Raw genomic sequence first — 72,089 nt, 5'->3', positions numbered from 1 at the left:
TATAGCAATCAGAGGCTGTTACAAAGCAGCAAAAAATATCACTAACTAACTAACTAATCAGCACATTAAACGAGGTAACAAACTATAAAGTGAAATTACAATAATGGGCCTAACTAACTACTAACAAACTTTAACTGCTAACTAACTTTTGAATAGTTAGTTATGTAACCAACTAACTAATGGACAACTACTTTTAACAATTTTGTATTGAGATTCAATCAAATCTATTTTTAATTGTAAATTTTAAAATATATTTTGAATTTTTAATTTTGTAACTTATATTAACTTTTATATAATTTACAAATATATAATTATAAAAGAAATTAAAAAATTTGTAGCAAATTTCAGATCAAACTTAAACTGCTTGACTTTCGAAGAAATAATAATAATAATAATAATAATGATGATGATGATGATGATAATAATAATAATAAATGGTATTGAAATCGATGCACATAAATTAATTACTCCATTATTCTCCTTATAATATAGATTGTTCATTTTTTTCACGTCATTTAGAAATCATGGATAATTGTTTGTAGTATTAATTTGTTCTTTATTTATTTATTATTTCATTTTTGAAACCTTACAACTTATTTACACTTTTTTTTAAAAAAAAAATAATTAGTTTTGTTTTGATTTTGTACCTTAACAAGTACTCTGTCTATTTCATATTATTTTGTCTGTGCTGACCTGATAGCTCCTTGAGAAAATTTTAACTAGAGTGTAAATAATTGAACTAACATTATTAATAATGCTTCAAAATTATAAATTTGCCTGCAATTAGTTTATGTAAATATTTAATATTATTCTTCAGAATAATATAGAAAAGTTATAATACGTATTTTCTCATTTGCTAAAATTGGTTTGAACAAAGAAAATAAAAAGTCTACTGTTCTATCGAATCTCAAATAAAATAAAATAGATAAAATAATTTAAAACTAACTATTTTAAATAGCATGAACAATTAATATAAACAAGGATATCTTGATGCTATCAAATTTAATGAAGTGATGTATCATCATTATTCCCTCAAGATACACATTTCCATCGATAAAAAAATTATCCAAAGTCAAAAATAGCTATAAATCAAAAATGAAATTCACATGACATAACAAGGGGCTGTTTTATAAAACTACGATAAAAATTTATAATTTTTTTTATAATTATTTTTTTAAGTGTAAATATATTTGTAAATTTATTTCCAATCACCTCAATCTCTACTAAAACATTGTGTCCACTCATTTCTTTTTCTATATCGAATCTTATTCTTTTCACGATATATATTTTTGCTATTCATCTAAGTTTACCTTTCATTCTAATGGCTCAAACCTTTCACTCGTTGTATTCATTTTTTTTCTCTAATAATCATTTATCGCAATCGCATAAAAAAACAATAATCTTTTGTTAAATTTTATTCTTTTACCGACATTAATAATACACTATTGTTATTCATCTAAGTTTATCTTTCAATTACTTTTCATTCTAATAACATTAAACCTTTCACTTGTTGTATTCATCATCTTTTCTCTAATAATTATTTATGACAATTACATGGAAAGAAATAACGAACTTTTGTCAAAAAAGAAATAGTCAATAACTTTGTTGGAATATTATTTTCATCCGAAATAATGGAGGAAAAAAATATTATTTCTTATTGTTCTACTCACTTAAGGAGGGTGATATACACGTTTTTTGTCATATCAGATTTTTATGTCTAACTAAAATTATTTTTGAATATATATAAGTGTTTAATAGGATAAGACCAAATTAAGATATTTAAATAAAAATTTTGAAACTTGTTTGAACCAAATAAAAAATATGATTAGATTTTTGGGACTTATCGTCCTCGATCATGTGCATGCGGCTCAAGACATGGCTTGCTGTCTTAAAACTAATCACATGCATGATTAATTAAAGAAAATAAGGGTGGGGGGCTGGGGTGGGGGGCTTATTAGGGTTTTATTTGATTCTCATAGTATTATCTATTATTAGTTACGTAGAATAATAAGTGTTTATTTATTTTTAATTATATGTATTGAATTTGAATTTGATACTCCATAGGTTAAAAGTATTTTATAAAAATAAAATACCCTCAACTAAAATATGAAATAATTCTTTTAAGAAATTTTGTGATTTTTCAGATTTTTATAAAGTTCAAAATAGTGAATAATTTATGGCGTTTAAATTTTTGCTAAAATTTTAAAATTAAGATGTGATTTATTGGGTTAATTCAAAATTTTATAAATACAAAATCAGGGAATAATAATTCAGGACATTTAAGCTTTACGAATTCATACATTTAAATTTAAATAGAGCTATTATTTTATTTGAATTTTTTGTTTGCACCAAAGTATAACTAATTTATTAGAGTTTCTTTTCTAAATTTTTACATTATTTAAACGGAGGGAATTCTATCATAATTCCATTTTACATCACTTTTTTTTTTGAGTAAAAGACTATGATAATAGGATCCTAGTTAGGTCTATATGTGTTTTTGAAAATTTAGTTATAGACTAAGAAGATACTTATGTCTTATTCCAAAATAATATATATAAAAAATTAAGTTATAAAAAAATATACCTCAAATTTAAGATTTAAAATTTATATTTATTAAGATATTATATAAAAATGATTAGGTGTGTCAGAGACTTAATTAAAAACTTATAATTTATATATGTTCAATTAAAAGTTTTTTTATATATAATATAAATAATTAAGCACTACTAAGAAAGTGACTTGATATTGATGAATAGGATATGACACACACTAAAATAATGTAAAAGTTTTAGACTTAAAAATTGTTATTGAGTTGGAGATGGTCTAAAGCTTATCATCCCTTTTTTAATAATTGTTTAGTGTAAGACACCAAAAAATTGTATATATAGTATGTATATTAATTTTGTTTGTATTGTGCATTTGCTACAAAATTCAAAATGTAATGATCTGATAAAATATTAAATTAGTGGAATAAAAATAAACTAGGACATTTAGTAGTTTTTTAAAACACAAGTAGTGCATCGTAAATACAATTTTGACATTTATCAAGTTGAGTAACCATTCCTACTTATTACTATAATTAAACAGACAAAAATAATATTATATTCTATCAATATTAAATTTAAGTTAAACTAATCAATAGTCACTCACAATTTTTTCTTTATATATACTTTTACCTCTACCTATCTCTTTATCTCTTTTCTTTCTTCATTCTTCATCCTTCTTAGCATTTTTCTCCAAAATTTGGCTTATTATACTTAATTTTCAAAATTTTTTGAAGTAATGGGAGAGGTTAATGGGTAAAGTACATCATTCATTCTAATATGAGGAAAATAAATAGTTTTCTAATTTATTATGATAACAATTTGTAATATTATCGTCATACTGGATAAAGTTCAATTATTTTTTAGTACGAAAAGTTGTTATGACAAAGTAATGAAAATATGTTCACATTTAATTTGCAGATTTATGGGACATAATATGTTGGCACCCTTTACTGCGGGATGGCAAATTGATATGGGACCTTTAGTCATAGAAAAGGCAGAGGTTCGAGATTTAAGTTATATACGTTGTTAGTATAATATTTTTATAAAAGTTATATTTGTAATTTTTTTTAAAAAAAATTGTGTACATTGTGTTAGATTTTGCTTTGATTTTCTAATTGTTCCAGAAAAATACAAGTGTTATCGTAATTATTTTTAATTTTTTGAAAGAAAAAAAATGAAACTCATTCATATTTGGTTGTTTATTTTCGGGAAAAAAGGTTGGAATTTTATAAATTGAAGATGTTTTCTCACACAAAAATACAGTAATATTTATTATGTAGTCATACATTGATTTTCTTGATATATAGGTCACTTTGACCAAATAATATATCTTTTAGTATAATTATTTTTTATCATCTGATTTATTTCTTTGCTTATTTAAATCCCAACATATTATTAGTTATTTGTGATTTTGAAAATAAAATAAATTATATATCATAACATATAAGATTTTTTTTTTAATACGTAATGATGATATATACAATTTATTTACTTGTGAATTCTTTTATGTGTTTTAACATTTGTGTAATTTTTGTTATAGGGTTCTTATGTCTATGACATAAATGGGAAGAAGTATCTTGATTCTTTATCTGGTTTATGGTGCACATCATTAGGTACTTAATTATTGCATTATTTATAATACATATTTATTCATAATACATAGATGATAGATGCCATTCTTATGATTTTTTTTTCCTATTGACTAATTATTCATTTGATTATGTTTTCTCTTTTGATTTATGCTATTACAAAAGTAATTTTTAACTCTAATAAATAGACATATTAATAAAGAGTATTAAAGTCTTTATTAAAATTATTTGAGTGTCATTAAATCTAATATCGCTAAAGTCTTTAGACACATATACAAAAAATTTGAATTGCCGTTAAAAATATATATTTAGAAATTGCTAATTAATTGCCACAAAAATTCATTTTTTACATAGTGTTATGGGGCTTTTCTTTAAGTTGTGGAAGCAAATATATTTCCTTTGTCTATTTTTAGTTATTATATTTTCGAAAGTTAATTTGACTAATTTTTAAAGTTAAATTAGATTATATTAAATTGATATTTAAAAAAATAAATATTAAAAAATTATACAAAAAGTACTATAAATTGCAAATTTTTGTATCAATTAGATTAAAAGTGCATCGTAAAATGTTAGTTAAAATTTTTATTGTTAGACTTTTAAAAAGGAAACTATGACAATTAAAAATGAACGGAGATAAAAAAAATTTAACTAAGATTTTATGATGTACTTTTTCATTATTGATATGTTAAAATTGTAATTCACAATATTTTTTTATATAATTATTGTATATATATATTTTTTTAAAAATATTAAATTAATATAATTTAATTATATCTTACAATTTAATTGAATTAACATTTTAAAAAATATAATATGACAATTGAAAGCAGAACTAGAGATGATAGTAATTACGGCTTGAAATTTCATATTGGTCGTCACAATCTAAATATTCCCAAAAGATAGTGACCATATTTTTATTTATCTCGAAATGCTAACCCTAATCGTCGTATTAATATAAAATATTTCTACTTTTTACAATAGCCATAATGATGAATTTTTCTATATTATAAGTGCGAATAATGAGGAGCTCCGGTCAGCCGATTAATTGATAGATTTGTCTTCTTCTTTAATTTTTTTATTTATATTTTGTATTTTATCTATTAATTTATTTTTTATTTTAATACTTTTTATACGTTATGTATTTATAAAAATAAATGTAAAATATTATAAATTTAATTAACACTCAAAGTTTTACGGTATTATAGAATTGAGATGGAGGAGTAACATATATTATTTAAAAATTACATTAAGAGTATAATAAATTATAATAATTAACAATTTAAAATTTTTAAAAATATATTAAAATGTAATGGGATAAGGCAAAAGTACCTTCTTAGACGATGAACGAAATCTCAGAGACATACCTTAACTAAACTACGGTCCTATTTGCTCACCTAAACTTAATTTTTTTTTTGTAATTTTGTAAACCTTTCATCTTACGTGGTGCAATAAGTCAAAAGAATACACAAAATTACCAAAAAAAGTGTGTGTGAGTGGAAGGGGTGTAATAGAACCTTAGTTTAGTTAAAATATATCGCTGAGATTTTAGTTATAGTCTAGGGAATACTTATATATTTTTTCAAATGTAATTAAAAATTTAATCAACTCTCAAAAATAAACATGTGTCACATAATTTGAGACAAGAGAAATAACATATATTATTTAATAATTATGTACTTGTAATATTTTTAATATATATATTAGCACCTCATTCTCGATGGGTGGATCAACCTAATAAATCTTTTCATTTTTCGAACATTACATTTATGATGTGTTTGACTGACAAAAACTTTACCTCAATATCCAACATTTTATAAAATTTAAAAAAATTATTTAAATTAGAGTTGAGAAAAATATGAACAAATAAAATATTTTTCTCTTTAATTAATCTTTAATTCGATTGCTAGAAAATGACTTCTTTTTTTTTCAAATAACTTCTCTTTCATGCTCACTTTGAATATTCCCACATGTTGAAAGCTATCTTTTGATGATCCATAAAGCTTGTGAAATTCTTGATTGGATTAAGTTATAAATTAATTAACAATGTAAATATTATTTATACATTACACTTAGAAGATGACTTTTACTATAGATAAACATCCTTTATTTTATTTAGATATTTCTAAGTTTTAAATATATAATAATAATTTTTTTTTATAAAAAATGCATTATATATTTTAATGAATCTTATGCGATACGAATCTAAATTATTGCAGGAGGGAGTGAGGCTCGTCTCATTGAAGCTGCAAATAAACAACTCAACACATTGCCATTTTACCATTCATTTTGGAATCGTACCACAAAACCTTCTTTGGTATATACATGAGCAAATTCTTAGTTCAATAATTTGGTTATTAATTTTTTATTATTATTATTATTATTACTCCTTCCATCGCAAGAATATTTATTTTGCTTCTCGAGAATAAAATTGTATCAATTTCTACGAACATTTTATGTTTAAAATATTGAATATAATTAAATTATAAAAAATTAATCGATTTGATTTTTGAGAAGCAATGTGATAATTATTTCGGGACAGAAGGAAAAGTTTACTGATTGATTAATTAATTTTATTTTTTGAAATATATACAGGATCTTGCAAAGGAGCTCCTAGATATGTTTACTGCAAGAAAAATGGCAAAAGTTTTTTTCACAAATAGTGGATCAGAAGCTAATGACACTCAGGTTTGTCGATCATTCAAAATTTTTAGAAATCACAAAGATAATATATATAATAAGGCTTTAAAGTCATGTCTCGATAATTGTGTTTTATAGTTATATTTCTGTTGCTATGGAGGTTCTTGGTTGTATATTTCGTTTATTCATTTGTATATTTCACTTGTTTATTTGTATATTTCACTTGTGAATATATACAAATAGGGTAAGTATATACAAATGAAAGTTGTGGTTTGTAAATTTCGCATGTCCGTTGAATAAGTATATATAAATCTGCATTTATATATATATTTAGGAATTTTTAAGAACTCCATTTATATATTTCGTTTGTTAATATACAAACAAGATAATTCATAAATAGTATACAAATATCTAGGGCAAACATATACAAACTCTAATTTTATTTTTTACAATAAAAAACTAAATTATACAAATTATGAATTTATCCAACTGTGAATCGAATTATACGAATTTTGATTTATATCATTAGAAAATCAAATAGAAATTTTTTATGAAACTATAGCTACGGATTAAAAATAACGACACTATAATTATGTTGCATAATATACTTTAGATTTTTGTTATTTTGGATAATTTTCCCAAGTGGAATATTATGTAATTTGATTTGTTATAACATGATATTTATTTAAATAATTAACCTTTGATTTAACATGTTTAATTATATATCTGTAGGTGAAGTTGGTGTGGTATTACAACAATGCCCTTGGAAGGCCAAACAAAAAGAAAATTATTGCTCAAGGAAACTCGTAATCATTTTTCTTCTTATTTAATTTTCTAAATTATTTTTTTATAATATTTTTTTTATTTTTTAATTCAATTTTGCTGACACAATATTCTTCAAACAGATACCATGGTTCCACTTACTTGACTGCTGGTCTCTCTGGGTAATATACTGTTAGATTTTTATTTTTCACCGCGATATTTGATTAAATATGAATATAAATTAAAAAAATAATAATTTTGTGTGTATTTAATTATTTTAAAATAATAGTTTTTAATAAGTCGTGATCATTTAAATACTTTTTATAAATATATTAAAAATTAAAAAGTTTTCAAATATATAAGTTTATCAATTTTTTAAAGTAGATTGAAAAAGAAAACATCGTTAAAATATATTGATATTTGTTTTTAATAGGAGTGATGATATTATTATACGAAAATATAATTTATTTTATCCATTTAAATCTAGATAGATTATTTAGTACATTTTAACCCAATCTATTTTGATTACAGAGTATTTAGAAAGTTCAAAAAGGTATTTATCTGAATTTTTTCGATATAAAATAAGGTTATATATAAGATATACTTTTTTTTATATTTATGTTTTCATATAAATTTTAAATATCTTAAATAATAGGTAAAAAGTTAACTCACTAGTCTAGGACATTGAAATGCACCCCAACATTCAATATTTAATTTTCAACAATAGTAATATTTCGAATTTGTTGAGTGAAAATTTTTCACAATTAATCTCAATTAAATATTTTTCATAATTAACCCAATCTTATTAATTTTTTTTATAGGCTTCCTATACTACATCAAAAATTTGATTTGCCACCTCCACGTATTTTGCACACTCAGTGCCCTCATTATTGGAGCAATCACTTGCCTGGTATATTTTTATTTATTTTCTCTTCTTATATTGTATAAAATATAAATATAATATATTATATTATATTATATTATATTATATTATATGATCTAAAATAAAAATATGTATGTCAGGTGAGACAGAAGAGGAGTTCTCAACTAGGTTGGCAAATAATTTGGAAAATCTTATACTCAAAGAAGGGCCTGAAACAGTAATTTCCATCTACTTTTATTAACTTATTATAATGTTTTTTTTTCTTCATAGCAAATTTAGTAACAATATTAACATATTCAATTTATAGTCTCGTAAATGAGAATAATGAAAGGCGAGACATATACAAATTTTTTCGATCTTTATTTTGTGAGGCCAAGAAACTATAAATCCTCAATTAAACAAAATCATTTTTTTAGAAAATAATTTGAAAAGGAAACGGAAGAATAAAAATATTGAAGAAGAAGAATGTCGACAGTTTAAATATTAAAGATAATTAAAGTAGGAGAAATACTATAGCAATAAAATCGAAAAATATGAAAATGCCAACGTAATAGTAATAATATTGATAAGATTAACAGATAGATGCTCCAAACTAGAAATTAATGTTTTACTATCTATTAATCGTTCTACCTAGCTCTATCTCTCCTTAAATATACCAATGTCGATCTCTTGAACCTCTTCATTATTGACATATATGCTCATCCTTGTTTCTTATTTTTAAATTATCTTAATTTTGCTTCCCGTATTTTATTTGTTTGTAACACCTACACCTTACCCTACATATTTTTGTTTCTGATTTCTACCTCTTTTAATATGTCCTTATATCCAACTAAGCATTTAAAATTAGTAATCTCTTTAGTATATATAAAATGTATGTAAAAATTTATTGAATTTACATGAATTCATACCCAAATCTCTAAAGTCGCTCGTAAATATTTTGATTTATTACTTTATTACTTATTGATCAGGTAGCTGCTTTCATTGCGGAACCAGTCATGGGAGGAGCAGGTGTCATAGTTCCTCCGGCTACCTATTTTGATAAGGTCTGACTCGTTACCGTCTCTATCTCAATTTATGTAATGATATTTAATCGAATATGAAGTTTAAGTCAGAAAGATTTTTTAAAAAGTATATTTGTGGTACATTTATTTATTTCATTAAAGATAAAATAGATATTTTGAAGTTAAAGTATTACTTTCTCCGTTTAAAAAAGGATGACCTAATTTGACTTGGAACGGAATTTAAGAAAAGAAAGAAGATTCTTTAATCTTATGGATCTAAATTAAAATTATGTTAAATATATCAAAATGTTCTTTAATTTTGTGGTCTTAAAATGTCACGTGGAAAATTAAAGTTAAAGTGTTGCAAAAAAAAAGAAATTATTCTTTTTGAAAAAAACTAAAAAAATAAAAACATTCTTTTTAAAACGGAGGAAATACTAAATATATAAAATATTATTTTTTTGGGATATGATACTTCTTTCTATTTCCATGCCTAAATTAAAATTCTAACTCTCTCTTCGTCTAGGTAATCTTTTTTCTTTTTGTAAAATACTTCCTACCTTATATCTTCGTAATAATTACACGAAAATTTTAATTATTTAATATTAATTTTAGCTTAAAAATATTGATTAGAAATGAAATAAATTCCTTTCTACTTATTTTTAGATTCAAGTTGTTCTAAAGAAATATGACATTCTCCTTATCGCGGATGAGGTGATATGTGGATTTGGAAGACTTGGGACAATGTTTGGTTGTGATAAGTACAACATTAAACCTGATCTTGTCTCTGTGGCAAAGGTACGTCAAACAATTATAACTTTGAATTTAATTTATACGCATTGATAATATTAATTATTTTTTAACATTGTTATTATATATTTTGAACATGTTATAACGAAATACATAACTTTTAAGTTATCATATTAAATAAGGATATAATTGAATATCCTAATAGTGAAAAATACTTTTGTGATAACGGATTCATTATAACAAAAATAATTTTTAGCAACAATAAATATTGACATTAATAAAAAATGTTAAAGTCTTTACAGACATTTAGTAACCAATGTCGCTAAACGCTTTAGAGACATATGTAAAGAGTGCTAATTGCCGCTAAAAATACATATTTAATGACAGTTAAAAATTTACTATCACTAATAATCACTTATAATGTAGAGAGATGAGTATGTAGTTGTTTAATAAGCGACTTAAGTATGATTATATAACATTTGTTTATATTGTTTGTGCATAAACTTAAACTCGAGTTTAAAATGTGCACCAATGACATCGATAATATTTATATAACCAGATCACTTGAAATTTTGAATATTTTTTCATTTGTCTGTTTAAACAATGTTTCTAGGCTCTTTCTGGTGGATATATGCCAATTGGTGCTGTGCTTGTAAGCCCTGAAATTTCCAATGTGATACATTCTGAAAGCAATAAAGTTGGTGAGTATATTATTAGTGTGATTGGATAATTTGTTAACCTAATTTTTCAGAAGTTTTTTAATTTTATTATATTTAGTTGTGTTCATCTATTAATATAATCTTTTTTTTGCAACTAGGTGCTTTTTGCCATGGATTTACGTATTCTGGACATCCTGTTGCGTGTGCGGTTGCGTTGGAAGCCCTAAAAATCTACAAGTATGTAACTTTTTTTTTTTGATTTCTTTGTATAAGAAATATGTTATATTAAAACTATTTTTCGAAAACAAATTTCCATTGAATTATAGTAAACCTTTTTACTATTCTTCACTACAAAAAAAACTGTGAATTATATGAAAATTTTCCTGAGGATTAATATGAAAATTTACAGGAATTGTTTTGTACGAATTTTGATACTAATCTTTAGAAATATCCGCATGCCATTCACAATTTTTTTTAGTGCATATAATAAGGACACTACACACCATATACATTATCAATGTTTTATTTAACTTACTATTTGATTGTTTTGAATTTTTTTATATGATCAAAATATTTAAATTATTTTTTCAGAGAAAGAAATATTCTTGAGGTAGTGAACAAACTATCAACAAAGTTCCAAGAAGGCTTGAAAGCATTTGCCGATAGTCCCATTATTGGGGAGGTAAAATACTATTATAAATTTTGCTTATTATTATTGATATTTTATTTTTCTATAACATATTATTTACTATTTATTTTGTGTTTGGCCTTATCATCAACGCTATCAAATAGTATTACCTGCAATTAGCTTTTAACTTTTATGTTATGTTGGATTCAAATTTTTTATTAGAAAAATTTAAACTATAAAAAAGCAAATATTCAATATGGAGTATGTATACATAAAAATATATTTACCAAAAAAGAGTGTCACAAGTTGACTACCCTCATATAAATATAAATATTTTTTATACTATCATATCAATTAATGCATAAAATTTAAACTCATATTGTTACACTTTTTTTAATTTATTTTTTATTTTTTACAGATAAGGGGAACTGGTTTGGTACTTTCTACGGACTTTGTGAATAACAAATCTCCAAATGATCCATTTCCATATGATTGGGGTAAGTTTTTTTTTCCGGAAACTTACTTAAATATACTATAATAAAAAAATATTTATCATTTATAGTAGTAATATTTTTTTTTCACATGATCACTTTTAATTCATTTATAATACAAGTTTAATACATATTACAAAGAACAATTTATTATTCACATATAATACAAGTTTTAATGATGGATAGTACATTTATCACACACTTTAATACACTTATAATACAATGTGACTATTTTTTTACCAAACAAACATAATATATTTCAAAAACAATTATAATTCAAATATATTGTATACATAATTCATTTTTAATACATATTACAGATGTATCACAAATTGCTATAAATGATAATAAACAAAAAGTATCGCTAAAATCAGTAATTATTTTTTAAATATGTATTAATTTATGTAAATTTTTTTTCTTGTTGATCTTTTTGAATTAAGTTAAATTCAAAGTTCAATTATGTTTTACAAATTATTTAATTATTCATTGTTTGGTTAATTAAGCTGTTGGTACATATTTTGGAGCACAATGTCAAAAGTACGGAATGTTGGTAAGTTTTTCTGGTGATCACGTAAATATGGCTCCTCCATTCAGCTTGACTCTTGAAGAACTTGATGAGGTAATTAATAAAACATCACTTTTTATTTATTAAAAATATTTTTAGACATTTTTCGAGTATGTAATATGCCTTGATGAGTCGAGGGTCTTGTCAGAAAATAACTTTTCTTTATTTGTATAACGTTCAGTGATATGATTTTCGCATATTCTGAAAATTACAAAAGATATGCTTGATTAGTGAATAGACATTCATTTCATATAAATTGAAATGCAATTAAAAATTACACTAGATTTGCTTGATTAGTGAATAGACATTCATTTTATATAAATTGATATGCAATTAAACTCATTATAATTTTTTAATTTTTTTTTCTTTTTGCAGATGATAAGCATATATAAGAAAGCATTGGAGGACACTGAGAAGAGAGTAGAAGAACTTAAGGCTATGAAGAAGTAAAAAGTCATGATGGCAAAAGCTTGATGATCCTAAGAAAGAAAAGAGAGAAAAAAAAAGAACATTTTTAGTTTCAATAAAACTCTTGTCTTTTTGTAGTTTGTTTGGATGGTTGTCACTAGTAATAAATCGAATAAATATCATATCGTTTTTCATAAACAAAAATAATCTTAAAATACTTATTTTTCTATTATGTCACATTGAAATGTGCACTAATAAATAATGAACATATGAGTTCCACAATTGCGTTCACAAACCTAATTTGAAGACGATTGGTGCGCTAATGGTTAATGCACGTTAGTTAAAGGATATATCTAATATTAATTTGTATGATAATTTTACTAAACATAAAAAATAAAATTATTATATTAACGTATAAATATAAATTAAAAATGATTTTTTTTGAATAAAATTTATTTTGTGGAGTGATGTTTTTAAATTTCACTTTGCACCATAAAGTCGCAAGTGCGAAACTAATCATACGGAAAAATAATAATAAGAAAAATAGCAAATGAGATTCAAATTTAGTCCCTCATGTAAAGGAATTCAACGTCTAAACTAACAAGCCTAATAAAATATATGTGAAGGTGTTTATGCATTTTAATATTTAAAATTAAAATATCAAGTGCATATGCTAGTGGTATAAGTTGACAAGAATGTGGTCATTATTGTGGTGTACCTCTTGGGTTCATTGTATAATGTGTGAATAGATATGGTACATAGAATAAAGATGGGGAAAAGACGTAAATTCTCTCTTAAACTTGTCACGAAAAGTTAGTTACATGTTTATACTATTGTGACGATCTATTACATAATTGAATTAAATTAAAAGTGAATCTATTTCTACTTTGCCACACGTACGGTCAGTCACATGATGAGAAAGTGTTTCACACTCGCACCACATTATCACCACGTCACTGTCACATCAATAATTACTCATATTTTTTTAAAAAAAAAATCATTGTCACACAATTTCTTCTTCTTCCCTATATATACACCATCAAACCCACCATTAAATCATTACCATTGTTGCTATTATCATCAAATTCACTTCTCCATCACCATAGGTTTTACCACCCTAATCAAATCACCACCAGAATCTTCCCACAACCATTTCCAGCATAAAAAATCGGTAACAAATATCATAAATTTAACTAAATTCACCGTCGGAACCATATCACTTTCATTGAAATTCATCACAATCATAACTATAATTCACCATCCACATTAATATCACTAGTTTCATTGTCATTATCGAAATTAAAAGTCATACCACCACTAATTTTTACCTATCACCAAGCCCACCACAAAAATATTACAATATAAAATTTCAATTCAAGCTCAAAGAGGAGAATTGTGAAAACTTACAATATTTATTTGCAATGATTTTAGTTAGACAATTGAAAAACTAGAGCTCAATTTACTAGTACTGATTTTGAAAAAAACAGTGAGAGGATTTTTCTGAGAGAATAGAAAAATCTATAAACATACATCAAAAAATTAAAATTTGTGCAAAAACCCAAAAACTTTTTACCCAAAAAAGCAAGATCTGAATTTTTTTTAATTCCAAATGTTCAAAATCAATAAAAAACACAAAGATAAATTGAATAAATTCGTTCTTGACTTGACGAATTTGATGCGGAAATAGTAAGAATTGACCAATTTTAGATGTTTCTTTGAAATTATTTTTGAACATTGAACCTAATTAATTGAACAACTTCGCGATCTTTGCGATGAATTTCTATTCCGTTATGTTGTTTTCTTTTTTTCTCTTGAAAATTTAATGAAAAAAAATTATTTTTCACATTAGTTATAGCAAAAAGAGTGTTTTTGATTAAAAAAATAGAGAAAGAAGAAAGATAGGGTAACGTGACGGAGAAGGGTGGGGGTGAGAAAAAAATTGCCTTCTTTTTTTACTCAAACACACCTTTTTTATGAATTACTTAATCTTATTTAATTTCCATGTCAACTTTGAGGGTGGTATTAAATTCACTTTTGAGTAGTATAAGTGTTAACAGGTCGCCTCAATAGTTTAAGTGTGTAGCTAACTTTTCGATAACAACTTCAGCGTGAATTTATGTCTTTTCTCTAAGGATTGGTGAATAAAAAATGTGAAAGTGCTGCAAGTATGAATGAAGTTATTCCATGCATGAATACTCATGATAGATGAATGCGACCTTTCATATTTCTAGGCTACCTTTTCATATATTATTCATGAATCATTGTGCTCACTATAGGCTATAAAAAGCTGATTCTTTCTCAGATATTTACATAAGTTTTGAAATAAGTTCATAAAAACACACACTATATAGTAAGGAAAAAAATTCTGCTTTTCCAAAAACTTCAAATGTGATTACAAGTCACTGTGTGATTTATTGGACAATAAATTTGAGGTACCACTATTGTTTTTCGTGATTCATTTTATCTTGAGAGGATATATTCTATATCCTTGAGTACTTGAGGGGAATAATTTCCTTAAGAAAACTATGTGAATTCAAAGGACTTGAAGTTTCTTCATTTCATCTTGTTATTATAAGATTTTTGTTTCTAATTTTTTTTTAACTTCATATTGTATATTTCATATTTTTATGAAATTAGTTCGAATTTATTTTGTTGAAAAAAACAGATTTTGCACTACGAAAAATTTAACAATCTTAATATAATCTTATTGTGCAATTGTTTACCGGAACTTTAATGTTTTAAATATGAAGAAATATATGAAAATACTTTATTTATAATTTGTTTCTAGAGATTAACATCTTTGTGATTTTATACTCTGTTTGAACTTGATACTGACTTGGAAGTTATAAACTTCATCGTTAAACTAGAAACAAACTGGGAATAAAGATCAATCTTTATTTGAAGACATTAAGTGTGCTTGTTTTTTCTGAAAGCAAGAAGACTAATGAAATTGAAGTCATGGCTGATACAACATTAAAAATTGGTACAATAAATATGAGTCCGAAACTCAAAGGGTAAAAAATATTAACAAAAATTCCAAAACGGTATATAAAATTTTATATAAACCAAAACGGTAAAATCGCTGCCGACGCAGCGATTTACTTCAACTGAAAAAGTAAAATCGCTGCTGAGGCAGCGATTTTACCAAAAAAATTTTTTTTTAATAAAAAAATGAAATCGCTGCTTCAGCAGCGATTTCAAAATGTTTCTTCTTACAAATCGCTGCCAGGGCAGCGATTTAACATTATTTTTTAATTTTCTTTTTTTTTAAAAAAATAAGGTATATCGCTGCTCTGGCAGCGATTTACGAAGAAATTTTTTTTTTTTTTAAAATCGCTGCCAGTGCAGCGATTTATAAAAAAAAATAAAAATATTTTCCAATATAAATCGCTGCCTTGGCAGCGATTTACAAAAAAAATAAATTTTTTTTTTATGTAAATCGCTGCTCTAGCAGCGATTTATATTAATTTTTTTTTATAAATCGCTGCTTAGGCAGCGATTTATTTAAAAAAAAAATTTGTTATTAAATCGCTGAGCAATTTTTTAAATAAAAAAAAATTTAAAAATGTTAACTTATGTATATAATTTATAAGAAAATATACATTATTTTTAAAAAATTAAAAATAAGTAAATATATTTTCTTTCTAAGAAAAAAGATATTATATTGAATTTAAATTTAAATAATATTTGAATTCAAATAATTAATTTTTTTAAATAAAAAATTAAATGAGAAAAATTATTTAATTTTTTTTAAAACAAAATTATATACTTTTATATATATATATATATATATATATATATATATATATATATATATATATATATATATATATATATATATAAAGTGAAAAGGATCACATGACAATAGTAAAATTTTTTGTTTTTATTGTATAATTTGAAGAAAATTTTCACAAGTTAAAGTGGATGACATCACAATAGTAAACCTTTGTTTTTATTGTAAGTTTTGAAAAAAATATTCACATGTAAATAGTACATCATACTTTGAATTCTATAAATTGGTACTTCAATTTTTCATACTTTGAATTCTATAAATTGGTAGTTCAATCTTTCAATCTTCCAATCCAATCTACTTTCAATCTTCCACAATCTTAAAATTCTTGTTATTCTTCAAATTTTCTAAAGTTTTTAAAAGCATTTTCTTTATAAGGTGAGTTTAAATTTATTTTATTTTTAATTTATTTTAATTAATTTTATACTTTTATATGATATTGTTGATATATTCAATCGTTTGATACTTGTATTAATGTTAATTTTTATTTTTATTTTTTGTGTATAGATATGGATCCATCAAATTTATACGTACATCCTGGTCCAGTAGAGCATGATGTATTAAAAATTCAAGTTCATCATCGTTCCGAAGGAATTTGGAATGGTAGCATAAAAGAAGAGAGATGTTGCTTATATACGCGTCGTGGTGATATTGAATTTTGGCAACATTTAAAATATCATCCATTACATTCTCGCATCCTTCAATATTTTGAAAATTGTAGATTTAAAGGAATTCTTGATGTTGGATGTGTGCCGTATGACTCCGGATTAATTTCTGCTTTAATTGAAAGGTGGCGTCCGGAAACTCATACTTTTCACATGCGAACTGGCGAGGCTACCATAACTTTACAAGATATTGAAATTTTATTCGGAATGGTAGTAGATGGTAGTCCTATAATTTTAAATGGAGCTGATTCTTTAGGGATTATAGGTAGACAAGAAATGATTTTTCAATTAATAGGATGGTTACCCGATACTAGTTGTTTTTCTGGTGTTAGTAGATTGTCAACATATAAATTGATTGAGTATATCGAAGGTTTGGAAGTTATTAACGATAACTCAACTGAGCATGAAGTTCAACAAAGATTTAGATTATATTTATTATGGTTATGTGGTGGATCAATATTTCCGGATAAATCTAATAATAAGATTAATTTGGACATTTTGATTGACATGAGAAATTTAGATTTAATGTCAACTCAAGCATGGGGATCGGCCGCATTATCATATTTGTATAATTGTTTATGCCATGTGTCAATGAAAAAATCAAATGAAGTTTGTGGATTTCTCTCTTTAGTGCAGGTATACATATTTTTTTGATTAAATATTTTTTATATACTAGTAATATGCACTTTTAAATTTAACTGCATTATAAGTAATGGTGAATTTATTTATTGTAGATTTGGGCATGTGAAAGAATTATTCCCCTGCAACCATTGCCAAAGCCTCTAAGAACCAATCAATTTGAGGCTTTAACTGCACTTGCACGTAAATGGATGCGACGTAGAAATCATCAAAATGAGGCACGAACTGTAATCGGTGTGATTAGGGATGTACTTGATAATCTAACTGATGAACAGGTATTTAATATTATTAGTATCTTATACTTTTCATATTTTATTTTATTTTAAATAAGAATATATTTTTTTCTGCCAATGTTGTTTTTATAATTATCTTACTTAATTATTTTTTTATAGTTTATTTGGCAGCCTTATTCGGAAGATGTTATTAATGGATTGCCTGAGTGGTGTCGGTCAGGACAACGTGTCTGGATGGCACAGGTGCCACTGATTTATGGAATTTATCGTGAGTGGCACATGGTTGATCGTGTTGTGAGACAGTTCAGTTATTTATAACATATTCCTGGACCGTGTACCCAATTTTCCGAATATCATTTTAAGCGTGATAAACTATCAAAAATAAAACAAGAAGATATAGATGCATTTAACTATACACAATATTTATGGGAACAACGTCAAAATCGTATATTTCGACCTCCATTTGTAAGTGATCAAACAGATTACTTCCGTTGGTACATGAGGCATACCCGCATGGTCATTGGAAATCCACAACATGTTGTACAAAAAGGGTATCAACACATGGCAGGAAGACATGAGGCATTAGTATGTATATTACATAAATTTCAAATTATTATGTCAATCTTTAATAATTTTTTTTATTAATATTTGTTTATTCATTATAGGCTAGAGGTCATGAAATGCAGTATCGTCGAGCTCGGATGATTGAAAATGATGAAAATCAATCTAATGAAATGAGACAATATGCAGCGGAAGTCGCTCGTATTTCAATGGAGTCAATGAATGCGGCCTTTCAGGGAACGCGATTGAGCTTTGATCATGATTACAATCCTCCCACTCAATACGATGAACCACCACCAGTACAAGTATCTCGCCGATCACGACAAACAACACCGAGAGAGGGTGCTCGTCGAGGTAGAAGGACCACTAGTGAAACAGCTGATTTTTCTGCAGGGCCCTCTAACACTAATGTGGCGACTCCCGAGCCTTATTATCCCACATTTGATTTTTCTGTAGGGCCCTCTAACACTAATCCGAATTTTTCTAGTCAGCAAACAGTTGGTTTTGTAACTCCGCAGGTTCCAATATCTGGGTTTGCACAATTTAGTGGTTCTCAATATGGTTTTCAACATGGTATGCGTGAATTTCCGATACATAATTCTCCATTTGGTGGAAGATTGAATTTTTCGAATGTAAGTATAATTATTTTCATACAATTTTTTTAACTTTTTATAATTTTTTTTATTTTTATTGCATGTTTATTTGATTATATTATGTTATATTGTATTATAGGTAACTGCGTTTGATGATTCAAGATTTAATGCTGGGGCTTCACAAAATTTAGTTCTTAATAGACAAAATCCACCTCGGAGAACATCTAGGCTACACAAATCAACTAGATGTGGAACAGGCAGTCACTATCAAAATGAGGAAGATTTTGAAAATGAAGATGAGAATGAAGATGTAGAAGATTCGGATTCAGAAGAATAATTTTTTTTATGCACCTTTATTCTAAAAGGCTGAAGATTCGAATTTTGAAATATGTAAATTTTGTTGTTTCGTGCAAGTTTGAACAAAGTAATGAGATTATGTTTGAACAAGTTTGCAGGATTTACTTTTCTTTTTGTAATAGGTCAAATCAATACTTTTTATGTTATGTCAAATCAATACTTTTTATATTAGGTCAAATCATTATTTTTTAATAGAGTTCAAATCAGTAATATAATAATAATGTAAAGATATTATACGTACAATATTTAAAATGCACAAGACAAATTAAATTCATGTTAACAAATAAATATAAAAGATATATCATATGTCAAATCAATACTTTTTGTCAACATTTTTGTATGTTTGAACAAGTTTGCAGGATTTACTTTTTTTTTATCTCAAATCAATACTTTTTGTCAACATTTTTGTATGTTTGAACAAGTTTGCAGGATTCACTTTTTTTTTTATCATAAGTCAAATCAATACTTTTTATGTTAGGTCAAATCAATACTTTTTATATTAGGTAAAATCATTATTTTTTACGTACAATATTTAAAATGCGGAAGACAAATTAAATTGCCAACAAATAAATATAAAAGATATATCATAATATTAATAACAAGATAATAAAAACACATTAACCTTAAAAACATATACAAAATATTTAAAATCGAGTAGGACATCGTGCCTTTGTGTGACCTGTCTCCTTACAAACACTACATTTTCTAGTCATGCGAGCCGGAGCTATATCCATATCATTCTTAAGTCGGCTTCTTCCTTGCGTACCACTTGTCCGCAAATATTCAGTATTTGCAATTAAATTAAAAGGAGCTGGTGGCCAATACATTTCATCACCCACTGGATTAAATGTCTCACTGTATGTTCGTTTGTAATATTTTGCACTGTAGAATTTACTTACATAAGATTTTGGCTCGATTCCGCGAAGTCCACAAAATTTGATGGCATGTGAACAAGGCATATGATAGTTTCTCCATTTTCCACAAGAACATTTCTTACCTTTTGCAGTAACCTTGTGGACATTTCCACCTTTACCATCATGAGCAAAAGTAAGAATTTCAAAAACTCCATCACCTGTGTTGTAAGTCATTATATCTGTGTGCCCTTGAGCTCTTTGATAATAATCATTAAATTTTTTATCTATCGCAAGTGGCCATGGCATATTACTTTGAAGTAATGCAATTGCAAGATTGTTTCTTTCGACAAAACGATCAACGAGAGCTTTGAACGTCATTCGAACCATGGCAGTCACAGGAAGCCCCCGAGCTTTTTTCAATAAACCATTATATGACTCAGACACATTTGTCGTCATGGCACCCCATCTACGACCACCATCCTTATACATCGTCCATTTTTCCAAAGGAAATTCATTTAACCATTCATATGCTGCAGGAGACAATGTTTTGATTTGTTGCATCCGTTGCATAAACTTTTTCTCCTGATGCTCAGTAGCAGCCAACCACATTAGATTTTCGAGTTCACTATTTACAAATTTTTTATTAAAATTTGCTTTTAAGTGTCGAACACAAAATCTATGATATGTGTTGGGTGGACTCAACCAATCATAAGATTGAACGCACTGCAAGATTCCTGGATGACGATCAGAAATAAGACCAATTTCTTGTCGTTCACAAACTACATGTGCCCATAATAACTTGAGAAACCATGACCAAGACTCAAAACTCTCACGTGCAACTAAAGCATATGCAAGTGGAAAAATATTTCCATTTGCATCAATTCCAACCGCAATTAACAATTTAATATCATACAAACCATAAAGATGTGTGCCGTCGATAGAAATGACCGGCCTACAACTTTTGAAACCATCAATGCTCTGTTTAAAAGCCCAAAAAAGAAATTTAAAAATTTGCTCACCTTGCATTGTTGTAGAATGATGCTCCCACTCAATAATAGTGCCTGGATTGAATAATTGTAGTGCAGCCATGTATCGAGGTAATGCCTTAAATGAACTTTCAAAATCACCATAAACCATTCGAAATGCTTTTCTTCGACCTTTTTGTGCTTTTCTGTAACTAGGAGTATAGTGATGTTTTCCTTTGATAATTTCACGGATCATCTTAATATTTATGTCCGGATTTTGCATAACATATGGTATTAATAAAGTGGCAATCATGTTATCATTCAAATTGAAATGATCCTCCTTATAGTTATCTGTAAGACAAGTATGCGGTTCAATCATTTTTTCTGTCTTCCACATACCGCTTGAAATCTCCCTAAACCGAATCATCCAATCACACCCTAACTCATGACGCTTGGAAATAACTTTCCAACTTTTACTTTTGGATTGATCACAAAGAAATTCTTTTTTAATAGCAAGACTATATGCTCTTACTGCAGATTTCATTTGCATCTTATTCATAAATAACATACCTAGTTGCATATACAAATTAAATTAATCAACATGCAATAAATAAATAAATAAACAACTATAAAATATTTAGTTTTCAACAATCGAACCTGACTGGATATGTTTAGGATTGTTTGAATTCCAAAGTGCCGTTCGAATGGAACCGTCATCTCTCGTGTACATAAAATCTTCTGCATTTTCGTCAGTGTGATCTAAGTATGGAATCGCTGTAGAATGATAATTAATACTTTGATCTTCAATGGATGCATTAGGTGCATTATCCACATTATCATCATCGCCGTCATACATATCATCACTGTCTGTTAATTCATGCTCGGAAGGTTTATCATTGTGCAACTCACCAACTCGTTCATCACCCATAACATTGTTATTTACAATTTGTGTACAATAACTCACTGCATTTTGAATTTGATCATACCTATAAAAATAATAATATAAATATATTACATATAAGAAAAATAATTTTTAAGAAATAAGAAAACATTACTTTATTTACCTATTAGTTGAATCCGATGAGAAACAGTTCAAATGACTAAAATTTTGGCTAGACTCTCCCATAATATTCAAATGTTTTTACCTAAAATTGTTGGTAGATTGGAAGATTGAAAGTAATATGAATATGAAAGATAAGTTCCAATTTATAGAATTGAAAGTCTCATGTACTATTTACATGTGAACTTCTTCAACTATTTACGATAAAAAAACAAATTTTACTATTGTCATGTGATCCTTTTCACTTTATATATATATATATATATATATATATATATATATATATATATATATATATATATATATATATATATATATATATATATATATATATATATATATATATATATATATATATATATATATATATATATATATATATATATATATATATATATATATATATATATATATATATATAAAAGTATATAATTTTGTTTTAAAAAAAATTAAATAATTTTTCTCATTTAATTTTAAATTAATTATTTGAATTCAAATATTATTGAAATTTAAATTCAATATAATATCTTTTTTTTAGAAAGAAAATATATTTACTTATTTTTAATTTTTTAAAAATAATGTATATTTTCTTATAAATTATATACATAAGTTAACATTTTTAAAAAAAATTTTTATTTAAAAAATTGCTCTGCGATTTAATAACAAAATTTTTTTTTTTAAATAAATCGCTGCCTAAGCAGCGATTTATATAAAAAAAAAATTTTCTTCGTAAATCGCTGTCAGAGCAGCGATATACCTTATTTTTTTTAAAAAAAAGAAAATTAAAAAATAATGTTAAATCGCTGCCCAGGCAGCGATTTGTAAGAAAAAACATTTCATTTTTTTATTAAAAAATTTTTTTTTGGGCAAAATCGCTGCCTCAGCAACGATTTTACTTTTTCAGTTGAAGTAAATCGCTGCGTCGGCAGCGATTTTACCGTTTTGGTTTATATAAAATTTTATATACCGTTTTGAAATTTTTGTTAATATTTTTTACCCTTTGAGTTTCGGACTCCAATAAATATTGCTTCGTCGAGTTGTACCAGCGTTGCACCCACTATAGCATCAACTGAAAAACGTGAAAGTTTAACATTGATTTCAACAAGTGGCAACAAAAAATGTTATTTTATTTAACTACTTTGAGTCTACAAAGTTTCATCAAAGAAAGTGTTTCCGAGTTAGCGGATTCAACTCTGAAAGGACGCATTATGGTTATTGAAGCTTGGAAGCATTCTAATTTCTTATGCAAGAACTATATTTTGAATGAGCTTCATGATGACTTGTACAATATGTACATTAATATGAAAACTTCAAAGATCTCTAGAATTCTTTAAAAAAGAAGTATAAGACGGAGGATGTCGGATTGAAGAAATTCATCGTGGTAAAGTTTCTGGAATTTAAGATGGTAGACACCAAATTTGTTGTTATACAAGTTTAGAAATTTCAAGTGATTATCAATGATCTCCTTTTGAAAGATCTAGTGATCAATGAAGCCTTTCAAGTAGTTGCTATGATTAAGAAGTTACCTCATTTGTGGAAGGACTTCAAAAATTACTTAAAACATAAGAGAAATGAGATGTCTCTTGAAGATATCCTTATAAGATGGAGAATTGAAAAGGACAATAAGGCTGCAAAGAAAAGATCTCGTGAAAATTCAACAATTTAGGAGCCAATATAGTTGAAGATGAAAGGTATAAGAAGAGAAAGACAAACTTTGTACAACAAAGTAGTCGACCTAAAAGAAATTCAAAGGTAAGCGAAAATGTTCATATCGTTGCAGATTGTAAGGCTCCCAATGAAGAAAAATAGAAAAATCAATCAAATGTTGCTGAGTTTGAAAATGATGATCTATGTGCTATGCTTTTTGAATGCAATCTTGTTAGCAATTCAAGAGAGTGGTGGATAGATTCTGGTTCCACCGGCCATGTATGCACCAACAAAGAAATTTTTGCATCACATGAGACTACTCAAGGTGATGACATGAGGAAAACTTGTCAACTGCAAAGGTTGAAGGAATGTGCAAAGTTCTCTTGAAAATGACATCTTAGAAGGTGTGACTCTTGAGAATGTGCTATATGTTCCACAATTAAAAAAGAACTTGATTATTACTATACTTCTTACTAAAAATGAATTTAAATGTGTGTTTGTTTCTAACAAAGTTGTAATTAATAAAAATAAAATATATGTTTAAAAGGGCTACCTTTTTGAGGGTTTGTTTTAAGCTCAATATAATGACTATTGCTAATAATAGTTTTTGTACTAGTTACTTGCTTAAGTCGAGCAGTATATGATATGAACGTTTAGGACATGTCAATTATAAGACCTTGCAAAAATTGATTTGAAAATGCCTAATTTTGAGTGTAATAAAATACAATGTCAAATATGTATGGAAGCTAAGTTTGCTAAGCATTTTTATAAATCTGTTCAAAGAAATTTCAATCCTTTAGATTTTTATTCACAAGACATCTGTTATATGAAATTAACAACAACGCGTGATTGGAAAAAATATTTCATAATTTTTATTGATGATTGTACTAGATATATTGTGTTTGTTTGATATCATGTGAGCATGAAGAAATTGAATCATTTAGGCAATACAAAATTGAAGTTGAAAATTAGTTGGATAAAAAGAAAAAAATGATAACAAGTGATATGTGTGGAGAATATGTGTTTCATTGAGTTTAACTGTTCATTGACAATGTCATAAATAAAAGGGTCCACTTTACAATACGATACAAATATAAGGGTCCATCACACTATTCTGCAAAAAAACACACACAAGAAAAATAGCAAATGAAATTCAAACCTAGTCCCTCACGTAACGGAATTCAACGTCTAAACCAGCAAGCCTAATAATATAAATATACACACACATACACACACACACACATCTCCATCTAGTTACTATCATAATTGTCATATAGGCTGAAAATGAAAGATATTGCTCTTGATGAGTAAAATTTAAAACTCTACCTCAAAAATTTATAGGAGGTAGAGTAGGATCAATGGCGTAAAAGTAAGTTCTAATTCTACAATAGTACGGTAAACTCGTTAGCCAATTTTGTTGGACATGTTCCTTTGACATGTTCCAATCATCAACTTTCTTTCTTCATCAGCATTTGTTGGAGACACGTCAGTCATCTTCTAGGATATGTTTCTTTGACATGTTTTAATTGTTAGCTTCCTTCTTGTTCAACACTTCCCCTCAAGCTAATTAATAGAGGAACTGTTACTACTAACTTACTTCGAATACTAAGCAAAAGTTTTTTTGAATACCAAGTAAAAATTAGTTTTGTTACTGCTTCGGTATAAATATGATGTCCACTCGTTGTTTGTGATAGTTCATCTGCAGATTGATACGAGTATTTCCACCAATAAAACACTTAAGAGCAGTATGATTATTCCTACCACATACTTGACATTACTCATTTTTTTTCCTTTTCTTATTTTCACTTTGTGAACTTTTATTGTTCAAGGAACCTGATTCATATTGACTGTTCTGAGAACTTGTTCCCTGTCCAGCTGGCTTGAAACCTTAGTAACACATTTTTCTCTTTCCAATCATCAATGGTGTCACTATCTTTTGAATTCTTCTCTACCTCTACAACTTTTCCAGCAGTCTGTCCAGTGGAGCAACTGTTTTTACTTGGCTCATTCTCTGAGATGAGATATGTTTGTTTCATCATATGAATTAATTAGAATATTTGTGTGTATTTTGTTGGCTTAGATTTAATGGAGCAAGAGACAATGATTTGGTGAAGTGAGGAGGTCGACATAATTTTGGTAAAAGTAATCATTGCAATTTAACATGTATTTTTTTTTCTGATCAATAATCAGAGAGCGAAAGAGATTTTATGCTCTGATACCATAATAAAATCTCACGTAAATATGGAGAAATCAAAGAATATATTGATAAAAATGTTAAATTACAACCTCCTTATATAGGAGAGAAATGTAGAGTCCTAATTTAACCATACTTAGAGTCCTACTACAATATTTATTACTACTATAATAATAAAACAAATATACATAATCTAATATTTGTTGGACTACTATCCTAATCATAATCTAATCCTAGTCGTAATATAATCTTGATTAATATAAGTATTCTAACCCTAGTCCTAATATAATGCTAATTAATAATAGTTGTCTATTTCTAGTGCGACTCTAATTCTACAATAGTGCTGTAAACTCGTGAGTCAGCTTCGTTGAACCTGTTCCAATCGTTAACTTCCTTTCTTCTTCAACACTTGCTGCAGACACATCAGTTAACTTTGTTGGACATATCCTTTGACATGTTCCAATCGTCAGCTTCTTTCTTCTTTAACACTTTGCACTTCTCAAAACATTCTTGGTTGATTATGGACGGTTTTGGGTTGTATGGACTTTTATCGACCAATGACACTGTAGTAGTAGCATTATAGTGGGGTCTTTTGATATAGAGGAAATTAATTTGGGTCACCGTAGCGGCACGTCCCCCCTATTGTAGCAGCTTGCACGAGGCAAAGCCTTAAAAATTCTTCAAAAATAGCTCATTTTTTCACACACCTTCTAACCTTAACGTTCTAAAGTAACCAATTCATGTCAAGTTCTATATCGAGAGTTCTAATTATCCAAATTCACTTCTGACAAGTCTCACAAACTCCTTAATGTCTTAGTAACAACGAAAATAGACTTTACTTAGATGTTTTCCCAATTCTTTCCACAAATCTTTCAGATCTTCTCACTCGGATTTCGTTCAAGCCCAATCTAGCTTGAAATTTATAACTCTTCAAATCAACACTTTTCTCCCTTGTTTTCTAATCACTAATAAATCACCCATAACGATTGGGAGGATCGTTACAATACAAATGTCTTTTAAATGATTGTAATACAATTTGAATTCAATATTATACATTGTTTTGAATTCGATACTTATTATAGAACAAGTATAATACATTTTTGTAACAATGTAAACTGATTTAAATACTACTTGAATGTTTGAAATTCAATAACACTAATTGTGTATATTCACCCCGTATGTTGAAACATATATACCTATAATATGTAATTGTGTATAATATATTAGATTCAAAATGTACGATAATTATTTTTATTTTTTCTTCTTGATAACGATAATAAAAATGAAATTATATCCAAATTTCAAATATTCAAATATTATCTAAATTAGTTGATGTGTTATTACATTAAGATCGTAATATGTTATATATGGATATTGTTATTTCAAATAATAAAAATGAGGCTAATATATGTAAGACTAAAATATGTACTAAAACTCGTGCGTAAGTCTATATAATATAGAACAAATTTCACACATAGTAAACACAAAATTCATATTTGTATGCTATAGCAAAATTTACATAAGTGCACTCCATTACAAACATAAATATGTATAATTCGCTATACATATACAAAGAAACCAATCGTATAATCCGCTATACATATACAAAAGAAAGCAGTTGTATACAAATCAATTGTATAATTTGTGTATGTATAAAACGAGAAAGAGAGAAAGACAAAAGAAAATTGGGCAGGTGAATATTTGTATTGTATAATATATAAGTGTATAGGACGAAAATATATATATTTGCAAGTGTATATACAAATTTCTCTTACCTTATACAAACAGAAATACAATTTATACATTTTGTTTCCATTTGTATGAGCGATAGAAGCGAGGGTGGCAAGCGAGATCTGGGAGAGTGGCGAGCGAGATTTGAGAGACGGGAACGAAAATATATGTATATTCACAATTTTTTCTCGCTTATACAAACAAAAACACATTTTAAACACGTGTGTTTGTATAAAAGTGGGAGGGGACGAGCGAGAGATGGAGCGAGAGAGGGAGAGTGACGAGCGAGAGTTTGAGGGAGAAAGGTGACTAACAAACAATTTGCTACAGGGTACAATTAAAATAGTTTGTCATTATATACAATTTTCCTTATAATATATGCTCCAAATTATAGGTACTGATAAAATTTCTCCAAAAATTAAAGAATAATACATTTAAAGAACAATACATGCAATTTTAGGTCTAAAAGATTCTTAATTTCAAACTTAGTTCGAATGATCAATCCGAATCAACCCGTATAAGAATTGCCATAGTTGACACACATAGACGACAGGGGAGTTCGTAGTTTGGTTTGAATCAATTATTGGTTGAAATCAAAATCAAACCAATCTCGTTGATTTCATAATTTCTAAAGCCAAGTCAAACTAAACAAAAGAATAACCATCAGTTTGGTACAAGTTTTTAGATTTTTTTGGTTTGAAAGTAATATTCTTTTAGGTCTTGCGTTCTCAATAGACACAAACATCTAGTATCTGAACAAATTCATATGAAAAACTACAAGTCTGCTCAATCAAGCAATACTAGAGTAATTATTACACGAACAAAGTTATTCAATTAAGAGAGTGTGACTATTTATGTGAGGTAGAGTGGATAAAGACTAAAGTAATGCATTTTAATGGATTTAGAATTAAGATTGTAAATAGTTGGGCTAAAATTTAAGTGGTGAACTTTAGAAAATGGTAAGTTCAATACTTAATTTGGTTAAAATTTAACAAAATATTTATCGATTATATCTAATTTATCGGTTCAATATGATTATCTTTACGGTTATTTTTCAGTAAAATCAAAACCAAACCAAATAGTGTTGATTTTTCAAAATAAAAAATCAAACCTAACTAACACAAATCAATAATCAATTTTTTAATTAATTTAATTCGAATTGCGAGTCAATATGATTTTAAAATCATGAACAACCCTAATCAGCTGTGTTTAGCCGTTATGTCCGCAGGCTTCATCATTCACGACTCATTTAAATGACAACTATTTTATGGCTAAAAGATCCATACCCATAGAAAAAGTCCAAACCGTGACCCGTTTTACCCGACCCGACCCGACGCCATTGTTGACCCAGGCAGTGATGGTAATGAGTGTGTAACATCGTCACCGCTTCATCAATGAGAACCCATTTGTCTACCTGCTATGGCCTTCTCTTCAACACTTTGCCTCTAGCTTCTCCGCTCAGCAGACTAACTATGACAAGAAGCAATACATCAAAGCCTAAAGACAAAATTCAACAGCTACTTCATTCTGACCCTTATGGTAAAACCCCCCATTCTTCTTTTTCTTTTCAAGAGAAGTTGATATTTTTCTTCTCAGTATACAAATTTGATTATCTGTAATGATAGGTGGTTGGGATAAATGTTGGGAGAAAGGAGTGACGCCTTGGGATTTGGGTCAGCCTACTCCAATTCTTGTTCATCTTCATCAAACAGGTACCCTTCCTAAAGGCAGGTCTCTGGTCCCTGGTTGTGGCAGTGTAAGTTTTTTTATTTTCATTTCTACCTATTGTTGTGTATTTCAGCTTGTTTTTATTTCAGCTTGTTTTGTGAAACCCCTTTGGGGCAATTTTATTGTTGTACTTGATGATTTGTCTTAAATAAGAAAAAAAGAATAGGGTTATCTGCAATTTAGCTTACTGGTAATGTCCAGATATTGAGAGGTTAGCGCGGTAGCTCCCAAGGGTGTGGCCTAGTGCTCAATGAAGTGGTTGAGAGTCATCCGAGACGAAAAAATACTAGATCATTTTTCCCATTTGTCCTAACCTTGATTGACAAAGTTACTTGGTAGCTGTTGCTGTTGGGAGGGGACAGAAATCTCGTGGAATTAGTTGAGGTGTGCGAAGCTAGTTTGAACACCATGTTCACAAAACAAAAGAAAAGAAATTGAGAAGTTTTCCATGATTATGGAATAACGGCCAAATTCTATAGTTTCTCTGAGTTTTCCTCGTAAGAAAGTCAAGTAGAACGTTTTCTTCTAATTATTGCACATCATCAGTGTCACGACCCAAATCCGGGCCGCGACTGGCACCCACACTTACCCTCCTATGTGAGCGAACCAACCAATCTAAACTTTAACATTTCAATATAATATAAACAGAAAGTAATGCGGAAGACTTGAACTCATAAATAGAATCAATACCTATTATTATCCCCAAAATCTGGAAGTCATCATCACAAGAACATCTATAATCAAATTACTAAACTAAGAGTATTCTAAGAAGCTAAAAATACATAAGAAGCTAGTACATGCCGGAAGTTCAAGGCATCAAGACTTGAAAAAGAAGATCCAGTTCAAGCTAGAAGCATTAACTCACCCTGAATTTCCGATGTAGTAAGACTGACTTGAATTACTGTTGAGTCGAAGATGACGGCACGTTTGCTGCACTCCACAAATAAACAAGAAGAAAACAATAAAAGTAGGGGTCAGTACAAAACACGGGTACTGAGTAGATATCATCGGCCAACTCAAAATAGAAAACAGTATGTATTAAGCAATATCATAAAATCAACTAATATCCTTAGCATGCAGCATTTACAGTTACCATAACCCTTGGTTACAACACCAAGCACATCAATGAGGACTCACGCCTCCTCATCATACTCATTTGAGAATTCAGTTCATTAGATTGAATATATTAACATATTTCAAGATTCATTATCTTTATTCCCTTCGTGTCGGTACGTGACACTCCGCTCCTCAATATACTATCCTGGTGTCGGAACGTGACACTCCGATCCTCATTCTATCCTGGTACCGGAACGTGGCACCCGATCCATTTACTATCTTGGTGTCGGAACGTGACACCCGATCCATTTACTATCCTGGTGTGGGAACGTGACACCCGATCCATATTCTATCCTGGTACCGGAACGTGGCACCCGATCCATATACTATCCTGGTGTCGGAACGCGACACCCGATCCATATTCTATCCTGGTACCGGAACGTGGCACCCGATCCATATACTATCCTGGTACCGGAACGTGGCACCCGATCCCTAATCTCACTACTCTCATTCATCAAGCCTTCTTTTATACCAAGGCATCATCATTAACAAAGTAGATTAGGGTTTCTTTTCAAGATTTGGGATTCAATTGCTTCATCATGCTTATTTATTCATAATTACATAATCACATCATTCATGCAAGCATACCATTAAGCATATAGAAGGGTTTACAATACTACTAACACATATCATTCGCTATTAAGAGTTTACTACGAATAGCATGAAAACCATAACCTACCTCCACCGAAGAATTGAAATCAAGCAAGTTAATCCTCAAAGCTTGGTGCTTTCCTCTTCTCTCGATCGTTTCTCTCTCTCCCTTCTTGTTCTTTCTATTTTCTTATTCAAACCCTCTTTCTTTTACCCTAATTAGTATATAATTAAGAATAAAAGATGAAAATAATACCCCACTAATTAACTTAAGGTTACCTCTTTTAACCCCCAAGAATTTGAGTTATTAATATAAACCCACGAACTTTATAATTAAGGCAAGAATAGTCAAAAACGTCCCTTAAAACTTAACCAGAAATCCGACTCCAACTGGGATTACGCAAGCTGTGACGGGCCGTCGCGCCTGCGACGGTCCGTCCTGCTGTCCGTCGCCTAGTTCAGAAACTTGATTTTGGGTGAATGGTCTGTGACGGTCCGTCACACCTGTGACGGTCCGTCCTGCCACTCCGTTACGAAGTTCAGAGAGTCGATTTTCGGTACCCAATTTCAGATCTTCTAAGTGTTTTGAAACGAGACCCTGCGACGGTCCGTCGTGCCCATGATGGATCGTCGTTTGGTCCGTCGCCTCAGCCTGTTTTTCCAGAAATAAAATCTGCTGCTCAAAACGACTAAACAGGTCGTTACAATCAGATAAACCACTAGGCTAGTGTAATCCCACAAGTGGATTTGAGGATGGTGGTGTGTATGCAGACCTTACCCTTATGTTGTGAAGCTAGAGAGGTTGTATCCGTCTTTTCGATAGATCCTCGGAAACACGTCTTGAGATCAACCATGTAATTTTTGTATGCAAGAAACTTGTCCAATATTGTCATCAGAAGGATATTATACACCCAAATATTCGTGGGTATAATCATCCAATTTGGTCTTTCAATTTTTCCTTTTGTTTCATCACATGCAGAACCACCTTGTTGTACTGCTTAATTGCATGAAAAGCTTCTTTTCTTTCTTTTTACTGTTCTGTTACTGTTTTTTTTTGCTTAGTTGAAGTATATGTTGTGACAGGGTCATGATGTGGTGGCAATTGCTAGCCCTGAACGCTTTGTTGTTGGCTTGGATGTATCAGAAAATGCTATTAGGCAAGCTACAAAAGTAAGAGCTAATACTTTTGATTTCCTTGATCTGGTTTTCCAAAGTTTCAAAGATTTATGTTACAAGACTGCAATATTATGCAACCTCTCTGCTTAGTCTTCACTATTTACCTGCCTTTTTTTTTTTGATGACAAGGGAAACCTACTTACCTGCCTTTTGAGGTATAGTTTACTTTTAAACGCAATGTGCAGTGGAATCTAAATGATTTCAAGACTATTTTTGCCATAGGTGCATCTTTGGTTAAAAATTTCCCTTCTGCAAACAAGTATTTGAATGAACATCTCTTAAAAGATTATGTTGGAAGTCTGTTTCTCGTGGACTAAAAGAGATATGTCATTTGTCAGAATCCAATTAGGAAGGCGTTAGGTCTGTAACCATTTGAGACAATATGGTGGGAACAATTTCTAGGAGATTGGATGATGGAAGGTGTATTTCATCTTAAATGGGAAATGTCCTTCTGGTTGTATACCGTTATGTTTTCTTTGTTGCTCAACACGGGGGGAAAGGGGGGGGGGGGGTGATGATGTTCGAGGGTAATGTTTTCTAGGAGACACCACTGTGGTGTAAGGAAGGAGCTTTGTTTAGGTAATTTGGCATGTTCAATAATCGATTATTGGAAGTAGGAAGAGGCGTATCGGATCCTTGAGAGCCAAATGTTATGCAATAGAAACTGACCGGGAGCTAGAAGTAACCAGCTACAGATTCTGAATGAAACTCCAATTTTCTATTGCATGTATATTTTTATTACATTCTCTTTTGTTTTATTGGGTGGATAATTTTTTTACATTCTTCGATTACTCAGCTATGTCTTTCTCAGTTTGGTTGTTGATTGTGCTCCTTTATGAAAATCGTGAATTTTGATCTTGGGTATTTCACCTTTTTGTCCAGAATTTTGAGCGACATAGAAGCTCAGCCATGCGACTGATATTTAATACTTCTATTGTCATTGTGGTCAAAGAAATGCAATTCAGAGTAGTTCTCTAGCCAACACAAACGTTTATGTTTTATTAGTTGTCTGTTGTTCTTGAGGCCCCTTTTCAATTCTTAGTTCTAACTTCTTGAATTGGTTCGAGGACAGGTTTATAGTAGTAATTTGTTGGTTTAGTTCACTTTCTGATGCTTTCTCAAAGTATCTACACATTTTTTTGCACAAGGTAGCTGTCCTCATCATCAAAAAGTGCGGAGAATTTTGTTTTCCTAGAGGCAGATTTCTTCTCCTGGCGTCCCACTCAATTGTTTGATCTTATCTTTGACTACACGTAAGATTGGCATGACCATGTGATTTCTTATCTTATGAAATGACCAGTTGTGTGACGGCATTACTTTCAAATTGGCAGTTTCTTTTGTGCCATTGAGCCAGAGATGAGATCACGATGGGCCAGTAGAATTCGAGATCTTCTAAAACCAGATGGGGAGCTTATAACACTGATTTTTCCGGTTTGTCAATAGTTCTTTTGCCATTAAATTTCTTCCCTTCTCATTTACAACTTGTGATCATTTAAATTCTTCCAATATCATTGGAAGTTTTATTTTATGCTCATGTAAAGAAAACAATAAAGAATCCGTTAGTTTTCCAAGTGAGTATCCTACAGGATATCAATGAAATTGTCAGTCTTAATGTTTTTGCTGTACCAATTGAAAAACGTCAGTTACATGCCCTCTTTATCGCAAAGGTGAAGGGGCGAAGGTAGTTGTGTTGCAGGTAACACCTACTATATGCTAAACAGACTGGTAGCTCACTGTAATAATTGTCCTTGAGTTGGTAGATTGGCTATTTCGTGACATTATTTCCTTTTATTTCTTGGTTTTGAGATTCCCGTTGTTTCTCAGATAAGTGACCATGAAGGCGGGCCTCCATATAAAGTATCAGTTTCCGAGTAATCTCTACTTTCTTTTAGTCTATTTCTAGATATGCTCCCTTCAAAAACCTGTCATCTTGTGGCAATAATGTCGTTGAATTTCAGCTGGCTTCTTTCTTGAGTTCATTGATACGAATGACTAACTTTTACAAATATCTCTGATTAGTTATGAAGAAGTCTTGCATCCGATGGGGATCAGGGCAGAGTCGATTGTGGAGAATCACTTGGCTATTCCACCGCGGAGAGTGAGTAAATTTGCTTAACGTTAGACTGTGACACTTGCACATTTCCTTTTCCGGGATATTGTATATATCTCTTTAGACAATTTCTCCCTTTGCTAGGAGTCTTAAGTACAATGCTTTTCTTGTTGTCTTTGCAGGGAAGAGAAAAGCTGGGAAGGTGGAAGAGATCAATATGCAAGTCCTTGCTCTAAATATCATTTCACCTTGCAGTGGCATACGTAAGATTTTCTATAAGTAATATCGACATTCAAAGGAAGTGAACAAATAACAAATCATTATATCGTCATATTACTAATCGTATTAATAAAACACAACTCATGTGTAAATTACTATCCTCAGCGAGTTTTCATATTATGAAACGTATTTATGATTGCCCTCATCAGAAATAATATTGAATGCTTCTTTTTCTGTGTAAGCTCTTTCAAATGCAGCTGTAGATTTCCTGAATGACTTTTTATATTTGTATATGTATTCAAGGTACCAAACAACTACTTAAAATCTCATCATTCATTTGAGTATGTAAGTTAAATCTTTATCAACTTCATCGTCGAGAAATCTCTCTATTAGTTTCTTGACGATGAAGTAAAATCGCGAGTCTGGAAGTTTAAGTTGGCTCTGCCTGATTCCTGAGACATGAAGTTTATATTTGTACTTGCTTTTCGAACTTGTAGATTTTCAGGTGTGAAATTAGATTTGGCAGAGTCTAATTTCAAACCTACAAATCTAAAGAATAAGAAGCCCTTTAAATAGGGTTGTCATAAGAGGTAACTACCAGATGTCACTGTTACCTTAATATGGGGGATCATTTTTATTAGTGGTAATTATATACATTCCTAAAAGATCCAAGGGTACTAGTCTTTTCATTAGTCATATTAGTATATAACTTATATGTTGTGTATATACAAATGTTGCTGCTGTGTTCTATATTGGTTAACTATCAATCTTGATGCTAGTGACGATATCGATCGTGACCTTGATACGGAGCTGGAACTGCTAACTAGGATGAATGAGCTAACGTGGATATTATGCCGGAAATAGACTGGTTTTTCATCACCCTTCGATTTGAATTAGCAAAAGCAATGTCTCCTTGCATAATATGGATTTCAAACATTCATGATCTGGATGTGAATGAGCCAAATGACTTATCCCTCGGTCTATTAGTGAATCATCCCTCTAGGGATTGTGAAAGATGTTCTACTAAAAATATTCTTGTTATTGCTTATACTCATATTCCCCCAAAAGTGGATCCTGCTCTAATAGCTCCAAATAAATTAAATATGTGCATTAAGATACGAAGGCTTCTAGAATGAAATAGACTCTCAGTATGATTTTGGGTAACTTTTACTTTATGAATTAGCTTTTGGGATTGCATTTGATCTAAGGTGTATTTAGTATGAAAAGACAATGTTTTCTTAGAAGTTACTGAATAATTTTCCTACTTATCTTCTGATGTTTGGTTAGTAAGGAGAAAATGTTGTCCCAAGAGCAGTTGCTTTTAATCGAGGAAAATACTATGATCCCTGACCACTATTCGACCCGAACTCGACTTAGATCGAGAACCAATCTCTCTTAATCCTGACATTGACATTGACTCGGGACATGATTCTGACCTCAACTTGAGACCTAATCCAAACTTAGGAGTCGACGCCGACCTCAACCTTTAACTCAACCTTGGACTAACCCTAAATTGAGACTAGACCACCAACCTCGACCTGAGATCCAAACTCCGATCTCAACTTCAATCCAGACTCGAAATTCAACCTTGACTCAGAGTTCAATTTTTTGTATTAGGTTCATAGTTGAATTTTGACTCGGAGTCCCACAATTTGGGTTATAGTCGAGTCTTAGGCCAATGTTGGATTTTGGTCATGTATCATGTACAGAGTCAGGATTTTGTTGTGGGTTGAGTCCCGAGCTAAAGTTAAGTCTCGAGTCAAGTTTAGGGTCGGGTTCGAGTCCCATGTCGAGGCATGGATAAAGGGAGGAATGAGTTGTATAGGCCTTTGCAGAAGGTTGGGGTGGGGTACCGAGGGCAGGGTGGGCCACATGGCGAGGTGGTAGGTCGAGGGGCGGGGAAATGTGGCGTTTGGATGTAGGTGTTGGTAGGAAAGTCATTTTCTTTCTAATATGGGAGGAAAATAAATTCATTTGAAAATATATATTATTAGGATAATACCTACATTGATACTCACATGATTTTAGTTTTTCTTCCTCTTTTCTTTTGTATAGTATTTTCGAAGATATAGAAAAGTAAATGTCAATAGATAATTAAATAGCAAAGTTAAGGAATCTAATTTACGAAATATCTATGTAGTAGGCACGTTGAAGTTTATTATTTTTCAAAAAATAATCTTTGTGGTGAACCTCTTTCCTATTTATAATTTAATTAATTACATCTAATGGGGAAAAAAACATGCCCTCCAATGTTCCTAGATTTAAAACATAGTATCCATTGTTTATTATTTTTATTTAGGGAAATATTCAACATGATTTCTCTTTTAAGGCTTCCAAAATTAACTAATTGAACACAAAGAACATAAGGTATAAAATAAATAATAAATATATAAAAGAGAATTTTTCAAAGGAAGAACAGTCAAATATCATGGAGAGTAGTGATAACCATGATGATATGTATAAACCAAAGACAATAGCTAGTTGTAGTTTTTTTTAATTGTTTTGTGAAGTAACTTTTGAGTGGGATAATTGAATATTCTTTCCCAACTTGAGTATAAAGAATTTTGTTATCGTAGATACAACTTATCGAGAAAAGCTAGTTCATATAATTCAATAAGATGATATATTGAGGTTAATTCGTACCTCAATTGGAACAGTCATTCGCGTGACATATTACTACTTATTGAGGGTAAAACGTATAATCAAGGAGGTGACATATTAATTGATTTTAATTGGTTAACTAATCTACGTATGATAATTGAGAGCATGTATTGTAAAAGCTTTTTTCAAAATTTGAATTAAATGTGTCTAATAAGAATGTTTTATCATATGTTCAAATGCTTAAATTATACCAAGACCGGCCTAATTCAAAATTTTAAAAGAATTTCACTGACAAATTTAAGAGACAGTCGATGTACTGATCGTTAAGTCAAATATCTTTTTTATAAGATGGAGAGGAAAGAGTGAGACAATAGTAAAAAATAAAATGAAAATGAAGAAGAAAAAAGATTGAGATTAATAATTTATTTATATAATATATATTTTTAAAGAAAATAACATAAAATTTTAAACATAAAGATGTACTTAAAAGAGGGATATGACAACTCACCATCACAATAACAATTAAGAAGCAAACTTAAATATAATGAATAAATTTTTGTTATTGATATCAAAAGTCAAAATTATGTTAATATTGATACATGAAAATATTTATAGTAAAAACAAAAGGTGATACAACCTGAATTGTGCTGAAAGAACCATGAATGTCATCTATCAAAAAACTTACATGATACATAATGTATATAAATTGAGGAAATTCTATTCTCCATTATCATCTTGTGCATTGTTACTTTTCAATGGTATAGTAGATATAAAGTATATTTATAGATGAATATAAAAGGCTAACAAGAAAAATAATCTTAATCTTTTATATTTCACCTGTACACATGAACAAAACAGTAATTGCGACAATCGTTCCATAAATTAATCTACTTATTATTATATACAACTCTTTCATTCAAACTTCACTTCTATAAATAATAAAGGAAACTTTCACATATACCCACTTGAAAATAATTAATTACTCTCCATAACTATAATTTGATAATTACAATTTGTAGCTACATGTTATATGGAGGAGAAAGGCGAGCGAGACTGGGAGAGAGAGAGGAGAGAGGCGAGAGAAGAGGGGGGAAAGAGTGGGAGAAAGGTGAATTGTATATGTATATTGGTTAGATAATTGTATATTATACATATGTATTTGTATATATGGCAAGAGAGATTGGGAAAGGGAGGAGAGAGACGATTGAGACTGGGAGAGGGAGGATAAAGGCGATCGAGATTGGGAGAGAGAGGAGAGAGGTGAGTGAGAGAGGAGAGAGGTGAGCGAGATCGAGAGAGGTGAGTGAGAGACGGCAGAGAGTGAGAGAGAGGTGAATTGTATATGTATATAATTGTATATTATACATATACATTTGTATATAGAGCAAGTGAGATTGGGAGAGGGAGGAGAGAGGCGAGCGAGAGAGGGCAGAGAGTGGGAGAGACGTGAATTGTATATGTATATAAGTTAAATAATTGAATATTATACATATGTATTTGTATATTCTGGCGAATTATACATATACAAAAATGACTAATTATACAAATTTAAAGTCATCTCACGTAATTAATGTATAATGTTAGTCAACGAGTGGTAATTATAACAAACAATAACCATGATGAGTAATTGAATAGTATAAATTTATAATTTTTTTCCGAATAATAATGTAAAGTAAAAAACATTAATAAGAATAGTAACATTCATAAAAATAATTGAAAAATAAAATAAAATTTTATTATTGTCATCTTCATCCCCCACCCCACCCCACCTCATCCTATATAGAAATATTTATTAATAAAACCAAAAAAGATAAAATTATTTTTTTAAAAAAAGAAAAAGATTTGGTACCCAAGCCAACACACCGAAAATAGATAAATTGTTGTTTATTTATTTTTTTCCTGTTTGAAAATTAGACAGTTTTGATTAGAACATTTGTATCCGTAGAATGAGAGGAAGCTACGCCTAATTCCCTCCTTAATTCCCTCTTCTTTTTCATGCTTTCTCCTCTCTTCACTCATATTTTTCACATTTTTCTTCCTCTTCTACGTCACGTGTTTGTTGTTTCAAATTGTGAATCGTATTTGATCATACGCTACAATGGACATGGACGTGGTTGAGAAATTTGAAGACGATGAAAAAAATGCATTGGAAGGTCTAAGTGAAGCTCCACCACCACGACGGAAAGCACATTCATACAGCCATCAACTCCGTACAAATACCGGTACGCATCATAAACGTCATCACCAAATCCGTAACCACAGCCTCGATGTTGATTATAGCATTAATAACGCCGGCCTATACGAAGATTCATCGGATGAGGATGAGGAGGATGAAGGTTTTTATCCATATTCAATGAATTCAAATGAAATTAATACTAGTATTAATGCCGCCACAACCAATGCTTGTGCTTCTGCTGCGGCGGATCGACAGGATTTTCATTTGATGACTCAGAATTTTAGTGGACTGGGTGTGATTCCTGATTGTTTAGATGATGATCAGCAACTTCCCTTGCCGGAATTTGCTGCATCTGGTGGTGGAGTTGGCATGTTTAAAGTACCAACTCGTGCTGCTGTCCATCCGTCTCGTCCATCATGCCACGAGTTGAGACCTCATCCTCTTAGAGAAACTCAGGTAACAAAATATCTATTAATTTGGTACTTCTTTAAAAAAATTATATTGATGGTTTGGGGATTGAAAGGTGGGGAATCAGAACTATGACTAATAAGATGAAAGTTCACGTAGTCGCTGCTAACATCTACTTTTTAACTTCTGTACTATTATTGTTTATGTGTTCTGGGGGAAGGAAAAAAGTATCCTCATTTGTAGAAAAAATGTTAGTCTGTCTGTTTAAATCTGTTTATTTGATTTTGACTCAACTTGACATGGAAGTTGAGAATATAAAGAAAACTTTTGAAACTTGTAGTATTAAGTTAAAAGATATGTAGACTGAAAAAGGTAAGTAAGAGAAACAAAATTGAGACGGAAAGAGTAATTTTATCCTGCGTTATACTCTTGTGGTGAATGGTGATTCATACACTTGTCTTACCAAATTGTGTTGTAGTTTACCTAGATTCAGATGGAGCTCTAGCTTGAGTGGGAAAATGACGGGAAGGGGTGAGTGAAATGGGAGCAGTCATATTTAGAACCTCCTTTATTTAGATTTGTCCAAGGATGTCCATTGGATGTAGTAATAAACAGAATTAAGTTGAAACAATATCTAAAATGGAAGAGAGAGTCTTCATGAACAGTAGATGTCTTCGTGTTAATTTGCTCCTCGTTTTAATGAAGCATAATTTCAGGTTGGGAGATTTTTGAGGACTATTGCCTGCACAGACACACAACTATGGGCAGGACAAGAATGTGGTGTAAGAGTATGGAATTTCTCGGATCAATATGAGGCAGGATTAGGATTTAATGGAAGAGCAAAAAGAGGCGATGAGGATGCAGCACCATTTTACGAGTCAGTAAATACATCGCCTGCTATATGCTTGATAGCTGATAGTGGAAATAAGTTGGTATGGAGTGGACATAAGGATGGAAAGATTAGATCTTGGAGGATGGACCAACCTAATTCTGATGATTCTCCTTTTAAGGAAGGCCTCTCTTGGCAGGCTCATCGCGGTTCAGTTCTTTCAATGGTCATATCTTCTTATGGTAATTATCTAATTTTCCTTCATACATGTGTAATATACATATGTTCCAAGATCAATGTTTACTATAAGCTCAATTTATAGAAAAATTCTGCTCTTGATGAGATCAAGGTTGCGATATACTTAACATTCTCAACACATATCCCCAACAAGATATTCTTTGTTTCTTGGAACAGCATGATTTTTCCTTATGTTATTCTGTTTTACAGATCATTATGAAACTCACTTGCTAATAATTTATATAAGCGTTTTAAATACCGGTGAATTACTTCTTGCTTCTAGTTGTGTTCCAAATGACAACTATGGCTAAATGCTTGTTGATCCAGGTGATATATGGTCTGGGTCTGAGGGTGGAATCATAAAGGTCTGGCCATGGGAATCTGTTGAAAAGTCACTCTCATTATCACCAGAGGAAAAACATATGGCTGCTTTACTCGTAGAAAGGGCAGCGATTGACCTTAGGACCCTAGTTACAGTAAATGGTGTATGTAACATCTCATCTTCTGAGGTGAAGTGTCTGTTATCTGATCATGTACGGGCGAAAGTGTGGGCAGCTGGTTCTTTATCCTTCTCATTATGGTATGTCCCTCATTGTTTCTTCCATCAGAAATTTTATGCAATGCATTTTTTCGGCATTTAAGTCATAGGAAATAGTCAAGAGTTTCTTTACAGATTAGTTGTCACTCCTAATAACTCTGATAGTTGGGAAACTGCAGGGACGCACGGAATAGGGAACTCTTGAAAGTGTACAATGTAGAAGGTCAGATTGAGAATCGAGTTGATATATCATCTGTGCAAGACCAATCAACAGAAGATGATCTAAATGTTAAGTTTGTTACTAAATCCAAAAAGGAAAAGTCACAGGGAAGTAGCTTTTTGCAGCGTTCACGTAATGCTATAATGGGAGCTGCAGATGCTGTTCGTCGAGTTGCAACAAAGGGGGCATTTGTAGAAGATAGTAAGAAAACAGAAGTTCTTGTGCTTGCAGCTGATGGAATGATTTGGAGTGGATGTTCAAGTGGTTTACTTATCCAGTGGGATGGGAATGGCAACCGTTTACAAGATTTTCATCACCACCGTTGTGCAGTTCTGTGCTTATGTGCTCATGGTTCTCGAATATGGGTTGGCTACGTAAGTGGTATGGTACAGGCACTGGACCTTGATGGGAATTTACTAGCTGGTTGGGTAGCACATAATGGGCCTGTAATAAAAATGGCAGTTGGGAATGACTATGTTTATAGCTTGGCAAACCATGGTGGTATACGTGGATGGAACCTTACGTCTCCAGGGCCTATTGACAACATTTTACGACCACAATTAGCTGAGAAAGAAAATTTATACACTAGTCAAGAAAATGTCAGGGTTTTAATTGGAACCTGGAATGTCGGTCAAGGAAGGGCCTCCCAGGAAGCACTTGCGACATGGCTCGGTTCTGCAGTTTCAGATGTTGGGATTATAGTAGTTGGGTTGCAAGAAGTAGAAATGGGAGCAGGTTTTCTTGCTATGTCTGCTGCGAAAGAAACTGTAAGCTATTGACTAACACCCTTAGATGTATACTCATGTGTATGTAGAGCTAACAGTAAGATGCTCTACTTAGATATAAAAACATATCTATGTAGCGGTATCCTAATAACTCATGTCAACTTTAGGTAGGACTGGAAGGAAGTTCTGTTGGACAATGGTGGCAGGATGCAATAGGGAAGGCACTGAACGAAGGATCAACTTTTGAACGAGTAGGATCAAGACAACTAGCTGCCTTGCTTATTGCTATATGGTATGAACCTTTGTAGATTCAGATGATCTCTGTTCTCTTTTGTAGGCCAAAGTCCTCCCCACTCTATGTCGTCGAACCTTATCCTGAATTAAGCTCCGTCTTTCTGACTGAATGGGGGTGAAATAGCAATCCCATTGGCTCCTGCCTATGAATACTAATAATCTTGATTCCACTCTATAACTCAGGGTGAGAAAATCTATAAGGAATCATGTTGGGGACCTAGATGTTGGAGCAGTTGCGTGTGGAATAGGACGTGCAATTGGTAATAAGGTAAGTTTAGCTCGGTTTCGTTAGATTATAAATTACTTCTCAAACTAGTCAGGAACTGTTGTTTTCTACTTCGGAACAATAAAATGTCTGATATAACTGTATCATGGTTACACATTTCCAAATGCAGGGTGGAGTTGGTCTTAGGTTAAGAGTCTTTGATCGAATTATGTGCTTTACAAACTGCCATTTTGCTGCACATTTGGAAGCAGTCAACCGTCGCAATGCTGATTTTAACCATATATTTAGAACAATGGTTTTCACCAAGTCCTCCAGCCTTCTAAATAATTCTGCTGGTATGCTCCTTTTACCTGTTTTTATCTTCTCCATTTATTGATTTCTGCTCTTTACTCATCCTGACTTGTATGGATCCTCCTCTCTTGCAGCTGGTGTCTCATCATCTGCTCAGATGCTTCGCGGTGCAAATGTCTGGGCCTGAAATTGTAGTAATCATCATAATCTTGTTATCTATCGCATTTCATGTTAAACTAACTCTTTTAATTATGACATAGACTGCACAAATTAATCCAGACGAAGGAAGACCCGAGCTTGGTGAAGCTGACTTGGTGATATTCACTGGTGATTTCAATTATCGTCTTTTTGGAATATCGTATGATGAAGCAAGGGACTTTGTGTCACAAAGATGCTTCGATTGGCTTCGAGAAAAAGATCAACTGAGAGCAGAAATGAAAAATGGTAAGGTTTTCCAAGGGATGAGGGAAGCAATCATCAGATTTCCTCCAACTTACAAGTTTGAAAGGGGAAAACCAGGATTAGGAGGTGAGACATATTTGTAATCAACTTATCTTCTTACTTTTTCTTTCCAAACAACCTTTTCGTTTCAAGGACCAGTTAGATACATCTCTTTTTTCAAATTTCAGGATATGATTCGGGGGAGAAGAAACGAATTCCAGCTTGGTGTGACCGAGTACTATATAGAGACAACAGGGCAACTCCTTCAGTAGAATGCAGTTTACAATGTCCTGTAGTTGCTTCCATTATACAGTAAGGCTGCATTTGTTTTTATCAAAATTAAAACGTTTGAATCTGAATGTACATCTGAACGATTAAGACGTTGTCTATAGATTCGAACACTGAATGATTAAGACTGTTTTTTAACATCTGAACATGCTTAAGGCTTTCGCCACATCGGCCCTTCTTGCTTGCAACATCTTAAAACATTGTATTTTTCTCATGTGTTGTAGGTACGAGGCTTGCATGGAAGTGACAGAAAGTGATCATAAACCTGTAAGGTGCAAGTTTCATGTTGAAATCGCTCATGTTGATAGATCAGTTAGAAGACAAATGTTTGGCGAGATTTTCCGAAACAATGAAAAAATCAAGTCTTTACTACAAGAATTTCGTTATATTCCGGAAACTCTAGTTAGCACTAGCCAGATAGTTCTTCAGAATCAAGACACATACAACTTAAGAATCAGCAGCAGAAGCAAAGAAGACAAACTTTTTTTCCAGATAACCTGCGGAGGTCAATCCACCATCAAGGAGGATGAGCAAGCATCAGAGTATCATCCGAGAGCGTCTTTTGGTTTTCCCCGGTGGCTTGAGGTAAATTCTTCATTTCCTAGATGCTTGTAAGTCGTAACTCTCTCTTCCGATACATGTAACCATGTTTCAAGTCAATGGAAGATAATGTCTATTCATATGCTTAACCAAGTTCTAACACCTCTTCTTGAGTCCAATGCGTTCATTTTATCATTATTATTACTACCTCGGTGTCAATTTGTCTGTCTTACTTTCCTTTTTAGTTTGTTTCATAATCTCTTTAGTTCAAGAATTAGAATGCATTTTGGTACATGATTCAACAGTTTGCTTACTTTCTTAATCTCCTTGCCAAGTGAAAACTAGACAAACAAATTTAAACGGAGGGAGTATTATTATGGTAATTTTGGTACTTCTTTCTGCAAACACTGCTATCTTATGATTTTGCTATTCAGGTAACACCTGCTTCTGGCATCATCAAACCAGATCAGGCTGCTGAAATCTTGGTACGCCATGAAGAGTTCAATAAATTAGAAGAAACTGTTGATGGGATACCACAAAGCTGGTGGTGTGAGGATACCAGAGATAAGGAGGTGATTTTGCTGATCAATGTGACAGCAAGTCGTTCAACAGAGGCAAGAACACATAAGGTGAATGTTCGACACAGCTTCTCAGCTAATGCAGTTCGTACAACTTCAAAAAGCAGTTCAAGAAGAAGCCAAGGTGGTAGCTCTCACCATAGATCTTCATTTCGACATGTGGGAAGTGGCTCTGAATCAACGACTGACCCTCAAAGCCTTCGGGGGCTTTGATAGCTAGCATGACAAACAACTTGTTTGATTCACAAGGGGTTTCCAAGACAATGATCAGATGTTTAACTCTTGAGATCTCTTTGCTAGCATTACTACTTGATAGGATCTTGATGTAAATACTCAATAGACAAATTTAGATGGAGCTGAGCCTCCACCTCAAAAATCTTGATAGAGGGGTACAAAGTCAACCACCCATTTCTTGTAGAATCATGTCTTAAACTTCTGTACTGATATGCTACTTTTTAACTGAAAATTCTATGATCAATTTTTGCATTTTGATCATATCAGAAAAGACAATTTTGTTCTAGATATGCATATTGCTATTGCAGTTCATTTTTGGTCAAGTTTTTTCACAGTCCTATACTTATGTTTGATACATTCAGAGGGAACCTGTGAAAATCTTTATGCAAGGGCATATGCATGACAATGAGTAAACTACAATGACTGATACACGAATATCCAGCTCATCGAGCCTTCTCAGTGTATTAGTAATTGAAGGAAGAACAGAGCAAAAGTTGTTAGAAACTAGTTCAGTTTGTTAGTTACAAACTTCTCTTCTTCTTTTACTGATCAGTAGCATACGAAATCAAAGGTCAGCGGAGTGAGAGGATCATGCAAAGATTCTACTGTCTAGTTGGAGTACGAAATATTCTACCTAGAAGAGCAGTGGTAAAAAAAAGCTGTATTTTATAGATAGAAGAACTACAATGAATTATGTCACAAAAAAATAAGTTTTTTGTTTGTACATTTTCATTTAGAAGTTGTTTTGTACATCAGCCATCTACACCTTCTTGCTACCAAGCTGCTCTGCTGTGTTGCTACTTTTTGTAGCTATATAGTATGGAACTCCCTGATAACTTGCTCTTGAACTACTAAATGTTATGTAAACAAAACTGGATGATCTGTTAGAGTCAGTCTCGAGCTTCTAAGCAAGACTTGCCTCAGGTTACAAGAACACCATATCAGGAATTGCCAAATTACTGTGGTATTATTGCATACACTAGTGGAAGCATTCTCTTTAGTTCCTAACTAGCATAAATCCTTCGTATGCTAGACCATTTGGAACACTGTGCTATGAAGAGACGTTCACCAAGCTTTATGGTTTAGAACTGTATATATTAACTTGTGCTTTTCATCCATAGAGCTTGAGATTTGACACTATAGGCAAAAAGTTCTATTGTTTGTTCCTAGACTGCATACATCCTCTTGTAGCTTTCACCATAGAGCTCTGTATCTGATGCCACAGATATAGCATATGAATGTGAATGAGTTCCTGCCCTTCTTATACTCCTCATCTTCGACTCTTCTAGCCTATGTCGAACTACACAGTAGCACATGGAGCCAATTGTAGTGATCATTATGGTGCTACCAATCACAGTTGCAAAGATAGCAAGCCATCTTTCTTTCGATCCAACCACCACATAAGCAAGCGAAATAAAAGACACTGAGATGAAGAGACAAGCTGCCCACATGAGCCTGTTTATCCAAAATACGAGTAGCTTCTTTGCTCTCGGTTCAATCACAACCAGAGAAGTCTGGACAACAACAACAGCAATGGAAATAAACAAGGCCATACTGTCAAACAAGAAGAAGATTATAAAAGCTGCTTTATCGGCTACATTTGCTTCACCAAGCGAAAAACCATCTTTTTTCTTTTCAACATACTGACCAGGCACAGTAAAGATGGCAGCAAAAGCTACAGTAGCAATAAGGACAGCAACAACTGTGGCATTGTTAATGGCATTGTTGAGACCACTAATGTGGAGCTTCTTCACCTTCTTAGCAATTTTCCGTACTTTGAAGCCTGTCTGACGACTCTGTTGGAGTTGGGACTGCACATCATGTCTTATATCACTGACAGTCTGCTTGAGTTGCTTAGTGTTATTTGGGGGCTTCCCATGATCTTTGGAATGGACAGCTCCCGCCAACTTCAGAATGGAAACAACCTCTGGCATTCCAAACTTTTCAGCAATATCAAGAGCTGTTTCTCCAGCCTTATTAATGGCATTCAGATCGATGCATTCAATTGATATAAGACATTGTACCATCTGTAATTGCAACATAGCAGCATTTCAACATGAATGCTAGAAACAGAGAGAACAAGAGGACACTTTTTTTCAAAGAAAAAATAAATAGAAACTGGGGGTAGGGGAAGGGGAAATGGGGAAGAGATTGCAAGGTGGGAAATCGAACACTCACCAACAAGGTGAAAATTCAGGTAGTCAACCAACTGAGCTACTAGGATTTCCCAAGAAAGAAGAACAATGGATTGCCTAATGGAGCATTTAATCAACCAAAGAACCTAATCTTTTTGTTTGTTCTACCTCGGTTATTCTTCGTTAATCAGGTTTGAAACAAATCTGGGCCATAACTAGTGAACACATAAAGTCTGGATGATTTTTTAACAGGAAACATACATACAAACAAACACAAACCTGTGGCCGTCCCTTTTTTGTTGCAATATGAAGAGCTCTATTTCCTTTGTTATCTTCCAAGGTCAATACAGAAGAATTCGGTTTTATTAACTCGAGCACAATGCCAACATTTTGTCCTTTTACAGCCATGTGCAGGGCACTTTGGCCTTTACTATCCGTTCTAAAGCCAATGTCAGGATCTTTGCTCAGAAGGGACTTAACAATTTCCAAGTGTCCCATTCTTGCTGCTGTATGGAGCACAGTTTTCCCATTGTTCCGAGCTATCTTAACAAGGTTCGAATCAATCTCCAGAAGCAGATTTACGACATCAACATGACCCTGGGCAGCTGCTGTATGTAAGGCTGTAGAATTGGATGAATCTGTAGCCATAACCAAGTTTGGAAACGAATGCAATAGTTCCTTCAGTACTTCTGCAATGTCATACCAAGAAAAAAGTTACTAAGGGGTTGAAGTAAGAAAAGAACGTTCGGAATTCCAGTTTGACATGTGTCATTAGAACAAGCTTCAAGCAATTACCCACTGAATTTTTCTTTTTCCTAACAAACATCTAAGCTATATTTTTCTGGCATTACGACCATCGAAGCAATAGTATCAACTTGATGCAGAGATGTATTTTGGCATCATGTTATTCAAATTGTATATTTATATCGGTCAGACCAATTTGATCTTTAACAATACAGTTTCACAACTTCTCTAAATATTTTACCATGCAATTGAGAATAATAGAGCATAACACGGATTTGATCGCCATAAAAAGAAATAACGGAAGTGAAGAAAACATGACAAAACACTACAGAAAGCATGAGTAAGCATTCTGAAAGTATAAAAAACAGTAGATAGTAACAGAAATTGAACAAGAAGAAACTACAGGAGTAATACTACGACTATCGATATGGATGAAAGACCAATCACATAAACACCACATCAGAACTCATATGATTAATTGAAACTTACCAAGATGACCTTGCTTTGCTGCAACTTGGAATGCATCATATCCATTATTTGCAACAAGAGAAGCAACTTGAAGGTCCAAATGTTTCAAAATCTCTACAACAACTAAAGTATGTCCATTTTCTGCAGCAATATATAATGCAGTCTCACCTTGCTGGTTTTGCAAAGACAACAACTCCTTAATCCCTTTGCTATTATCAAACTTTTGAATAATTTCTTTTACCTTTCCTAAATTCCCTGCTCTAGCTGCAAGATGAAGAGGAGAATCCCCTCTTTTCCCTGGTGATTCCTTATCCCTTTTCTTCTCAATACTAAAACTAACCTGCCTCTCCATTACTATCCTAAAACTTTTCTGCTTCTCCATAACCCCATTTTGCTGTTTTTCCATTTTCTCACTTTGAAAACTAACTCCTTTCTCCATTACTCACAAAATCTTGAAGATTTTCTATAAGTTAAGCAAAAAGATCACATCTTTGGCACATTTCTAACCTCAAAAACACTTGAAAACATAGAAAATCCACAGACCCACAAAATTTTAAAGCAAAAGGAAGCTTTAACCAAAATCAAGAACTCAAATTCAGACTAAAAAATTCAAGCTTTCACAAAGTATATAGCTCAAAACCTGATTGTGGATGAAACCCATAAGCTGAGATTAAGAGTTATTGTGAATTTACTGGTCATTTAGTCCATGGGTGGCTGCTACTTTATTGAGCTCTTGGGGAAAAAAAGGGCAAAAAATCAAGAAAGTGTTGAGAAGAAACTTCCTTCCTAGGTGACATATAAAATCACATCTCAAAATTCTTCTACCTCAATTTTTTTTATTATTTATTTAAAAAAAAATTTTAGAGGGAAGTATGGGAAACAACATCGAACTTTACCTATATTATTAATTTCGTTTCTAAATTGTTGACAGCTCTTAAAAATATTATTTTATTTGTTGTAACTAAATTTAGATACATTTTAATTCGTTGTCTCAAACTCTTGTAAAAGTACAAAACTCTTAATAGAAGGTCAGAGAAGTGTCCAACACCTCTAAATTTTGCAAGAATTTAGGATTATATTTTACTCATACATAAACATTGAGTTAATCAAATAATTTTTTAAAAGACAATTTAAAAAATAAAACTGATAATTCACACTAAATTTAGAAATATAATCAATACTTCTCTTCAATTTTTATATCAAATTAAAGTAAACATACAAATTAAAATAAGAAAAAAACATTTTAAATTTATTTCACCTGAATTAACATGTTTATTATTATGTAAAAAACCCAAAAAATTCCCACTAATTTAGTAAGTACAAAATCATTTTGGTTCTCTCAAGAATTGACTCATACAAATTAAAATAAGAAAAAAACATTTTAAATTTATTTCACCTGAATTAACATGTTTATTATTATGTAAAAAACCCAAAAAATTCCCACTAATTTAGTAAGTACAAAATCATTTTGGTTCTCTTAAGAATTGACTCATACCAAAAAAAGACATAATTTTATGATTTGATTAGTCAAACTTTCATAAAATCCAGTCAAGAAAATCAGCAAGAAGACCGGCGGCTTTTCATTTTTGAACAATTTAAAAATAAAATCAATACCTTAAAAAACTAAAAAAACATGGAGAATTGATTGGCTATGTAATTTTTTATTTTATCAATAGGATTTTATTCTTCACTTTATATAAAAAAAGTTCATCTACTATTAATTTTTAAGAATAAATAAAAAATAAAAGATTTTGAGTGTGTTTGGTATGAAGTAAAACATTTTCTGGAAAATATTTTTCCAATTTTCTCATGTTTGGTTGGGACAAAAGTTTTGAAAAATGTTTTTTTTCAAATCAACTCATTTTCCTCAAAATTAAAAAAAAAATGATTTTTCTTCAAAAAAATTTTCTAAAACTTTCCTCCAATTTTAAATTATATTTTTTTTTTGAAAAAAACAACAATTTTTTTAAAAAAAAATCAATTTTAAAATTTTATTTTTTTTACTCGATCCATGACTTCCACCCACCCACCACCGGCCAGTCCCCCTTCCCCCAAAAAATAATCTTGCTTTATAAGAATATTTTCAACTTCAAATTTTTATTTTAAACTCTTACCCCCCCCCCCCTCTCCCCATCCACCCCAACCCCCAAAAAAATTAATTTTATTTTTTAAAAATACTATAAAGTTCAAATTTTATATAAGTGTTGTACCTATATAAGTGTAGTTAAATTCCCAAGCAAATAAATATTTGATCGGTGATTATTGAAAATCGAATCAAACAACAAATTGAGTTAAATAAAAAAGTTTAATTAATGATTTGATTTTGATATGAAAAAAATTCGAGTATACTTGAATTGGTTTGATCTTAATTAAAAAGTCAACTCGAGATCAAATCAAACTCAAATATAACGACCAACTGATCACTATTTAAAACTTATTTTATATGAGAAACGGTATAGTAAAACAAACGTATATATATAACGACCAACTGATCACTATTTAAAACTTATTTCATATGGGAAAAGGTATAGTAAAACAAACGCAATAACGACCAATTGATCACTATATTAGTTACTAAACTAGATTACAATGCAAGGAAATAAGAAGAGACAGAGAAGAGACGAGAAGTGAATTACAGAAGAAAATAGAGATACGACGCAACAACAATAGCCTAACCTAACTACGCTTAGAGATAATAGGTTCATATTAGATACTTCCTACTCCACTTGTCACATATTTAGCGTGCACTTTGCCTTCACGTTCTGTTAGACAAAGTCAATACATCTTTTAAATGGTATTTTCAGACGGTTACACACGAAAGGGAACGAGGAATTCTCAACGAAAAAAGTGCTCTCTGAACCGAACGCAGAAGGAATAAAATTATTTTTCCATTTAGCCCTGTTATCCTCCACGTAATCACTATGATTCATAACAATACTTTCCTCATGCGAAAGAACATTGTCCTCAAGGTTCTGGGAAGGCTAAACCCCATGCACAACAAAATCATCTAAACTTATGAAGTAATGTAACGATTCATTTGGACGTTTTGAGTACTAAAACTTTTTATTTCATAAAAGACTCTTTCGATAGGTTCTAAATGGGTATGTTGGACTATTTGTAACTATAATTATAGAATTAATGGGATAGTTTTAATAATTAACTTAGTTGATAATTAAATAAGATAATATTAAAATTAATAGTGGACCATTTTTATCGCTTTTATAATTAGACATATAAGATAATTAAGGTAACGAATAATATGCAGAACAGAAAAAAAAAAACAAAGGGCAATCACATGGTCGTAAAGGAAGATTGGAAGGTGAAAATTATTTTACTCCAATTCTTTTAGTACATTAATTGTATGGATAGTTGTTAGTGAAGTAAGAAAATTATTTAGTGAAAATGTGTGAAGGCAACACGTAAGTATATGAGTCACTGATTGGTTGAGCTTTTGAATAAAAATGATGAAGTTAATAATTTGACAATTGTGAGTGATGATTGGTTAATGGTAAAAAGGATAATGTGTTAAATTTCTGCATATTTTATATATGCAGGTTATGGTTAAAGTGTAGTTGGGTTGTTCTTCGTCCGTATGTCAGTGGGTTCGTGATTAGTGGATTCCTGTCTTGACGTAGTAATATTTTGTTCTCACATTATAAACTATATTTTGATATCTTGAGATAGAAAATTTAATACAGGTGTGTTGAATTACTTAAATTTCATTAAAAGTTATGCTAATTGGAGGAATTTAGACTTTTGCTTATGTTTGAACTTTAGGAAATTGATTATTGAATTAGGTGATATTTTTGGGGTCAAAGGTTAGACATTGAATGATATAGGTTTTTATAGACTCGTTAATTTACAAATATATGTACATATACTTGATAGATTAGAAATGTTTGGAGGCATTGAGGAAAGAAAAAGTACTGGAGAAGTAGCTTGCTCGACTTCGGTTCTTTGATGGAGGTAGGTTATGATTTATTCTATTTGATAGATAGACTCTTAATAGTGATTGATATGCATTGAATAATATTGTTAAGTCCTCTATGTACTTGATTGTGTGATTGTGTAGCTTGGTTCTATGGTTTGTGATTGGTCTGAAATTTGGAGACCGTGAAATTTATAATCTTGAACCCTCTCTATAGAAGTGACACCTTGAATAAAGAAGGTTTGATGAAATATTGTTAATAAATTGAAAAGTTGTGATAATAAATAATAAATTTATGACATTATTTGATCGGAGTGTCACGTTCCAACACGATATAATTGAATAAGAGTTTCACGTTCTGACACAGTATTATTGAATCGGAGTGTCACGTCTCGACATGGTATAATTGGATCGGAGTGTTACGTTTCGACACAGTATAATTGGATTAGAGTATCACGTTCCGACATGATATTATTGGATATGAGTCTCACGTTCCAACATGGTATAATTGGATCAGATGTCACGTTCCAACATGGTAACATTAAAGAAAAATATATTGTATTAACTTAATTTACTCAATATCAAAGAACCCATTTCCCAAATGATCGTGGTGTGGAGGCATGAGTCCTCATATGTATGCTTGATATTGTGATTGATTGCGTACTTACTTTAGTGTTGTTGTTATTGGTTTATGTTTTTTGTTGTGTTCCACCTGCTAAGTGTCATAGATGATTTTATACTATTATTCATTATATATTAGTATTTATTTTGGGTTGACCGATGATACCTGCTCAGTACATATTGCCTTGTCTGGATCCCTACTTGTAATTTTCTTTATTTTATTTTTATGGAGTGTAGCGAGTGTACCAACGACTTTGACTCTCCCTCAACTCTAGCCAGTCTTAGATATCAAATGCAAGGGTAAGCTATTCGTTCGAGTTTGTGTTGAATTCTCTCGGTCATGACATGTTGTCCTTAATTATCGGACACATATTACTTCATTTCATTTATTTTGGTGTCTTTTATACTCTTAGACTTAGTATTTGAAGATTAGTTGTCATTGATGTGATGATTTTCAGGTTTTGGGAATAACGTGTAATAGACTACAATGGATTTGTGTTTCTTACACTAACAAGATATAAACTTCCGAATTATGATTAGTATTTTGTAAGTTGAATGATAAATATAAGTTGGGGTTGAATTCATTGGTTCGCCCACCTAGGAAGTTAAGTGGGGGTACAACTCACGAATTGATTTGGGTTGTGACAAGTGATTTGTTTCTCTACCTCTCCAACGGATCTCTTTAATATTGAAACATGAAAAACAGGGTGAATACGAGTTGTGGCTGACAAATCCAGCTTGTACTCACTTGACCAATGCACTTAAGAACTTGAAATGGTCTAGAATAACACCTGCCAACTTAGAAACGACCAACTGATCACCATATTAGTTACTAAACCAGATTACAACAACTACTGATTCAATTGAAAGGAAATAAGAAGAAACAAAGAAGAGATGAGAAAAAAATACAAAATAAAATAGAGATGAGAAACAGAGATGCGACACAACAACAATATCCTAACCTAACTGCATCTAAAGGTAATATATTTATATCGGATACTTCCTACTCCACTTGCCGCATATTTAGGATGCACTTTTCCCCCACATTCTATTAGAAAAAGCCAACAAATCTTTTAAATGGTATGTTCACACGATTAATCCTTTTAGGCTGAATAAAATTATCTTCCGATTTAGCCATGTTGTCACCACGTCATCACTATGGTTCATAACAATACTTCCATCCAGCGAAAGAACCTTGTCCTCAAGGTTCTGGGAAGGCTCAACCCCATGTTCAACGAAATCAGTTAAACTTAATGTAGTAATTTTTTTGCTCTGCCTCTCCAAGCATCTCTTTAATATTGAAACATGAAAAACAAGGTGAATGCGGGTTGTGGCTGGCAAATACAGCTTGTACGCCAGTTGACCGATGCGCTTAATATCACGCCCAGAGCCTACAACTTAGATGTGACCTGCACCCAACAACTATTGTTGGCCTTGAGCGAACCCGTGGCATGACTTACTTAACTGATCGAAAGATTATGCTAAACTCAGATAAGGAATTAAAGGCATTCTATAAGATGACTAAACAACTTGTGTTGGCCAAATTGGCACTTAAGTATCAATACTGTAACATACGAAGTATAAGATAAATGATACTCCAAAACTGAACTACTACATTGTCTATAACTGAGATGGATGTTGGGACAAACCCCACAACATCTTAATGAACTAAGATTGAAAAGCAAATAAAGGGATGTCCTCTGGGATGCAAGGAGGCTCACCAAGTGACTGTGGAATGCTCAACTGTTGATCCTCGTTACCTGTGTCTACATCATAAAATGATGCAGCCCAACTAGCATCAGTACATTGAATGTACGAGTATGCTAGTTGGAATGCTAAAGAACGGCTTAAGCTTGAGGGGAATAAGATGAAATTATCTTGGCTCTACTCAACTCAAGAATATACTTAACTCAAAGTATGTATAAAGCAATTTAAAACACATGCAATATATAAAGCTTGTAAAACATTAAAATAACTTAGTTTGTTAAAGAAATGCAATAACAAACTCAACTTTAATTATATATTAAAGTAATATAACTTTTGTGGGAGATTCTCTAACCGACAACCATCACTTTAAGCCTAAATGATGATACAATGTTTTGCCTCACGCTGCCCAAAGACCATCCTATACCTTTCCATTAGTATAGGACCTTTCTTAACTTAGTGGGTCCACTAGCTCAAATTACGGGATCATCTAAGAAGTATGACCTGTCAAGTTTCATGATGGCTTCATGGTTGATATGGAGACTTGAGTTAAATGAACTTTCATCTCCACATCGGTGTTCAATACTACTCATAAAATATACTTTAGCTCATACTTTTAATAGAACTTTCTTCATTTGGGTTGAGATAATTTATGAACCTTTTAGCTATAAAAGGCTTCCATTGGAATCAATGTTCCCCTTTTAGTTCAAAAACTTTTTGGAAATCTTAGGTTTCTCTTAACTTAAATATAAAAACATTTATAAACCTTTAGGGGAATACTTAGTCCCATCTATACTCTTTGAGAAATGAACTTAGTTCTTACTCTTTACTTTACTTGAACTTAACTCTTAGTTCAACTTGAATTAACTTGACACATTAGCCAAAATTAAAATGATTCTTTAAGACTCCTTGAAAACTTTAAGAGCTTACTTTGACTTGCTTCTTAACTTTTAAACATGACTCCTGACATTTTTGACTTTGATCTTAAATTTCCTTGAATTGAATTATGGATTCAAGAATCATAACCTCATATTTATAAATGATTTTATGATGTCTAGATGTACCCTAGAGTGTTGGAATCAACTAAGAATGATAGGTACATCACTTAGAAACTAGTACAAAAAGATAGAAAGAACGGGGTCTCCAAGGGGCTTTGCTCACTGAGAGGCATGGAAAGCCAGAGCCTGACGGATGGAGGTTGTCCTCGGGCGATCTGGCTGGCATGGCGCGCCAGAGCCTGACAGAGTATATCCTGAGGGGCTATGGTAGGCGCGATGTCCCAGGGCCTATCAGACGTTTTTTTTTACTTTTCTTCTCCGATTTTCAATTCTAAACCTCCCAAACTTCCATGAATCCCACCCCAAACACTTAGGATCACTAAATACACCTTTACCCAATAGATTAGACCCAAAAACTGTCTGGAAACATGAATCAAATCTACTAAAGATAAACTACAATTCAACCAACAAGAATTTAACGAATTTTCATCAAGAACTCCGATATTCAACCTTCCATATACTCTAACTTGCTGGATTGAAACAAATTGGGTGTGGGGGAAAATACCTAACATCGAATGATCTCACATATATCGATAGAGATCTCCCCAGACGAAATCTACGCAACGACTTGGCGTTCTTAGACAATTATTGATATTTCTCTTCTTTTCTTTTTTCTCCGAAGCTCTAAGCGTTCTTAGTTTTTCTAAAATTGATTTCTGACTTTGTTTACCCCTAATTTAACCTTAAAACAAATTAGGAAATACTATGGTGAAAACACAAATTTACCCTTGCTAAAATCCAGATTGGATTTTCCTCAACTCAATAATCCAACTTCCAAAAGGCATATCTCCATCATACGACATCGATTTATCGCAAACTTGACGGACTTGGAAAGATATTTCCAATGGCTTTCCAACCATGTAAATAACTCATCCAAACTCCTCCCCAGTTAGAAGTTATGATCGTTTGAAAATGATCGAAACTTCTTCTTTTTTTTACAAGTATGAAATTTTCCAGATTTCCCTACTTATTCCCAAAAATAATTATTCTTGGTTTCTTTGCTTAACTTAGTTAACTCAAGTTACGATATATTACATTTAAGGACTTAAAATGATCCAAAATAACGTTTTCCCATCTTGGGAACGACCAATGATCACTACCTTAATAACTGAACAGGATTGCAATAACAACTGATTACATTAAAACTGCAAGGAAATAAGAAGAAACAAAGAAGAGACTAGAAGAGAATTATAGAAGAAAATTGAGATTAGAAACAGAGATACAACGCGAAAATAATAGCCTAACCTAACTACGCCTAGAGATAATAGATTTATATTGGATACTTCCTACTCCACTTGCTGCATATATAGCGTGCACTTTGCCCCCACGTTCTGTTAGACAAAGTCAACAAATCTTTTAGATGGTATTTTCACACGGTTAGTCCTTCTACGATGAATAAAATTATCTTTCGATTTAGCCGTATTGTCCTCCATAATATCACTATGGTTCATAACATATAGATTCTCTCCTGAACTTGTTCCAAAAAGTTAGTTACACGCTTAAACTATGATTACGTCATAGTATACACCTTTACTGCTTAAAAGTAAATTTATATACCCCCTAAAATTTTTGTTGCAAAATAATTTTTAAAAAATAAAAAATAGGCACGTTAGATTTATTACAGTAGAAAAAAACAAATCAAAATTCAATTAAACCCTACCCACCCTCCACATTCTTCTTCTTCACAATCCACCCTCTTCTTCTTACCCCCACCCTCTTGAGGAAGCACATTTTTCTCCTCTTTCTATTAGGCAAAAATCTTTCCTTCTTCCTTCTTCAACTTCTTTTCAACTTGCTTAGCATATTACTTAATCATCAATTTATATTTTGTGGCTTTGAATTTGTGTTTGTTAATAAAGGGTTTCTTAATATCATCGGCGGGATAGAATTTTGGGTATCTTTTAGCCGCCACAATTATGGTGGATTTTTTTTGAGTGAACGGGAGAATTTCCTAGTCCATGAATCAGCTCCAGATTTTGATTAGTGTTCCTGGCATGTAATTTTACTATGAAGAAAATATAATTATTAGAGATTTTTGCTAATTAATTAGAGATTAATTAGTGTAGGATATAGTTAACAAAAACAAGTTAATTTAAAATAAAAAGGATTATAATTTTTTGTTAATTTCTTACTTGGCGCTAACATGTCAGTGTTGTGGTAGCGTAGTGAGTGTAATACACCACATATTGTGAGAGTGGTTTTAAACATCCTTGGGGTAACCAAATTCACTTTTAAATAGGAAAGGTATGTAATAAGCCGTCATAATAGTTTAAGCGTGTAAATGATTTTTCTAGATAAAATCAGGGAATCTATACATTTTTTCTATTTTATATGTAAAAATATTTACTTTGATATAATTTCTAAATATTACTTTATCTTTTTTCATAATTTTTACCTTTTAACATATTTGTTTCAAGTTTTTTGAGACTCAAAAATTTGTTGCTCCCAATTGCGCACACAAGTGTGCTTGCTCACGCAATTAATATATTGGCTCTAAAAGAATGAATTTCAAACCCAAAAATTTGTTGATAAACTTATTTACTAAATTATACTAGTCTAATTTATTAAAATTCAGGTATACCAAAAGAATTTAATTTATATTTAAATACTAATAATGCAAGAATAAAACAATAAAATTACTTATATAATGGTTTGAAAATTTGAGGGCTACAACATACTTAAGGTTTCCTATATCACATCTCATATAATGAATTAAATACGGTTATAAATTAGCGATTTGCAGTGTTTATTTTATGATCATGATCTCTCGTCCTCCAATCTTCTACTCCAATTGACTGTCTAATTAAATCGCTAAGCGGGCATAGACAGACTAAATAGACGAGCATTTATATTTCATACTGTTTGGTAACCAAGCTCGGTGTTCATCCGGATGTTAATCCAGAACACTAATTTGAACAAATGATATGTAAGAGATATCGATCTCTTTTATCCTTTGGTATTTCTACCTCTTTGTCTCCCAAGTTTAAGAGTACGTAGACAACATATTTATTTCTATGGTGATCAAGCATGAAATACTAAAACAAGAATTCAAAAGTAATTTAAATGATAATCAATATTAATTCAAAACAATCGATGTTCAAAAATTACTCGTAGCTGCAGCACCAGAACAAGTGTTTAGCTACTATTATCTAAGAAAAGAAGAGGAGGAAGAACCTTAATGGTAAATTATATTCATTGCCTCTTACACTACTAAAAACCAACGGTTAGAGATAGATATTAGTGATGATCAATATTTCGTCACTATATAATGACGGATTTGTGACAGAACAACCATTTTGTTGAAAAACTAACAAATTATTTTTTGATTTATAATATAACGATGGAGTTGCAAAAAAATATTTAGTTCGTCGCTAAATATTAGCAGGAAATTTTGGCGCCTAATTTTTCCTACGAATTTAGTAACAAAATAGGGGTGACAAATTTAAATATTAACGGGCGATGAAGTCTCCAGTTCGAATCTCTTAAGCAAACGTTTTGAAGTCTCCACCATCTCGAAAGTTAATCGCTCAAATTCTTATCTCCATTTTAATTTCATTTAGCTTAAACCCAATATAAATAGGAGTATCTTTCAACTCTTCTCTCTGAAAAATAAGAACCCCAAGTAGGAATTACGGTCATACTTCTGCATTTGGATATCAAATTAACTTTGACATACCACTATTTTCAAGTGTCAACCCAACACACCATTATTTTTTAGTTGGGGAATATGAACCCTAACTTTGACTGTTTGGTCAGGATCGTTTTACTTGAGACGCCACTGAAAATAGAGATTTCAGTGGTTTGGGTGTTATGAAAATGTGATATTAACTCTTAACTCTTTCCATTTTATTTAGCTTGAAGTAAGATTGCTACTTTCTAAAAAATAGGGGTTCTAAAAATTTAAATATTTCGAAAGTAAAAGGCTTTTAGAAGTAAAGTTTTCTGAAAAATAGGTGTTAGGGTTCAAGCAAGTGTTTGGAGTGAGGTTCAAGCATTTACATTGATTGCACACTAATTTGTTTTAGTTTTATATATTGTAGGTAAGTTTTATTGTTATGACTACTGTGTACCGATACATTTTCCCTGTAAAAGGTATCTCTCTTTTTCTATTTTCTACAATAGTTTTCTTTCCAATAAAATGTGTTCATACAAATTTTCTATTTATACTTTTGTCTGGGTTTCTTTTTTGGTAATAAATAATGTTAGTGTAAGATTGAATCTAGTGCTGAAAAAATATTTCTGGTTGATTTTGGTATTCCGATTTAGGATCTTTTGAACTTGTGTGATATATAATTTTTTTTTAATTTTACGATTGTTATTCTAAAGTGGTTCTTTATATTTTTCTCACTCGAAATATACTCAAACCATGAGTTAAATAAAACAACATCTCTATCTAAACAAAAAATATTAGATTAGAAATTTAATAATCATTAGAATTTTATGTTCAAGGAGAGATTGAACAGTTTATACACTAAAAGTCTAGGCTAGATGTGGTACAATGAATTTTTGTTGAAATAAGTAATGTGGAACTTCAATAACATATTAATATAATAAAATAAAGAATTTCTTAGAAGCGCTGAAATATGCCTCAATAATATGTTGAAATAATGAATTTCTTAGAGTGCATTTAGAAACAACATTGGATAATCTAATGTTTCATGCTAAAATAAGCCTAAAATAAAATAGATGACTTGTAGAGGCCGACATTATTAGTTGTAGAATTGTTTGAAATCAATTCTGGTTACATTATCGCCTTTTCAGTTTAAGTTAGTCAATTGCTTCTCTGCAAGTGTGTAAACATTGACATTATTTTATTTTCTCATGGTGCCACAAGCTTGGAGCTTTCTGATATATTAAAAGCACAATTAATAATATGTTCTAACATGTGCAAGCTAACTCGACTATATGAACCTCTAGTCCTCATGATGAAAGAAGCTAAATGAAGTAAAGCTTGTTGCATTTTATCAATATGCTGCCTGATCAAAAGAACATGGTGAAGTTTATAATATCATTTGGTGGGAGGCCTTTGTATATTCTTAATATACAAAATAAACTAGAGACAGAGAATTATATAATGTTATTGTTTCATGTTCTTCTTAATTACCAATACAATCTAATGTAAAATGTTGGAGGTATTTGTTTCTATAACATCATCATCAATATGATTGATATTCGCTCAAAGTAACCCTTGATCTTCATTTCTATCTCAAATTTATCTCAAGAAGTAAGTTCCGAGGTACTTACTTTACTAAATCTTATAAGGATGAAGATTGTTGTCATTTTCTTGAGTCTGTTCGAGGTAGAGATTTCTTTAAGAGATTAATGGAAAGTTCGGAGAATTTTTATTTGTGTTGTTGTGTGTGTTTTTGGCCATTAGTTCTTGTTGGAGGAATGCATTTCTAAATTTTAAGTTGTTCACCGGGTTTTATTTGCTAGAAGAATACATTCTAGACTTTCACTTTTTTCATTGATTTTATTTATTTGAGGAGTTGTTGTACTTATAGAGGAATGTCATGTGATTGTCTTATATATTTCCTTATTGAAATAAAGATTCTATTTTTGCAAAAATAAAATAAAATTGACAGATAGGGTGCTAAAGGCTTTTAATGTTCATATTCATATATTGTGTTTTCACATGTTATTTGTTAGTTAACTCTAAACATGTTCTTTTCCTGATTTTAACCATCTTAATTAGTCATACCTAATAAGGGTAGTGCAGTTGATCTAATAGGTCCATATTTAGTGTAGTATTTGTCTTCAATTTGTTTTCTTCCTCTAGTTTTTCTAATTTCAAACAATTTAAAGCAATCAACTCCTACCAATTTGGATGATGTTCAAATCATATATGACTGTACTGAACTCAAATCAGAAAAGATAAGTTTGTGAAGGAGAATTAATTCTTTCTCTTGTAAATTGTTTCATTGTTCAGCAGATCTGAAGAGTGAATCTCTTTTCAATTACTTCTTTTTAATCTTGAAACCATTAGTTATATGTCATTTTCTACCTTTAAGATAAAATTTATTATCCAAGTACTTGTTCATTAGTAAATTTTACATGTAATGACCTTCTAATTGTTGCTAGTGAAGTGTAGTATTTGGCTCAAAAAAAATTTCCTCTAATTTTTCACACACAGGAAAGTGTTGTTTGTACTGCAAGTTGACTGTAATGATTCAATTCCTTTTTTTAAATCATCAATTTTGTGAGATTAATATAGTAAATAGATAGTTTAAACAAGTTGACTACAACTAGAATGCTTAAGTATGTTGATTATTTGAATTAGAATGCTTTAATTGTTCCGTATGTTGACTAAAATTAGAATGTTTTAGTAATTGTTTTGTAAGTTTACTATAATCACTAACTGCTTTAGTAGCTTGTAAGTGTTTTTTAACTCTGTCTAGTGAACAACTTTAGATATGTTCTTGCTTTGTCAATATGCATATTTTGACATAATTTTATGAACATGGATAAGAATACCTTTTGCTAAATTAGTCTTTGCATGTTACTAATTACTTAGTAAGTTTAAATATTATTGGAACATGATTAATCTTGAGCCTGGTTGGATGTATGAGAGGTTGGATGGTCGAGGGGATATTAGTTCTAATTTCGTAACTAGAGTAGATAAATTTATCCAATTTATATGTTTGCAACATAATCGCATGAGCAGTAACAAAGTTAGATGTCCATGTTAAAATTGTCACAACTTTAAGTACATGGATGTTGAAACTGTTAAACATCACCTTTATAAGTCTGGATTTGTTGATAACTTTTTTAGAGGCATCAAGGGGAAAACATGTGATTGATGATATTTCTTCTAATCAGAATTTGTATGGTGGTGCCCAACCTGAATTAGGATATAACAATTCATACCAACAAATACTTTTTGATGCAGCTGGTCCTAACTTTCCCCAAGGTTCGAGTTGGCAATCTTTTAGAAATATTAAACCCAAGTCATCTCATCCTTGTGAATCTTAATGGAGGAAGAACTTAATCTCGAGTCCCAAAATTTATATGATTAGCTACAGGAAGTTGATGCAAAATTATATCATAGTTCTTCCCTCTCTCAATTGTGCTTGTCTCCCAAATGTTAAATATTAAAACAAAGAACAATAAAGTCATAGAGAGGCTATGATCAAATGATGAAATTGTTGAAAGAGTCTTTACCCAAAGACAACATAGTGCTTGATAACTATTATCTAACAAAACTAGCGCGTAGCTTGGGTTTTCCAGTTGAAAAGATTAATTATTGTGATTCAGGATGTATGTTGTTAAGAGGCAATAATGAACACTTTACATCTTGTAAAATTTTGTGGCCCTGAGAGATACAAGTCTCGTGTTGACTCTCATAATAGGAAATTGATCCCTTCACACATTTATGGAGAAAAATTATAAGGTGTGACAATCACTGGTCATGAAGAGTATTTACTCACAGACTGACTAAAGCGATCAATTTCCTCTTACGAGAGCCAACAAGACGCCCGTATCTCTCGTGGCCACAAATTTTACAAGATGTAAGGTGTTCATCATCACCCCCAATACAACATACATCCTGATTCACAATAAATAATCTTTTCAATTGGCAAACCCAAGCTATGCACTAACTTCTTGATCTGATAATAGCTATCAAATACTATGTTATCTTCAGGTAAAGCCACTTTCAATAATTGCATCATTTGACTATAGCCTATCTATGACATATATTTCTCTATTTTAATATGTAACATCCGAGAGACAATCACAAGTTAAGAGAGGGGAGAACTAGGATATAAATTTGCATCAACTTCATATAGCAAATCATATAATTTTTGGGATTCGGGATTAGGACCTTCCTCAATTGAAGGTTCATAAGGATGAGACAACTCGGGTTCAATATTTCTAAAAAATTGCCTATTCGAACCTTAATTGGAGAAAGTTAGGACCATCTACATCAAAAATTATTTGTCAATATGAATTATCATATCCTAATTCAGGTTGAGCACCACCATACAAATCCTGATCAGAAGAAGACTCATCGATCACATCTTTTTTCCCATTAATGCTTCCAAACAAAATAGTTATTAACAAATCCATACTTATAAAGGTGATGTTTAACAGTTTCAACATCCATGAACTTAAAATAGTGACATTTTTTACATGGACATCTAACTTTGTTATCGCTCATGCGATTTTGTTACGAACATGTAAATTGGATAAATTTATCCACTCCAGTTACGAAATTAGAATTGATAGCCCCTCGGTCATCCAACCTCTCATACATCCAACCACGCTCAAGATTATTCATATTTAAATTTACAATGCAATTAGTAACATGCAAAAACCAATTTACCAGAAGGTACTCTCATTCATATTCATCAAATTTTGCCAAAATATGCATATTGACAAAAGCAAGAACAATTTCTGAAGTTATTCACTAGGCAGACTTAAAAAATATTTACGGAGCTACTAAAGCAGTTAGTGATTATAGTAAACTTACAAACAATTACTAAAACATTCTAATTTTAGGTAACTTACAGAACAATTAAAGCATTCTAATTCAAATAATCAACATACTTAATCATTCTAGTTACGATCGACTAATTGAAACTATCTATTTACTATATTAATCTCACAAAATTGATTATAAAAGAAGGAATTGAAGCATTACAGTCAACTTGTAGTACAAAACCACTTTCTTGTATTTAAAAACTAGAGAAAGAAAAGAAATTGGAGCCAAATACTACACTTCACCAGGAACAAATACAAGGTTTACATATAAAATTTAGTAATGGACAAATAGTTGGCTTTTATCTTAAAGGTAGAAACTAACATGTAACTAATGTTTTCAAGATTAAGAAGAAGTAATTCAAAAGAGATTCAGTCTTCAAATATGTTGACCAGTGAAACAGATCAAAAGAGAAAGAGCTAATTGTGCTTCACAAACTTATGTTTCTCTAATAAAGTTACATATGGTCTGAACATCATCCAAATTGGTAGGATTTGTTGCTACTAAAATTTTCATAAATAAAAAACTAGATGAAGAAAAGAAATTGAAGACTACTACATTAGATATCGACTTAATAGATCAGTCGTTCTACCTTTATAAGGTATGACTAACTAAGATGATTTTTCAAAGTCAACTAACAGATAATAAGTGAAAGCACAATATATGAAATATGAACATTAAAAGCCTCTAGCACCCTCTATGTCCAAAAAATTAGCAAAAAACAAGAATCTTTATTTCAAAAAGACAATTTATAAGACAATCACATGAATTTTCTCTATAAGTACAAAATTCCTCCAACAAATGAAATTAATGAAAGAAGTTAAAGTCTAGAATCCATTCTTCTGGCAAATAAAACCAATGAACAAGTTAAAATTTAGAAATGCATTTCTCCAACAAGATCTAGTCGCCAAAAACACTAACAACAAAAGAATAAGAATTCTCCATACGTTTCATTAATCTCTTAAAGAAATTCTCTAACTCAAACAGTCCCAAGATAATGACAACAATCTTCATCCTTGTTACACTCAATAAAGTCAATACCTCGGAACATAAATCTTGCGCTAAATCAGAGATAGATGAAGATCAAGGCTTACTTCGAGCGAATATCAACCAGATCTTGATGATGAGGCTATAGTAGCAAATATCGAAAACATTTTAACATTAGATTGTCTTGGTAATTAACAAGAACATGAACAACAATAATATGTAATTTTATTTCTCAAGTTTAATTGATGAATTAAGAATATGTAAAGGCCTACAAGACACTATTACAAACTTCACTTTGTTATATTAATCAAGCAATACATTGATGAAATGTAAGATCTTTGCTTCATTTTGCCTCTTTCATCATGAGGACTATAGTTTCATCTAGTCGAGTTAGCTTGCACGTGTTAGAATATATTATTAACTACTTGTTTAGTAAATCAGGCAGCTCTACGCTTGAAGCACCATAAGAAAACAAAGTAGTGTCAACATCTAAACATTTGGCAGAGAAACAAGACACTTCAAACAATTCTACGACTAATTATGTGTCAGCTTGAGTTGAGCCTTATTTCAACATGAACATTAGATTATCCAATGTTGTTTCTGAGAAGTTCCTTATTTCAACAGATTATTGAGGCTTATTTCAACACTTTGAGAAATCCTTTATTTCATTATATAACTATGATATTGAAGTTTCACGTTACTTATTTCAGCGACAACTCATTGTACCACATCTAGCCTTGACTTTATAGTGTATAAACTCAAACAAATATATAAACAGAAGATTTATATAAACACATTTTACTGGAAAAGAAAGCTATTGTAGAGGTGAAAAAAAGAGAGATACCTTTTATAGAGAGAATATGTCGGTAGTCAATAGTCACAACTATAAAAGTTACATGTAATATAAAACTAAAACAAACAAGTGTACAATCAATGTAAAATGCTTAAACTAACTCCAGAGGCGTAACACTTCGGAAGTCCATGACTTGATCTAGAGACTCACATATTGAAATAAGACTTTAAACACAGTTTCTAAGCCTATAATAATGTATCGAACTAATAAAGACCTGTTAGAGTCAAAACGTCAAGAAACGACTAAAACATTCGGAGAATTGTGAAATGTGTGCTAGTGTGTCTTGGCATGTTTTATGAGGTTTTAAGAGTCGGAATTTAATGAAAATGGTAAAAAGGTGTTAAACAAGTATCAGAATGTATTTAGGGTTGAAACGTAGGGGTAAAACTCCTTAAGGACCACCCTAAGGGTCCTTGGAGAGGACCCTTGCATTCGACCCAAAACTTTTAAACTTGACAATGTTCATCTACGAGCCAAATGACGGGCCGTCGATGACTCGTAGGTAGAAACTTAGAAAATTCTCCAAACTAGTCCAAAAGAACATTCTCTGATCCAAGCAACGCCTTGCCAGTACAGGGCCGTCGATGGACCTACAGACCGTAAGTTGGGGTCTCGTAGATTGGGTCTGTTTCAATGCCTAGTTTTTAAGTTAAGTGACTTAATTAGTCAGTTAGTTAATTAAGGGTTAAGGGATAGTTAATTAAGTTAGTTGAAGGACTATATAAAACCTAACCTTCATTAAACTAACCTAACACCCCATATTTCCCAAACCCAATTTTCTCAACTTCTCTCTACTTTCTCTCACTTTCCAAAGACTCCACACAAGACCAAGCTTCAACTGCATTAGGGCTTCAAGATTAATATTTTATACATCAATTCTCAAGGAAATCGTAAGGTATGGAAGCTATTAACTCTTGGGAACCCTTTTCCCAGGAGGCTCTTTCAAAAATATGATGTATATGTTCTTCCAATGATGGGTTTTCTTCCAATTTCGTAATTTGTCTTTCAAGTTGATTTCTTATGATGTTACATTAATTATTATTGATAGATTATGATTGATTAATGGTTAATTGTTGTAGTTATTAATCTTTAACCTAGTTTCCATTAAAGCTCTTAAATTGAACCCTCTTTCCTAACCCTAGTTATGAATTGGACTTGTAGATGATTAAGGTTGATGGAATTGATTATGTTATTGTTTAATTCATTATATTATGATGATTTTAATGTGTATTTCTGGATAATTATGATGTATTTATGGTAAGATCTTGAAGAGAGTTTATGAAGGCTATATAGTAGGACTTTGTGATCTTAATCCTTTACTTCAATGATGATGGATTATACTTGATGATGATGTGCAATTGAAGTATTCTATGTGATTATATAGAGACTAATATGATATGATTATTATGATGCCTTGACATGAATAGGATGGTTGTGAGGTCTTGAGGTATATGATCATGCAAGTTTGAATGTGAACCACTTGTGTGCCTTATTATGAATTGATTATGATCACTTCACTAATGATGGTGTATATGAAAGATAAATCTCATTCTATACATAATGATATAATGACATGACTATACAAGGGGTTAGTCCCTATGCCATATACTATGGTTAACTTAAAAGGCTTATAAAAAAAGGGACTCTAGCTTAGAACCGAGTGAACTAGTAGTGAGATGTGTCCCTTCCCAAGTGGGAAGGTAGGTTCACTATGTTCTCAAGAGATAGATATCACAATGCTAATAGCATAAAGAGGGTCTCTACTATACAGCCTAGTTCTTGAACTATGTTGCCCCCATAGGAATACTAGGTAGTGGATCCACCTAGAGTTCTATGTACATGTTTGGTTCTACTTTTGTAAGTAGACCACCTTCTTTCTGTGTAGGGTTTCATGACACCAGATTCAAAATTTAGCTCATTTGGTCTATGTTGGTTAAGGCAATTCTTCCCAAAAGTAAAATGAATGCCTAAATGTAAATGAAGATGGACATTGATTAGAGTGACTTGAGGGGTCTACTTAGGATAGCTAGGGGTATGGGTCTCTACCTAGATATTGCACAAGTTAACTCTAAAAGGAGCCCTAAGAGATGGTCTTCTGTATCATGATATCATGTAATAGGAAATGTTGACTTTATATGATGATACTCTTATATGATGTTGGATATATTGAATGAATATGACATTGTTCTAAATTTCTATATGTGGTGATGACTACCGATGATGATATGTGTTATGTAGCAAAGCATTACTTATGATCTCCTATCTTGTTTACTTGATTATGTGGGGTTATGGGGCTTCACATGAGCATTGCCCTTGTAGGCTTGGGATGGGATTGTTGTAAGGGTTTTGTGTGATATGTTGATATGATTCTTGTGATTGAAGTTGTCTTTGGTTATGAACATGTTTTATGTTATTGTGATATGCTCTCTTGTATGTGCATTAAAGGCTTTCCAAATGACTTAGCATGTTTTCTAAAGAAATGGTCCCTTTCATGCATGCTTTCAAATGTTTTATGTTCATTGTTTCCATACTTGGTACAAGTGGTGTATTAACCCATATCTCTTATGTTTTTCTACAAATATGTAGGTTCCGTCCATTGAGTTTCTAGGAGGACGATTGAAGAAGACTTTGACATCTTTCTCCAAGTGTTGGTAGGTCCTTATGTTCGGGGATGTTACCTTTTCTATATTCTAGCTTTGTAATTATATTGTCTAAAGACAATGTTTCTTTCCTTTATCATTTGAGACATTGATGTAAACCTATATGGCGTATTGAATTTGTAATGGCTATGTCCAAAGTTGTACTCGTTTTAGATGGTTTTATGTGAGACGGTCTTATTAGACTATCTTTGGTATATTGATTATGTTGTCTAAAAGAGAAGCCTAAGTAAGTGTCCTATGGGAAGAGTCTATGTAAACTCTCAATATTTAGTATGTATATTTATCATGTGAGAGTCTATGTAAACCTCACTAGGTATATGTCAAAGTTTTTTAAATTTTCCGTGTTTTGACCTATGACATGTAATGATGAATGTTAAGGGATAGTGTAAGTCCTCTTCGAGGACGACGACATTAGTTTCATCCAGGGGGTTCTCACTGAATGTGACAAGAGGCTTAGTTGAATCATAACACCTCTTTTCAGAAAACTTTACTTCGAGAAAACCTCCGGTTTTAGAACATTCAAATTTCTAGAACCCCTATTTTTGAGAAAGTACCGATCTTACTTCAAGCTAAATGAAATTGAAAGACTTCAGAGTTCAAATATCATATTTTAATAACACCCAAATTCCTAAAATATCTATTTTCAGTGTTGCGTCAAGTGAAAAGATTCTAACCAAAGAGTTAAGAGTTAGGGTTCATATTTTGCAACTGAAAAACAATGATGTGTCGAGTTAATACTGAAAAATAATGGTATTTTGAGTTAATCTAATATCCAAATGCAGAAATCTAACCAAATTTCCTAGTTGGGGTTCTTATTTTGCAGAGAGAGAGAGAGTTCAAAGATAATCCTATTTAGTTTGGGTTTGAGCTAAATGAAATCGAAATGGAGATGAGAGTTTGAGCTCTTACCTTTCGAGATGGGACTTCAAAATGTTAGCTTCAGGTCTTCGAGATGGAGATTGGAAGATATGGAAGCTTCAGAGCCAACCTTCATTTGAGTTCTAGAGCTTGAGAGCATGAGATTTTAGAGAGGAGCTTGAAATGTTGAAAATTTTGTGCCCTAGAATATGTCAGTTTAAAACGTTCTGCAAAAGAATTAGTGATATATATATATAAATTATATTGACTGATATTTTTGTCACTATACAATATAAATTTTATAAAAATATATTTAAATGTTAAGCAGCCTTTTTTCGTCTCTAATTCTGTCGCCCAATATTAATTAAATTTGCCACTGCTAAGTTGTTACTAAATTCGTAGGAAAAAATAAGCGTCAAAATTTTGCGCTAATATTTAGCGACAAATTAAATATTCCATTGCAAATTCGTCTCAATATTATAAATCAAAAAATTATTTGTTGATTTTGCAATGAATGGTTGTTCCGTCGCAAATCTATCATTATATAGTGACGGAATATCGGTCATCGCTAATATCGGTTGTTAAACACTATTTTTATAGTATTGAATGTGTCACATGATGTACTATGTTTCAAAGAGCTTTTGATCTTTTATTTTTGTAATGATTTTAGAATTCGTGATATTATATTATTATAACATTGTTTGGATATTTTTTTAATCGAAAAATATATTTGGCATGATATTTTTTTTACACGACTACCTAAATGACAAAAATAGCCTTCCGGATCTTGGCTCCAAAACCACTTAAGTTTCCCTCCGAAAAAAGAAAACCACCTTTGACTTATATTTTTTATTTACTTTACTCATTTTATTTCATTTACTTTACTCTTCAAATATCTTTACTTTTCTTTTTTACTTAATTTATTTTATTTCTCATGTTTGGTTGACTTATATATTTTAGAAAATATTTCTCATATAAATTTATTTTCCGCAAATTATAATTTTTTGTTTACCTCACTCCGTATCCCGACCCTCCCCATTCAAAGAATAAAATTTTAAAATTAATAAACTAATTTATTTTATCATTTATAAAATTTAATTCTATAAATTGATAATTTTAATTATAATGAAGTAGTATGAAATATTTATATTCAAGCCGGTGACATAAAAGATAATGTAAATTTTTGTCATCATATGAAACAAAATATTTTTTCTCAATATGCTAAATAGACTTTATATGCAGAACAAACAATTTAGAGGTCATATTTTGAAACAACAATTTATGTATTAAGTTGAAAACAATACTTTTTGTTTAAATCTTATCTATCTTTTGAGTACTCGATCATTTATGATAACATCAATTTTGATATTAATATTTTTTGACTTCCACGTTACATCTTTATCTTCACATTTGTTTATTGTTTACATATTAAATAAATGTTTTTAAAAATTATAACAATGAAACAAATAGGGAAAAGGGTCTAAAAAAATACTCAAACTTTGACCGAAATTGTTGTTACGTATCAAACTTTATGGAGGACATTATTATTGATAATTCGGCAAAAAAATTTATGTCCACGTGTCATTCCCAAAGTTTGGTATCGTAACGGCAATTTCGATCAAAATTCAAATATATTTCACACTTTTTCCCAAACAAATAGGAGTTATCAATAATAATATTTAAGAGTAGAAGTTATAAAGAAGATAAGAAACATGAGTTATCATAACTTTAATATAAATATTATTATGACATTAAGTACATTAAAGTTGTGCATTGATTTTATATGTAAAAATAAATAAATGATGTAAAATATTGTCACGATCGGAGTCTAGACCCCAGACGAGACCGTTGACCTCTCAGAGGTCGCAGACAAGCCTACA

At 31.1% G+C, this 72,089-nt stretch overlaps 6 protein-coding genes and 2 long non-coding RNA genes across 8 annotated transcripts; 4 read left to right on the top strand and 4 right to left on the bottom strand.

Moving 5' to 3' along the window:
* Window positions 1–3,144: 3,144 nt before the first annotated feature.
* On the top strand, window positions 3,145–13,126 carry LOC101258391 (vanillin aminotransferase). Its single transcript, XM_004244729.5, has 17 exons — window positions 3,145–3,299; window positions 3,465–3,546; window positions 4,087–4,159; window positions 6,352–6,449; window positions 6,728–6,820; window positions 7,505–7,578; window positions 7,678–7,716; window positions 8,356–8,444; window positions 8,558–8,634; window positions 9,386–9,460; window positions 10,085–10,216; window positions 10,782–10,869; window positions 10,986–11,064; window positions 11,419–11,509; window positions 11,874–11,952; window positions 12,450–12,565; window positions 12,887–13,126. The coding sequence occupies exons 1-17, from the start codon at window positions 3,283–3,285 to the stop codon at window positions 12,959–12,961; spliced, it is 1,377 nt and encodes a 458-aa protein (XP_004244777.1). The 5' UTR covers window positions 3,145–3,282; the 3' UTR covers window positions 12,962–13,126.
* A 4,982-nt stretch (window positions 13,127–18,108) lies between these two features.
* LOC138337712 (uncharacterized) lies at window positions 18,109–19,934 on the top strand. Its single transcript, XM_069287982.1, has 4 exons — window positions 18,109–18,288; window positions 18,406–18,831; window positions 18,912–19,439; window positions 19,540–19,934. The coding sequence occupies exons 2-4, from the start codon at window positions 18,745–18,747 to the stop codon at window positions 19,735–19,737; spliced, it is 813 nt and encodes a 270-aa protein (XP_069144083.1). The 5' UTR covers window positions 18,109–18,288; window positions 18,406–18,744; the 3' UTR covers window positions 19,738–19,934.
* Window positions 19,935–20,401: 467 nt separating this feature from the next.
* On the bottom strand, window positions 20,402–21,955 carry LOC138337706 (uncharacterized). The gene has a single exon (XM_069287972.1). It carries the CDS (start codon window positions 21,953–21,955, stop codon window positions 20,402–20,404), a length of 1,554 nt encoding a protein of 517 aa, XP_069144073.1.
* A 149-nt stretch (window positions 21,956–22,104) lies between these two features.
* LOC138337752 (uncharacterized) lies at window positions 22,105–22,458 on the bottom strand. Its single transcript, XR_011211153.1, has 2 exons — window positions 22,234–22,458; window positions 22,105–22,146 (listed from the first exon to the last, which is right to left on the bottom strand). It is a non-coding gene; the product is annotated as an uncharacterized lncRNA (long non-coding RNA).
* A 6,966-nt stretch (window positions 22,459–29,424) lies between these two features.
* On the top strand, window positions 29,425–35,300 carry LOC101258085 (thiocyanate methyltransferase 1). The gene is made up of 8 exons (XM_004244728.4): window positions 29,425–29,747; window positions 29,834–29,964; window positions 32,727–32,813; window positions 33,972–34,072; window positions 34,151–34,250; window positions 34,644–34,690; window positions 34,839–34,917; window positions 35,052–35,300. Exons 1-8 carry the CDS (start codon window positions 29,603–29,605, stop codon window positions 35,103–35,105), a joined length of 744 nt encoding a protein of 247 aa, XP_004244776.1. The 5' UTR covers window positions 29,425–29,602; the 3' UTR covers window positions 35,106–35,300.
* Window positions 35,301–39,590: 4,290 nt separating this feature from the next.
* Window positions 39,591–46,002, top strand: LOC101257789 (type I inositol polyphosphate 5-phosphatase 12-like). The gene is made up of 12 exons (XM_004244727.5): window positions 39,591–40,321; window positions 40,990–41,344; window positions 41,667–41,919; window positions 42,057–42,864; window positions 42,990–43,114; window positions 43,300–43,384; window positions 43,512–43,677; window positions 43,768–43,808; window positions 43,894–44,161; window positions 44,263–44,386; window positions 44,587–44,947; window positions 45,337–46,002. The coding sequence occupies exons 1-12, from the start codon at window positions 39,788–39,790 to the stop codon at window positions 45,691–45,693; spliced, it is 3,477 nt and encodes a 1,158-aa protein (XP_004244775.1). The 5' UTR covers window positions 39,591–39,787; the 3' UTR covers window positions 45,694–46,002.
* Window positions 46,003–46,363: 361 nt separating this feature from the next.
* LOC101257491 (ankyrin repeat-containing protein At5g02620) lies at window positions 46,364–49,889 on the bottom strand. Its single transcript, XM_004244726.5, has 3 exons — window positions 49,083–49,889; window positions 48,129–48,538; window positions 46,364–47,741 (listed from the first exon to the last, which is right to left on the bottom strand). Exons 1-3 carry the CDS (start codon window positions 49,498–49,500, stop codon window positions 46,881–46,883), a joined length of 1,689 nt encoding a protein of 562 aa, XP_004244774.1. The 5' UTR covers window positions 49,501–49,889; the 3' UTR covers window positions 46,364–46,880.
* A 5,213-nt stretch (window positions 49,890–55,102) lies between these two features.
* LOC112942015 (uncharacterized) lies at window positions 55,103–70,423 on the bottom strand. The gene is made up of 2 exons (XR_011211073.1): window positions 70,261–70,423; window positions 55,103–55,445 (listed from the first exon to the last, which is right to left on the bottom strand). It is a non-coding gene; the product is annotated as an uncharacterized lncRNA (long non-coding RNA).
* Window positions 70,424–72,089: the final 1,666 nt, after the last annotated feature.

This window comes from Solanum lycopersicum, chromosome 8 (genome assembly GCF_036512215.1).
Source record: "Solanum lycopersicum chromosome 8, SLM_r2.1".
NCBI classification, from domain to species: Eukaryota; Viridiplantae; Streptophyta; class Magnoliopsida; order Solanales; family Solanaceae; genus Solanum; species Solanum lycopersicum.
This window is presented reverse-complemented; position numbering and strand designations above follow the sequence as displayed.

Coding starts and splice junctions, on each gene's coding strand:
- LOC101257491 (XM_004244726.5), bottom strand. CDS start 49,500: ATGGAGAAAGGAGTTAGTTTTCAAAGTGAGAAAATGGAAAAACAGCAA. Junction 48,539..49,082: donor AGCAAAGCAAGGTCATCTTG/GTAAGTTTCAAT, acceptor ATGACATTGCAG/AAGTACTGAAGGAACTATTG. Junction 47,742..48,128: donor CAAAAAAGGGACGGCCACAG/GTTTGTGTTTGT, acceptor TTGCAATTACAG/ATGGTACAATGTCTTATATC.
- LOC138337706 (XM_069287972.1), bottom strand. CDS start 21,955: ATGATTGAACCGCATACTTGTCTTACAGATAACTATAAGGAGGATCAT.
- LOC101257789 (XM_004244727.5), top strand. CDS start 39,788: ATGGACATGGACGTGGTTGAGAAATTTGAAGACGATGAAAAAAATGCA. Junction 43,678..43,767: donor CCTTCTAAATAATTCTGCTG/GTATGCTCCTTT, acceptor CCTCTCTTGCAG/CTGGTGTCTCATCATCTGCT. Junction 44,948..45,336: donor GTTTTCCCCGGTGGCTTGAG/GTAAATTCTTCA, acceptor TTTGCTATTCAG/GTAACACCTGCTTCTGGCAT.
- LOC101258085 (XM_004244728.4), top strand. CDS start 29,603: ATGAGAACCCATTTGTCTACCTGCTATGGCCTTCTCTTCAACACTTTG. Junction 29,965..32,726: donor TGGTCCCTGGTTGTGGCAGT/GTAAGTTTTTTT, acceptor ATGTTGTGACAG/GGTCATGATGTGGTGGCAAT. Junction 32,814..33,971: donor CTATTAGGCAAGCTACAAAA/GTAAGAGCTAAT, acceptor TGCACAAGGTAG/CTGTCCTCATCATCAAAAAG.
- LOC101258391 (XM_004244729.5), top strand. Junction 6,821..7,504: donor CAGAAGCTAATGACACTCAG/GTTTGTCGATCA, acceptor ATATATCTGTAG/GTGAAGTTGGTGTGGTATTA. Junction 11,510..11,873: donor ATAGTCCCATTATTGGGGAG/GTAAAATACTAT, acceptor TATTTTTTACAG/ATAAGGGGAACTGGTTTGGT.
- LOC138337712 (XM_069287982.1), top strand. CDS start 18,745: ATGAGGCATACCCGCATGGTCATTGGAAATCCACAACATGTTGTACAA. Junction 18,832..18,911: donor CAGGAAGACATGAGGCATTA/GTATGTATATTA, acceptor TATTCATTATAG/GCTAGAGGTCATGAAATGCA. Junction 19,440..19,539: donor GAAGATTGAATTTTTCGAAT/GTAAGTATAATT, acceptor ATTGTATTATAG/GTAACTGCGTTTGATGATTC.